Source organism: Mya arenaria, chromosome 6 (assembly GCF_026914265.1).
Source record: "Mya arenaria isolate MELC-2E11 chromosome 6, ASM2691426v1".
Lineage (NCBI taxonomy): Eukaryota > Metazoa > Mollusca > Bivalvia > Myida > Myidae > Mya > Mya arenaria.
This window is the reverse complement of record NC_069127.1, coordinates 63,952,974-64,025,062: the sequence shown is the minus strand read 5'-3', so window position 1 is coordinate 64,025,062 and position 72,089 is coordinate 63,952,974. Positions and strand designations below refer to the sequence as shown.

General features: G+C 35.3%; 2 protein-coding genes across 3 annotated transcripts; one reads left to right on the top strand and one right to left on the bottom strand.

Moving 5' to 3' along the window:
• Positions 1 to 9,360: 9,360 nt before the first annotated feature.
• On the bottom strand, positions 9,361 to 13,040 carry LOC128237963 (PR domain zinc finger protein 13-like). The gene is made up of 3 exons (XM_052953538.1): positions 12,906 to 13,040; positions 11,319 to 11,559; positions 9,361 to 10,100 (listed from the first exon to the last, which is right to left on the bottom strand). The coding sequence occupies exons 1-3, from the start codon at positions 13,038 to 13,040 to the stop codon at positions 9,361 to 9,363; spliced, it is 1,116 nt and encodes a 371-aa protein (XP_052809498.1).
• A 2,739-nt stretch (positions 13,041 to 15,779) lies between these two features.
• On the top strand, positions 15,780 to 39,524 carry LOC128238933 (protein draper-like). 2 transcript variants are annotated; one of them, XM_052955268.1, is made up of 18 exons: positions 15,780 to 15,916; positions 17,233 to 17,355; positions 23,173 to 23,304; positions 24,884 to 25,012; positions 26,408 to 26,542; positions 27,690 to 27,824; positions 28,349 to 28,477; positions 29,632 to 29,757; positions 30,024 to 30,152; positions 31,393 to 31,527; positions 31,770 to 31,904; positions 32,654 to 32,779; positions 36,228 to 36,353; positions 36,781 to 36,921; positions 37,155 to 37,169; positions 37,366 to 37,472; positions 37,789 to 38,055; positions 38,244 to 39,524. In XM_052955268.1, exons 1-18 carry the CDS (start codon positions 15,865 to 15,867, stop codon positions 38,865 to 38,867), a joined length of 2,766 nt encoding a protein of 921 aa, XP_052811228.1. In that variant the 5' UTR covers positions 15,780 to 15,864; the 3' UTR covers positions 38,868 to 39,524. The 2 variants fall into 2 exon arrangements, with proteins under 2 accessions (XP_052811228.1, XP_052811229.1); XM_052955269.1 differs by lacking the exons at positions 26,408 to 26,542; positions 27,690 to 27,824; positions 28,349 to 28,477.
• The last annotated feature ends 32,565 nt before the right edge of the window (positions 39,525 to 72,089 follow it).

Below are 72,089 nucleotides of genomic sequence, written 5' to 3'. Positions count from 1 at the left end.
TTCTCCCTTGCATGACTTCATTAACATGTGAAGAACGTAGACTTATTGAAAACAAAACATGCTTTATAACTTTTACTTTAATCAAAGATCATTGCTAAAATAATTGTAATTTAAATAAATTCCAAATTATAAACGCGCTTAAATGGTTTCCTTGTTTTTAATATAGTCCTTCATTAAAGCAATTTAGGTTTCAGATCAGAAAATGCCATCCTCAAATGCGTCCTAATTGAGATAATCTCAATCCCGTATACTAAATTCCACAGAATTTTGATTGTATGGTTAGTATCTTTTCAATTCTTTGGATGATGCATTGTAATATACCGCAATGATAGTGTGTGTTTTGGCAATGTTATTGTTTTATTGGGGAGAAAGGACTTGCTGATAATAGCATTGTGTCCATTTAATACTCTCTCTGCCTCAGTAATGTGGTCCAGAAATTCAATTATGTGTTTTCCAGCCGTCCGTATTTCCCCCGAATGATTCAGAAACGACTCTTTATAATCATAAAGGTATGCTTCATAAACACATGTTTGGCTGGTTTGTACATTTCAGCAAACCAAGACATTGAATAGTTGAGACAGAACAGCGGATTGCAACTGGGTTCCTTTTTTTGCTGAACATTTGTCCCTGGGGTAAATTTCCCCCAGATATACCCTCTTCCCTGAATACCATTCTTTTATCTATCATAAATAACAACAAAATCAATACCATTTCAATGTTATTATTAAGAAATATCGGAGAAGATCTTGGGAAATCGATGCATGCTTGATAGATAATTCACACTTATAGACGTGGCCAAGTGGCCGAGGGATTACTCAGATAAAACCCTAATTTGTAAGAAAACTCAGAAACCCCCACCCCTTGGTCATCCCGATTTACAGGATCTGTTTCACAACTACATGTCCGGCCTGATCACCCGTAAGCTCCTTTACAATGATGTATGTAAAACATGTCAATTTATATGATTCATGTATACATGCGATATCGAGTTGTACATATCGCTATGTTCTTCGTAGACAAGTGGTATTTGATAATTCCAATGAAGAACTTACATAATTTAGCAAAACTTTTATCATGAAAATTTTCTTGTAAAAATATCAATAAATTGAATTAATGTGAACGTATCGGTTCCCCAAAGCTGAATGCCTTTAGATTCTTATGTGCACTAATCATTAGTGCTTAAAAAAGCCACCTGGAGGTTAGTACATTACCAACAAGGGAAACTTTTTTTTCTTATTCGTTTTACTCAAACGTAGAAAATATAATTTTTATAAGACTAATGTGTATGGCGAATGAATATGTAAGTAGAGAAATACGCATCGCTTAAGTGGCAGACTTACAATTTGCATTATATAATACAATATTAAACAAAACTTTCAACGCTTTTTCCCCTTTCCTGTTATATCAGCGCCTGTCCTTTGAATACGCCTGTCTTATTTACCTTATTTGTATTGGTTTACATTTTGCCTGGACTTTTAAACATTTGAATAACTTCGTCTCAAATTATGATAAAACCTAATCTTAGAGCGTTTTAAATAGGCTTAAGACAGAATCCATTTAAATAACAAACGCACTCCAACGCAATGAGATTCGTAACTTAAATGAAAGCAAAGTTTATTTAGATAATGCTAGATGTTACTCTTGAAAGAACAAAATACGTTCTTTTTGAAACGAAAATCTCTCTCTCTCTCTCTCTCTCTCTCTCTCTCTCTCTCTCTCTCTCTCTCTCTCTCTCTCCCCCCCCTCTCTCTCTCTCTCTCTCTCTCTCTCTCTCTCTCTCTCTCTCTCTCTCTCTCTCTCTCTCTCTCTCTCTCTCTATATATATATATGTTGATGACGAACTATAAGTGATAAAGTATTAAAATACATTTTTTACAAATATATATCACTCCCTTTGGCACGATACTACGCGTGGTCTTGTGTTGTGGTGGAAAACGGGGATCCAGGAGAAAACTCCCTTGTCCAATTTGGTAACCACCAACCATTCTCACTTACGTCCAGACCTTGAATCGAACCCCGTACGCCTTGACAATAAAAACGAATGCGCTACCGCCATGACAAATATATTTGGACCTAAGGAATAACAACATGCAATTGTAGAGAGAAGAGAATACCTGCCCTGTCCTTTCCTGTCCTGTACCTTATTGTACTGACCTACACTGTACTGCACTTCACTGTACTGCACTGTAATGCACTGCACTAAACTCCACTGTACCACACTGCACTGTACTGCACTTGACTGTACTGCACTACACTCCACTGTACCACATTGCACTGTACTGCACTACACTTCATTGTATCACACTGCACTATACTGCACTGTACTGCACTTGACTGCACTGCACTACACTCCACTGTACCACACTGCACTATACTCCACTGTACCACACTGTACTCCACTGCACTGTACTGCACTTCACTGTACTGCACTACACTCCACTGTACTGCACTGCACTGTACTGCACTTCACTGTACTGCACTGTACTCCACTGTACCACACTGCACTGTAGTGCACTACACTCCACTGTACCACACTGCACTGTACTGAACTACACTCCACTGTGCCACACTGCACTGTACTGCACTTCACTGTATTGCACTATACTGCACTGTACTCCACTGTACCACACTGCACTGTTCTGCACTGTACCATACTGCACTGTACTGCACTTCACTGTAATGCACTGCACTACACTCCACTGTACCACACTTCACTGTACTGCACTGTAATGCACTGCACTACACTCCACTGTACCACACTCCACTGTACTGCACTTCACTGTAATGCACTGCACTGTACTCCACTGTACCACAATGCACTGTACCACACTTCACTGCAATGCACTGCACTACACTCCACTGTACCACACTTCACTGTACTGCACTGTACTGCACTGCACTGTACTCCACTGTACCACAATGCACTGTACCACACTTCACTGTAATGCACTGCACTGTACTCCACTGTACCGCACTGCACTGTACCACACTTCACTGCAATGCACTGCACTACACTCCACTGTACCACACTTCACTGTACTGCACTGTAATGCACTGCACTGTACTCCACTGTACCACAATGCACTGTACCACACTTCACTGTAATGCACTGCACTGTACTCCACTGTACCATACTGCACTGTACCACACTTCACTGCAATGCACTGCACTACACTCCACTGTACCACACTTCACTGTACTGCACTGTAATGCACTGCACTACACTCCACTGTACTGCACTGTACTGCACTGTACCACACTGCACTGTACTGCACTACATTCCACTGTACCACACTGCACTGTACTGCACTGTACCACACTGCACTGTACTGCACTGTACGACACTGCACTGTACTGCACTATACTCCACTGTACCACACTGTACTCCACTACACTGTACTGCACTTCACTGTACTGCACTACACTCCACTGTACTGCACTACATTCCACTGTACTCCACTGCACTGTACTGCACTCCACTGTACTGCACTACATTCCACTGTACCACACTGCACTGTACTGAACTACACTCCACTGTGCCACACTGCACTGTACTGCACTTCACTGTATTGCACTGTACTGCACTGTACTCCACTGTACCACACTGCACTGTAGTGCACTGTACTACACTTCACTGTACTGCACTGTACTCCACTGTACTGCACTGCACTGTACTGCACTTCACTGTACTGCACTGTACTCCACTGTACCACACTGCACTGTAGTGCACTAAACTTCACTGTACCACACTGCACTGTACTGCACTACACTCCACTGTACTACACTGCACTGTATTGCACTGTACTGCACTGTACTCCACTGTACCACACTGCACTGTAGTGCACTTCACTCCACTGTACCACACTGCACTGTACTTAACTACACTCCACTGTGCCACACTGCACTGTACTGCACTTCACTGTATTGCACTGTACTGCACTGTACTCCACTGTGTCACACTGCACTGTTCTGCACTGTACCATACTGCACTGTACTGCACTTCACTGTAATGCACTGCACTACACTCCACTGTACCACAATGCACTGTACCACACTTGACTGTACTGCACTGCACTACACTCCACTGTACCACACTTCACTGTACTGCACTGTAATGCACTTCACTGCAATGCTCTGCACTACACTCCACTGTACCACACTTCACTGTACTGCACTGTAATGCACTGCACTACACTCCACTGTACCACACTGCACTGTACTGCACTTGACTGTATCGCACTGTAATGTAGTGTAGTGTAGTGTAATGTAATGTTATGTAATGTAATGTAATGTAATGTAATGTAATGTAATGTAATGTAATTCATTTATGTAAATACGTGTGATGTTATGTGTGGAAATAAACTTGTGTTCTGTATTCTGTTATTATTGACATAAATCAACGGTCGTTGCTAAAGTAAGTGTTGTAAAGCAGAAATTGAGTATTAAATAAAATCCGAATTAATGGAGTACTTTCATAACGTGTAGAATGCATTTATTAAGCAAATAGGTTTCTGGCCCCCATTTCTCAAAACTACTTAAGTCCCTAATAACATGATTAAGCTAAACCCACTATTTTTATTTTTCAATATTTTGCGTTTTATATACTCCTTTAAAAGTTTCAATCCTTTAGATAGGAATTATCGTTACGTTTATCACAATAAACTATTTTTCATTTATCAAAATTCACTATAAGTATGTATTTTGGCTGTTTGAAATAAGCAACTTAAGCCTGTTAAGCTTAAGAAGTTTCGAGAAATTGGGGCCTGGTCTTTAAATGCCATCCTGTCATGAATCCTAATTGAGATCATCTTAATCCGTATTCTAAACACGGTTGGTGTATTTCAAATAAGTTTCCAAACTAATGGCGCACTTCGATAATGGTTTCCTTGCATTTGATTATAATTAATTCATAAAGCAATTTAGATTTCAGTTTTTAAAATGCTATTCTCACATGCATCCTTATTGAAATAATCTAAATCTTGTATAACAAGTACCAACGAATCTTTCTCGTATGGTAAGTAAATTTAAAATTCTTCAGATGATGTATAATTAATGGTCTTTTGGGGCAAATAAATGGTTTCGTTTCATTAGAGAAGAAGGAATTGACTTAATAATTTTGTCATTTTAATACTGTCTCTGTTTCTGTAATGTGGTCCAGAAAATCAATTATGTGTTTTCCAGTCGTCTTTATTTCCCCCGAAAGATTCAGAAGCGCCCCTATCTAATCATCAAGATATGCATCAAAAGCACATGTCTTGCTGGTTTGTACATTTTAGCATTCCAATACATCATACAGGTTTGACAGTACAGCGGTTCTAACTTAATCTGGGTTTTTACTATGCTGAGCATTTCCCCGTGGGGTAAGTTTGCTCCCGATTGCAGAAATACTCTTTTTCGGAGTCTTATGTGTATGGCGTGTGAATATGTAATTGAGAAAAAAAACGCATGGTTTAAATGAAAGGCGTACAATTTGTTTTATATGATCAAATATTAAACAAAATATTCAACGATTGTTTTCCTTTTAACAGCACTGCTATATCAGCGCCTGTCTTTTGAATACAAATGCTTTCATTGTTATTTCCATACATCCCAGTTATCATTGACTCCTTTTGAATATGACCCTGTCTTATTAATGCAAATGGTTTACATTTTGTCTGGACTATTTAACATTTGAATAATTTTGCCTTAGATTATGTATTGCTAAATCTGAGAAAGAGCGGTCTAAATTGGTTTCAGATAGAAACCATTTTGAAAACAGACGCACTGCAACGCAATGATATTCGTAAAAAACAAATCGTGTTAAATATAGCTAGTTTTTCCCTTTAAAAAAAGTACAAAATACGTCTTTTCGGAACTAAAGTCTCTATATATAATGACATCCGTTGAGAATTGTACGAAATGAATGTTGATGACGTATTTACTAGTATAAAATTCTTATTTTACAACGATTGCGAAACATGTTATCACACCATTATATTTATAATTCTCATAGGAACAATTTAACACAAGAGGCTGGTCTTGTTGATCGGGAATCCGGAATACCCGGAGTAATCCCACAGCCAAATCAGATTACCGTCAACCATTCTCACACGCGCCCATACTCAAACCACGCATGCCTTTGCTTACCACTTCGCAAACTGAACTACAATTAAATATCTTTTAGAAAATGGACGAACGATATGATTTGCCCAAAAACGAGAGGCCCAAACCTGTACTGTACTGTACTGTACCAAACTGTACTGTACTGCACCATACTGTCAACTGCGATATCAATATACAAAGTTCATGCGCATTCTTTAACAAACTCCTTATAAGCGATTACACCAGTATGAGCAGCTTGAACGAGAAGCGAGACATAGAATAAAGCTTCTTTCTCCATTTTGTCTTGATTATTTGACCTACTATTGCAACAGTTAATGCTTTAATTATGTAATTTTGTATATTTGGAAAATGCAAATGTTTATTGAAATCAATAATAAATTTACATACGGATGAAAGCTATAATATGCATTATCATGTTTTGGCTGACTATCTTCCTTTGAATTTATTTGTTTTATTCAAGGTCTTGCTCTTATTATATCATTCTTTTGTTTGCACGTATCTCCACGCTTGTCCTCATATGTTCGACGTTCGATCCGTAAATGATTCGTCGGTGGTCCAATCATGTTTGGCAACAACATCTCAGAGTCTTGTCAACAAATTATATTATTTTGTTTACCAGATGTCCTTATATTCCAGTATTTCTGGTTATGGTCGGTCTGACAAATGGATATTCTTTGCTGTCTGGATATATTTTATGGACATCTTTGGACATCAATAATTTATATATAACGGTAATATATTTAACAAAATGTTCAATAATATTGCTTGAATAAAGTCATTTGTTTAAACATCTCCTTTTATTATTTAAATAAATAGTTCAATTAAAAAATATTTTTAGTAATTACACAGATACTAACATGTAAGCAAGAACAAAGCTTTGGTATGCCTTGGCTTTGTAAACCTTCTGATACTTAATATATTTGTGAATAATGTCATATGTTAAAAAGTTTAGAATGACTCAAAATGATTTTGACAAAGTTTGTGTTTCTTTATTTATTGACTACCTAGAGGTTTATACTTATGCAGTATCAAACAACAATGACAAAATGTGATATTTCAGCAAATAAGTCTCGCCTGTGTTTTTTCTTGGACATTTTCAGAAGGCAAAGGGCGGGATTACGATGGCTCTCGTAGGATTCCGTCCTTGTGGTTTTTATGTCATTATCGATGAAATAGTTTGCAAAATAAGCTACTGTTAATGAAATGAAATTACTGATACAGGATGGATTAGAGCAGGATATCAGCAGAAGCCTTGTATACAGACCTAATCCGATTTATATTGGAATGAGGTCAAGACGTTAGGAAAGAATATCAATCGTCATAATGGTTCTGTTTTTTGTACATTCAGCTGACCAAATCTGCACTTAGTGCAACACAAGACTAACAATGATTGTCCGTAATGTGTGTGTGTGCGTGCGTGCGTGTGTGTGTGCGCGCGCGCGTGTGTGTGCGTGCGCGCGTGTGTGCGTGCGTTCGTGCGTGCGTTCGTGCGTGTGTGTTTGAGAGAGCTTATTTGGACAAGGCCCATTCGGCGAGTGCTCTGGTATGATTGCTAACCATTTAAGCTTGTTTAGCATAATGGATATACCTAATGAAACCACGGATAGAGCTTCCTAGATATGGCTCTTAAACGTGCAACAGTGTAAAGCACAGTCAGACGGGGCCCACATTTAACGTTTCCCTCGGAAGACGATTAGTCTTTTTGTGATGCGAAGTGGAATCGAACCTGCGATCCCAGGATTGATAGTCAAGTGTGTTACCACTTGACCACGGATCATGCACTTAACGTTTGATTATGACAGGCATTTTAGTGCATTCGGAGCTTCTCGGTCATTTTTATCGAAAACAATCCTCAGATGTATTTGGACAGTTTACATACTCGAAAAGTGGTTCGTTTAAGTCCGCTGCAAGTAGATCGCGTAGTAATTTAATTTAGCAGTTAAACTTTATGACTTAACTCTTGGGAATCTTTATTATGTTTGCAATAATACACTTCATTGACAATCAGTTTAAACTTAGATCAATAAATACAACTCTAAAACGCTACATTTAATTAATGATATAATTAAAAAATGACGAACTACTTCAACTGATGTACATGTATATACATCCGAGGTTGTTTTCTATAAAATGGCCGAAGAGTTCCGAATGATTTTAGTGTTGTAACCGGCAAATACTGTAAAGCAACTATCTAACGTGATTTTGAGCCTACTTGAAAACGGTGCCGACAAATGAAATGATTTTGACAAAATGCCTTATAGGTAAATACACCATTTATAGCTACAGTGTGTGTATACCACGTGATACATTGCGTCATAAATGCTACGTCGGAAGGCAATATTTTGATTTGGTAAAATACTTTAAACAAAGATAACTTCACTATTTCTTCACCATTTTAAATGAAACATAGCGCAGTCTATGCCGCTTTCGAAGCCCTACATTCAGTCTTTTACCAGAATTTGATTGCGAGTTTAGTTTCTTAAAACACTTCGAAAAACCTTTTCTCAATACGGCCGTCTGACGGAGCACTGTCAACTCATTATTGGAAACATTGGAAACATGTTTGTCGAAGTGTTTGAGGAAACCAATGACCTCATAAAATTTCGGATACAAAACAAATGCGGTGTTCTTTAAGCGGTATAGACTGCCCTTCGTTTCATTTGAAATGGTTTTGTAAATGAAAAGTTATGTTTGATTTAAGTCTTCATTTAAAGCAAAATTTTGCCTTCCGACGTAGCATATATGACGTAATTTATCACGTGGTATACACACACTGTAGCTAGTGTTTATTTATAACAATATGGCGACACGCCTGTTCAAATTTTCCTTTAACAATACGAGACTGTTAACCACACTTATGATTAAGTGGAATATCAAGCAGTTCGCAAACGTTTAATGCCACTCTAAAATACATTTTGTTGTAAAAACCATTCCCTGAAGGTAGCAGCGGCAATAAAGAGAAGGTGTAATTATTAAACAAAGACAACGCGCTGATGAAGGGATTAAATTTCTTTAACATTGTGTTCATACGCTCTATTGCTTCATTGAAATGCCTGCCAGAGTAGCCATCGCCTTCAATATCGCACGATAAAATCGTAGTTATAAATTAAATGAATTTCAATTGTTTATACAAAACATTGTATAAATATAAAAAAACACATTTTTTTACAATTTATTATTTAAAAAAGCTATCATTTGTGGCAATGTTTTTTCGCCTGTTACTCATGTGATGTTTTGTAACATGTTGATTTGGACTTTTCAAACTGCATCCTTTTCATTATACCCGGGATGTCTTGACCGGAAATGACGTGATAAGTCGCGCCTGCGCACATGCATTGCCCCGCAAATGTTGCATCGGTAAGAACCTGTTGTACGCATGTGCAAGCGGATGTGTTTGTTCAAGTTACTTGGATCACCAAAGGGTCGCAGACAGTGGCGACATTTTAGCGGCTTATATCCTGTGTGCGTGCGCAGGTGTATTTTGAGTCCATACTTCCTGGAGTAAACCTTTCCGCAGTATACACAAAGGTGGCCATCTTTAGTTGAAATATTCAAAAATGTTCTTTTCAAAATTTCTAAGGGCTCAATGTTCATATCTTCGGAATTGATTTCGCTTTTATGCCTCTTGTAAACTTCAAAGTCTCCTTCACAAATAGTATCTGCTGAATGCAAATTGGCAGCAGGTTTTGAATGATCAATATGAAAACATCTATCCTTTGTTGTAAATTTAGGTGCCGCCCATTCCTTGGACAAATTCCGTCTAACATCATGACAAGAACTCGAGCCTAGATTAACTTGTGTGCACAGTTCATTTTCGAGTGGTTTGGATGGCTGACCCGGCGTCTCAAAACCATTTCCGCTATAAGTGATGCCCTGAGGCGGTCCTGGAACAATGGAGCCGGAAGAGGATTTTTTACAACCGTCCATCAGATGAAGCTTAAGGAAATTTGGGAATCGGAAGGACTTCTCGCAAACTGTGCAACAGTACTCTTCACATCCTGAAAAGCATAAGCAGTCGTTAAAATACAATTATTTTATCATACACGACGAACCATTCGCATGATCATTTTTGACACAATATTTAAACATACTTCACTTGGACACACAGCTAGAGAGATAAACACACGAACATAAAGACATTAGGACAATTAATAATACAGACAGATTGTCAGACATTTATACAGACAGATCGACAGTAAGACAGATGAACAGATATTCATACAAACAGATAAACTGACATCCATACAGACGGCAAGATTATCTGGATAAACATTCACACAGACAGGTGAATAGATAGACAGTTAGAAAGATAGACAAACATTCATACATACAGCTAGACAGATGGTCAGACATTAATACAGCCCGATGGACGGAGAGAAAGGTAGACAGATGTATATTCTTGCATACATATTGACAGACAGACATCTAAACAAATGGATATTTATACATATAGACAGATGGGCAGACATTAATACAGCCCGATGGACGGAGAGAAAGGTAGACAGATGTATATTCATGCATACATATTGACAGACAGACATCTAAACAAATGGATATTTATACATCTAGACAGATGGGCAGACATTAATACAGCCCGATGGACGGAGAGAAAGGTAGACAGATGTATATTCATGCATACATATTGACAGACAGACATCTAAACAAATGGATATTTATACATCTAGACAGATGGGCAGACATTAATACAGGCAGATTTACAGACATTCATAAAGCCATATGGACAGACAGACAACTAGACTGGTGGACAGACAGACGGACAGACAGACAAACAGACGGACGGGCGGACGGACGGACGGACGGACAGACAGACAGTTAGACTGATGAACGGACGAATGGACAGGCGGGCAAGCGACCGCTCATGGATGAATAAACAGACAAAAAGTCCAAGCATGTGAAGCGAAAGACAAAGTCAGTTTTAAAGACCAGACAACTCATGAACAAAGAAACAGAGAGTCATCGCCAGATTGATATAGTACAAGAATTATTAATTCATTTTTTTTATATTTTTCAAACCAGGTAAATCCGGCTAATTTATCATTTAAAGTAAGATAGTCTATGAAAGATCATGAATTAAATTGATGATGATTGTTTTTATTGCGTAATTGGTGACATAATATTCGGCATCTTTGAAGGTAATATGGTGCTATTATCATGACCTGTTTACTATACGGGAATATTCTTATGACGGGATATACCTATAATATTGGCGGCGGTCAGATAGGGGACTTCCAGTTTGAGCGCCAGCCCTGCCTCATACCAGCAGACGATTTCCTCCCCTTGCTGAATATCCCTGCACGCACGCACGTGCAAGTTGTGGTCACGTGATAAGCACAACTGCACGTTGGTCTCGAACATGTCACGTGCTGGACGTAGCAACAACGGCCATTGGCTGTCCGACACGTCATTTGAGTGCATTTGGCCATTTACGTACACTATCTGGAAACAATATAAAATGTATGCTATATATCTGTTATGTCATACTTTGCTTTTTAATTTTTTGATACGGAGCCGCGTGTTTTCACACGCGTTTAGATATATCCAATTAGGTTTCAGTTTTAAAGCAGTATTTCATTAAATTGTGATAGTTTTACGACTATTTCGCTCATTTTTTTCCCTTTTATAAATGGAATTTTGCGTTCGAGTATTTGGCTGTTTGCGCCATCGTACCAACGAACGAATCGTACGATCGCTTTTACGAATAATCTTTCTAAGTAGATATACTATATTTTACTTGTCAAAGCTGGTATTCAATATCGGATCTAAGAACGATGTAGCTAATCGGATTACTTTGAATTTATTAATAATATTATTGATTTTAGAGTGAATGATGCCAATGATGTATTACCATAACGTTGACTTAAGTTGATTATTGAATACCACCCCGTGTTTTGGTGCGTTTATTTATTCGGACAAAATAATTAACTAGACATCTGGACCTTAGATATATTGTCGTACGCTCATTGCTTAGATGGCCCATAGATCGTGAAAACCTTCTGTTAAAGGTGGCGTAAAGATTTATTGAATTGATACAATCGGAATACCCCGGCCATTTTCCATCGAAAACAACCTCGGATGTATATGGACAGTTTACAATGTCAGAAATATTTAGATTAATCTACGCTGCAAGTAGATCGCGTAGTAATTTCAATTTAGCCATTAAACTTAAGGAATACAATAATACACATCACTCTGAGACAATTTAAACTTAGTTATACAAATTACACGTTAAAACACTACTCTTAATTAATGTTATTTCTATTGATGTAATGAACTACTTCTATTGATGTGCATATGCTTTTTTTTGCGTGGAACGGTCGAAGAGTTCCGATTGGCATTAATAGGGTTTATTGCAAAAGCAGACTCACTGTGTTCTACGTGACAAATTAAACATTTTTTTTCAAAATAAATGATTTTTCTATCATTGATTGGATTGGCCAGTTCGAAAAGGTGCTCGAACTACACGGTCGTTGATAAGATGCTCCTACTAGTATTATAATTATCTGGAAACCATTTAATATAGTTTATTCATTTATAAATTGTCTAATAGAAGTCTAAATAGTTTACCTTTTAAACATATCATTGGATCATGAAATTTATCATTTCAAACTTTTTCAGATGGCAATTTTAATTAATTGTTTATACAATTTTTATAGTCACACTTGTAACTGTTTTTGCGCTGCTTAAATTTCGGGAGTCGTAATTATTCTGTTATTTGCATATTTAACAATCAAAATAAGTGACATCCATCTTTAGGCAAAATGAATAAATATCTGATACTGTACCTCAATATATCGTTTTCTGTCCAGTGAAGCGAATTCATCCGTCCGTGCAAACCGGAAATGACTATTAAGGGGCGCGCAGGAGGCACCCGCGGGAATGGCAGATCCGGCGACTAGAATAATGTCCGCAACATCCATTTTTTTTTTATTTAAATACTTTATAAATACTATATATAAATAAAATAAAATTTAACTTATATAGATAAGTGGTAAAACAGTAAACCATTTCGTGGGATGTTTTCACTACAACTTTTCAACTATCTCATCGGTTAAATAAAACTAAGAACCATATATATATATAACTTTCAATAATATCCGTAGCGCGTTCAATTTATTCTCAGATTTAAAAATAAAGTAAAAACTAGTCATTTAGCTGGTTCCGAGCAAAACCTCATGGTGATTTACAGGGCAAACCAAGACCACTCGGGTTAAATAAGGATTCCGACGCCTATCTTGGGAAATTCAGGCCCGGTCCCCATCTGTATTTCGTTTGCACGTGTAGTTGTTTGTTTACAGAGCACACTCGCGCCACGCGCACTTGAAAAATGAAAGCGGGAAGGATACAGAACGCGTGCGCATGACGGGTCTAGTATTGAACAATTTTAATATGGCGTTAATTATTGCACGATTATATTTTCATGATTTCGCTATCTCCAATTACAATAAAAAGGATTTTATCAATCAAAGCTTTCAGTTTTCTACTGGTGTTGGAAAAAAGCTTTAAACATGTCAGTAGTTATGATACTTGTTTTACTGCAAAGCAGTTTAAATTCATAATTTGGTTAACCAAAATGCTTTAATATTCAGAAGAAGATTTACTAAAGGTACAAAACAAATAATAATAATAATAATAATAATAATAATAATAATAATAATAATAATAATAATAATAATAATAATAATAATGCTAATAATAATAATAATAATAATAATAATAATAATAATAATAATAATAATAATAATAATAATAATAATTATTATTATTATTATTATTATTATTATTATTATTATTATTATTATTATTATTATTATTAATATTTTTATTAATATTATCATTTTTATTATTATTATTATTATTATTATTATTATTATTATTATTATTATTATTATTATTATTATTATTATAATAATTATTAATGTTATTTTTATTATTATTATTATAATTATTATTATTATTATTATTATTATTATTATTATTATTATTATTATTAGTGGTAGAAGTAATAGTAGTAGTAATAGCAGTAGTAGTAGTAGTAGTAGTAGTAGTAGTAGTAGTAGTAGTAGTAGTAGTAGTAGTAGTGGTGGTAGTAGTAGTAGTAGTAGTAGTAGTAGTAGTAGTAGTAGTAGTAGTGGTGGTGGTGGTAGTAGTAGTAGTAGTAGTAGTAGTAGTAGTAGTGGTGGTGGTGGTGGTGGTGGTGGGAGTAGTAGTAGTAGTAGTAGTAGTAGTAGTAGTAGTAGTAGTAGTAGTAGTAGTAGTAGTAGTAGTAGTAGTAGTAGAAGTAGTAGGAGTAGGAGTAGGAGTAGGAGTAGTAGTAGTAGTAGTAGTAGTAGAAGTAGTAGTAGTAGTAGTAGTAGTAGTAGTAGTAGTAGTAGTAGTAGATTTGTAAAAGTGAACGTCCGTATAGTTGTATTATTACATAGATGTTATGCTATTCTTTAATGCGATCAAACGTTATTAAAGAAGTTTTAAAGCATTCCAACCCTATCCTTATATTGATTATTTTGTATACAATTGCATATGTTTGTTTCTTGAAGATCAAATATGTTTAAACCAAAAGCATTTTACAGCCGAAGCACCCGCTTTCACAATATCTTAATTATACTAACTTTTTCGCCAGCACGTGACAATAGTTTTTCAACACCCCTCGCGGCCGAATCAACGTCTAAGCGTACGTGGGAACGGACCAACTGGTTTGCGGGTCAGACTTCCGTTAAACATGAAAGCAAATTACTCCTTAATTAACGAGATGGACGGTCGATTTCTGTGCGGTTTGAATACGATAATATGTAATAACACAGTACATTAACCCGTCTTTTAAAAACATTGAAGATGTTTTAGACATGCACGTGTCCCTGAAGTCAAAGAGGTTATTATCCGAGCGTGGCAAATCAGATCTGATCGGTCTAAAGAGAAAACGCTGAGATGTTCCGAATGTAAGACGCGTGCCATTTGAATTTCTTTAGAAAAGTGGTGAGAAATTATAAGCTGTATATCATTTAAGGTATTTGAAAACATGTTTTTTCCTTCAAAATGATACAAATTATGATTCATTTTAGCATCTGGCAAAGTACTGAATTTATTTCATTAAAGTTGGTTTCAAATTTTGTTTAAAACAATCATTTTGCAATTATTTGAAACTGGTTACGGAAAAGCTAAACTGTTATTAAAGTCGCAGAACTGCACAAATTAAAATTGTTTTTCTTAATAAAAGATCAGCATTATTATTCTTAAACATTAAGATGTCATTGTCTAAGCAATCGAAAATGATTGCAGGCAGTAACTTACGCAATAAATGATCCAAAACAGTTCATTCTTCGGTCGCTTCATTTAGGAGTAATTAAAATCTCACAGGGTATTAAATGCCAACCATTGATGACAATAATAAGTTCGTTCCTTTACACGATTTAGTGAATAAAGAGCCAATCTAGCAGAATGATAATACTGAAGTTTGATATTCAGATATCAGATATCGGGTCGTTTGTAGCCTTTCGTAGGCAGATCGATTTCTTTAAGAGCTGTAATTATGTAGTTTTGAATTGAAAGCAAGCCCTTTGTTAAGTCTGAATGACCTCTTTGAGATCATTATTATTTAAAAATGCACCGTTGAAATCACAGATACCAAGACGGCTAGCAACTCGTTGTTAACGCATTGTGAAGAGTTTGGATTTACATGTTTACAATGCCGAATGTTTAATATATTTATAATTAATCTTATTTTATGCATAAATCTATTTATTTAGCATGGGACTTGTACTTTGCTTCATTTCGGCCACGCTTTTACACGTTATGCAAGGTAAGGGTTGTGATTTTAAAGTAAAACTATATAAAAACCAGTTTTAATAGTGTGGTACTAGGGCGATATTGTTTCAGTTTTGGTTTCAAGGGTTTCGACGGTTTCACCGTTTTTTCACACGGTTTTTCTGTCGCAAACATTAAGGTTATGCGGAATTGAGATTCAAACACAGCTTAATAAAAGTCACGACCACATTTAAATGCTTGGCAAAAACGCGTTCCTTTCTCCGCCGACGTCAGTCAGTTATATCACATTGTTAGCGCCGTTTTATTGTTATACGTTTTCTAATAACGCTGACGTTTTGATGGCGTTAATTGCACCTGAGCTCTAGAGTATTTCCATGGAGTTCAAAATTGTATAGGCAATGCTTATGCAAATTTTTTAACGCATTTTGATTGGATAATAGCTACATGATGCGCTTGATGATTTCTTATGCGACGTCTTTAACTTTTTAGTGTTTGCCCTACATTTTCAGCCAATCAGGAGCGCTAGATTTTTAAAATGTTCAGTTTTTTATTTGCGAAGAATCGTTACTTATTGCTGAAGAGAACTCTTCATGAATAAGTATATTGCTATAACTGCGCATGCGCATTTAGTCACGTCTGTTTGCATAATTATACAAATGCGCGAGTTCAGTATCAACGCTGAATTAAATGACGTCGCAATATCTTGTAATGATTGACAGGTCTTGTTGACAGGCGCACGGATGAATTTTAAAGCTGATGCAATTTGGGAGGGGCTATCACTAAGTCAGTTAGAATTTATTAAATAATTGCTTCGTGAATAAGAAAACCACGGTCGCTTCGCTGCGCTCCCCTTCCTTAATTCACTTATTCACGAAGAAATTACTTTAAAAAAAACTCTAACCTGTACTTTCTAGATTTAATCATTAAGAATTTCAACTTTCGCGCGTGTTCAAAAGTCCGCCTACTGCCACTGCCAATCATCCGATACACACTCCCTGCGTCAGATTTTGCGTTAAAAATGTATCAGCCAATGAGGTTGTATTTTAAGTCAGTTAGATGACATGAAGTGATTTTTATTAATTAAGAAGGATTCGTTCGCTACGATCACTCCGCCCATTCTTAATTATTAAAAATTAACTTCGTGTCATCTAACTATTACGTAGTGCACAACACTTTTCACAGCGCGTGTGATGGATATATACTACTATTTCTTCGCAAATGCTTGGTCTAGATAAACAATTAAACTACGATGTGACATCAGCTCATTTTTTTGATTGTCAGTTTAGTTTAGCGCTAGTTTCTTGTATAAAATGAATGCATAAATTTTAACACTTCCTGTTTAATTGACAGGCCAATCGTTAGGACCGTGTAGCACGAGTGTGCCGTGCAGTGATCCTGCTGCTTCCTGTAACTTGCTGGGACTATGTGAATGTTCAAAGGGGTACACTGCCTTCGAGGGCGCATGCCATGCCGGTGAGTTTGTGGAGCTTTTACATGTATTAATGGTTAGTCGAGATATAATTAAAATAATTGTCCAGCTTAAAGACCTGTTTGTATGGAAAACAAACACGCAAGTGAAGTAACATGAGCCATTTTCACTAGGCATCATCATCATCATCATCATCATCATCATCATCAGCATCATCATCATCATCATCATCATCATCAGCAGCAGCAGCAGCAGCAGCAGCAGCAGCAGCAGCAGCAGCAGCAGCAGCTGCAGCATTATCATCATCATCAGCAGCAGCAGCATAATCATCATCAGCATCATCATCATCATCATCAGCATCATCATCATCATCAGCAGCATCATCATAATCATCATCATCGTCATCATCATTCTTAGCTGCAGCAGCAGCACCACCACCACCACCACCACCGCCACCACCACCAACAACAACAATTCCATCATCATCATCATCTGAATCATTATGCTATGTCGGCGACAATCGATAGTGGTTGTCCACAAACGATGTCGCTATTTTTACTTCCGGTAACTACGTATATTTGTTTTGTGGTAAAACAAACGAGTAAATCTATTTTTATTTCAGGTAAATTTTCGTTGAGTTCATTTTAACGAGGGAGGCCACTCTCTTATGCACCAGTCAATTGTAACCACGCCCCATCCCCAGGTCCGTTGGTATACCGGGGATAGCCGGGGAAATGGGACGTGTTTTTACCTGCCAGGTGGCCCCGCAGTGCCGGGCGAATGCGGTGGTTTTGTCTTCGCAAAATTATAGCGGGGATTGGGCGTAACGTAGGGTCCCTGGGTTGCGGGGGGCCGTGGTTACAATTGACTGGTGCATTACACATATGTGTTGAACGTAAACACTTTTGCTTTAAAACTTACAAACACTCCTTAAATTACAAATTGTTTTAAATTTCTTAAACCTTGTTCAATAACCTGTCTCTATGGTGTAGTGGGTCCGTTCTTACCTGCAAATACCGGGAATCCTGGCTCGATGTATTCAGTTTTTAGAATATCTGCGCATGCGCGCAGGTAGTCTTAAGACCGCAAACTCCAAAGAACTACTTCTATTTATGTCGTTTTAACCCAATTTTTTTGTCTCAATGCGCTCTATGTTTAGTAGCAGAATGACGTCGAAACCATCAAAATAGGTTATCCGAGTATGAGTTCTTGCTTGTTCGGCTATTTCCGCGCTGTATTTCTGTATTCCGGCATTTTATTTTTAGCAGAATATAACTATTTATAGATCGTTATATTTATTAGATTAGTGTGGGTCACAATAATAGATGCTCTGGTAGGAAGGTAACATACTGATATTCACTCTGAGTTCAGCCCAAGATGTTTTAGAAATTATTACCGACCGCAAGTGTACCATCGCCTGCAGGGTTTGTTATAACCTGGTGTGACCATGAAGCACGCTTATTTGTAAGGGCGTATTTTTGATATAACGTTTATGAATTAAGAAATAAAAATGATTGTCTAAAATCAAAATAGTTGTATCCCAGGTTTCGCGTTGCTAATGCTTCAAATACTATGATTTGCCTGCTATACAATAACAAAATACTATTTATTCTATGATTTTTAGGCGTATACTTTTCTAATAAGATGTTTACATATTTTGCGTAAAAGCTTCGTTCCGGTGTATTCTTGGCATAGTTTTGGACATTAGCCTTTCAATTTATTCTAACCCACTTGCCCTGATGAAGCAAAGTAGTTCGGATTTAACCTGTAAAACACACAACTAAAGAGTGCGAAGCATTCATAACAGCTCTAGTATTATTTCTATACAGATACTTAAATAAAACATAAAAACAACAACATTTATTTATCAATAATACTTGAAAAGGCACAATCATATTCCCATTCTTAGAACAGACAATTTCCGATAATCTAGAAATAGTTTCAACTACATTAACTGACTGATTTTCTAAAAATACATTAACTGACCACATGTTTGCCCTCACCGAGAGAAAACGACCCTCTGATAAGCTCTGCATTTTGATAGGAATTATTGCTAAAGTTATTCGTAAAAATAAAATCATTTTCATTAAACAATTAAAACGTGTATGTTCATAAAACTTGCATAACGTATGATATATAATCAAAGCACTGAAAATCTTTAGAAGCGATTAAAAGGGGCATGCATTGTCCGGGGCGTAACCAGCGTTACGCACTTACGCATGTGCGTAACATTTATTTGAAAAAATGAAAGGTCAAGGGCTAAGCTAAAAATTGATATCAGAATAAAATGAAGAACAGCCAAAGTAAACGTTGCTTCCCTGTGATAGATAGCTTTCTGAGCAGAAATCAATCACTTGGTAACTACAAATTCGGCGGCCTCGAACCTATTATTCCTTCCAATTACACCTCAGAGCTCAACATGTTCGTTCCGTTTTCCATTGTTTTCCACTGGGTAGACCCCCCGAACCCCCAACCGGCTACAGGTATATTCCCCATCCCACACCCTCCCCCTTTAGTGCGTAACATTCGGTAAAGTCTGGCTACGCCTCTGGTTGTGACTTTAAATACATAGGGATACGTCGCCTTAAGTGATAAGCTGTGCATCTTGAATGGAATTATTGCTGAAGTTCTCACATATTTGCCCGCAGATAGTCTTTCAGCGCCCCGCGCTTTGATAGAAACCTGGTATTGTTTGTAATTACAAGGTTATGTCAGGTGCGTCCAGGTTTCCTGGTTCATTGTTTGCCCAGGGTGAAAAACGTCCTCGATTCGGTGAGTATAACCATTGTTTTCTTTATGTTAAAACGATAATTTTTAGAAACAACCTTGTGCACCAAATGAAGAGCAATTGCTAATTTACGATGAGGCTTGTTTTAGAGGAAAAGGATGGCCATATTAAAATATCTCGTCAATTATATAAATCGCACATTTTAATAACGATGAAAGGGCGTCGATTGTTTTTCCTTATCATGTATGTGTAATATAACACGAAGAAGAAGGGTCCTTTTTTAGCGATGAAACCGTGATTCACCTATAATTACGCGTAAGTCGCGATTCACCTACAATAACGCGGAAGCCGTGATACACCAACGATAACGCGGAAGCCGTGATACACCAACGATAACGCGGAAGCCGTGATACACCAACGATAACGCGGAAGCCGTGATACACCAATGTAACGCGGAAGCCGTGATACACCAACGATAACGCGGAAGCCGTGATTTACCAACGATAACGCGGAAGCCGTGATATATCAAAGATAACGTGGAAGCCGTGATACACTAACGATAACGCGGAAGCCGTGATACACCAACGATAACGCGGAAGTCGTGATACACCAACGATAAAGCGGAAGTAACGCGGAAGCCGTGATTTACCAACGATAACGCGGAAACGGTGATTTACCAACGATAGCGAGGAAGCCGTGATACACCAACGATAACGCGGAAGCCTTGATTCACCTACAAAAACGAGGAAGCCGTGATTAACCCACGATAGCGAGGAAGCCGTGATTCACCTACGATAGCGAGGAAGCCGTGATTCACCTACAATAGCGAGGAAGCCGTGATTCACATACAATAGCGAGGAAGCCGTGATTCACCTACGATAGCAAGGAGGCCGTGATTCACCTACAATAGCGAGAAGGCCGTGTTTCACCTTTTATAGCGAGGAAGCCGTGTTTCACCTTCTATAGCGAGGAAGCCGTGATTCACCATCTATAGCGAGGAAGCCGTGTTTCACCTTCTATAGAGAGGAAGCCTTGTTTCACCTTCTATAGCGAGGAAGCCGTGTTTTACCTTCTTTAGCGAGGAAGCCGTGTTTCACCTTCTATAGCGAGGAAGCCGTGTTTTACCTTCTTTAGCGAGGAAGCCGTGATTCACCATCTATAGCGAGGAAGCCGTGTTTCACCTACCTTAGCGAGGAAGCCGTGTTTCACCATCTATAGCGAGGAAGCCTTGTTTCACCTTCTATAGCGAGGAAGCCGTGTTTTACCTTCTTTAGCGAGGAAGCCGTGTTTCACCTTCTATAGCGAGGAAGCCGTGTTTTACCTTTTTTAGCGAGGAAGCCGTGTTTCACCATCTATAGCGAGGAAGCCGTGTTTTACCTTCTTTAGCGAGGAAGCCGTGTTTCACCTTCTTTAGCGAGGAAGCCGTGTTTTACCTTCTTTAGCGAGGAAGCCTTGTTTCACCTTCTATAGCGAGGAAGCCGTGTTTTACCTTCTTTAGCGAGGAAGCCGTGTTTTACCTTCTTTAGCGAGGAAGCCGTGTTTCACCATCTATAGCGAGGAAGCCGTGTTTTACCTTCTTTAGCGAGGAGGCCGTGTTTCACCTTCTTTAGCGAGGAAGCCGTGTTTTACCTTCTTTAGCGAGGAAGCCTTGTTTCACCTTCTATAGCGAGGAAGCCGTGTTTTACCTTCTTTAGCGAGGAAGCCGTGTTTCACCTTCTTTAGCGAGGAAGCCGTGTTTCACCTTCTTTAGCGAGGAAGCCGTGATTCACCATCTATAGCGAGGAAGCCGTGATTCACCTACGATAGCAAGGAGGCCGTGATTCACCTACAATAGCGAGGAAGCCTTGTTTCACCTTCTATAGCGAGGAAGCCGTGTTTCACCTTCTATAGCGAGGAAGCCGTGTTTTACCTTCTTTAGCGAGGAGGCCGTGTTTCACCTTCTATAGCGAGGAAGCCGTGTTTCACCTTCTATAGCGAGGAAGCCGTGTTTCACCTACAATAGCGAGGAGGCCGTGTTTCACCTACAATAGCGAGGAAGATTATATAGGTAGAGGCGCGTGGAAGAACATCTCATGTATATATAACATTTCATACATACTCTAATGACTAACTAATAACGCCAGACGAAGGGTAAAAGACACTTTGAATATGGACAAAATCAAGCATGTCAGATTAGAGTTTAGACGGTCAACAATTTAACGTCTTAAATTTAGTTCGTCACAAGATAAGTAAACATTAGTTCAATTAAAGATTAACAGTGTCTCCCTAATTATATAACCGCAAACATGTAATGACATTTCTTCTGTTAGCAGGGAGTTTTGAGGTTCTTATCAAAATTACTCCTTTTATACATGTTATAGTACACTTACAACGATTAGGATAAACAATCGACGCATTTTAATTGTAATTTTAGTGTGCCATAGATATATAATATTTGGGATGAACATGGGTTCTAGAAATGTACAGAATGAATCGGTAAGAAGCGACATCGTAAACAAGCAATTGCTCTTCATTCGTTGCACAAGGTCGTTTCAAATATCATCGTTCTAACATATTGAAAACAATGTTTATATTCAATGAATCCAGGATGTTTTATACCACAAACAATGAACCAGGGAGGCCTGGGCGCAAAGTTTTATGAATTTAAGATATTCTTATGGAATGTTAAATATAACAGATTTTTGAATGTTAAGATGGTTCACATATATTTAATATGCTTTCCATGGATAAAATGCGAAGATACTTTACTTGATGCGGTGTGCACCATTTTGCATTTGATGTGCAAGTGTTGTGTTTTTATGTTTTTTCGTTAAGTTATTAAAGACAGTAAAAGGTTATGGAAATTTACTTACTGTTGCAAAAAGCATGACTATATCATCACACGTACTGATTCCAGGTTTAACCATTCAAATATTCATGATGATACTATATATAAAGAATGTATTCCTTACTGAGATTATGAACTTTCGATTATTGTCCGATAGTAAATCGATATGCTTGGTCCGATTCGATTCGATTATCGATAGCAAATACAGCCAGGTTTTCAAACACTAATAATAACAACAAAAATGGATTGTCGTTTAAATGACAAGATAATGTCAAGTAATAAACCATTTTGAACAATTCTGTTCAGATGGAGATCTTCATGGCACGTGTTCAACCAAGATCAATTGTGTTGAGGCCAACACGGAGTGTGACACCAAGACCACCAAGAAATGTATATGTAGCTCCGGGTACACCGCATATCAGGGTTCATGTTACACAGGTAGGAAAAGAACTGTGGGCCGATTATAGAACAGAACAGAACAGAACAGAAAAGTTTATTCGACTTATTTAAGTTTATATCGTCATAATTAATACATATAGTTATATATGAACATGTCACGTATCTTAACTTAAATATATAATATAATAGAATATATTGAAGGGAAAAATAGTTCATTTGAATTTGGATTGATTGTTATGTTAACATTGGCAGTGAGGGAAATTAAAAAGAAGTTATTAAAACTATGTTGTATTATTTATAAGTGAGTAGCGTGTAACAAATGCTCCTTTCATATACTTGCAAACATTTTTAATCAGAACAGAAAAGACTTTATTAGATTTATAAACTAAATAATTATTTTATTAAAATGAAAGTCAAGGTCTAAAGCAATAATATTTTATTCCTACTTTATGTTAATAACATTTCATTTGTTTATTTTGCAGGAATAATTCCTACCGCATTCAAACACTCATTAATTAATAATGTAATAGTTAGATGACATGAAGTGATATCTTAATTATTAAGAATGGGCGGAGTGAGCGTAGCGAGTCCTTCTTTATCATTAAGAATTCACTCATGTCATCTAACTGACTTAGAATACAACCTTATTGGCTGATACATTGTCAACGCAAAATCTGACACAGGGAGTGTGTATCGAATGATTGGCAGTAGGCGGACTTTTTAACACGCGCGAAAGTTGAAAATCGTAAATAAATGATTAAGTCTACTATTTAATGACTGTCTATCTGTAATGTTATTGGCTGAAACTGTTGATTGTATTCTAAATCGTATTTTATAAGACTTAAATAAAAAATAACTTTTATTTTACAACACCATTTTAAATAAAACAATGGGCAGTCTATGCCGCTTAAAGAGCCCCGCCTTTGTTGTATTACCGAAGTTTGAAAAGGTGATTTATTTCACAAAAAAAACTTCGACAAACCTGTTTCCATAATAATGTTTTGACAGTGCTCCGTCAGACGGCCGTATTGTGAAAATATTTGTCGAAGTGTTTTAAGAAACTAAACTGTCAATAAAACTCTGGTCAAAGACCGAAGGCGGGGCCCCATAAGCGGCGTAGACTGCACTATGTTTCACTTAAATTGGTGAAGAATAAAGTATTCATTCGAAGCAAAATATTGCCTTCCGACGTATCATTTATGACGCAATTGATCATGTGGTATACACATACATACTGGAATGTGGTAGCTACGAGAGGGTTTGTTGAATTGTATAATTTACCCTTTTGCATGGTTATTGTGCAGTAATAAACGCATGGCTTGGTACACGTTCAGTCTATTGTTGTGTTACGAGTTACGTCAAACCAGTTTCGGATTTCGTAAAACAAACAATAAAACTGCTTTTAATTTTAATTAAAACTGTGACAACAAATACACGGTATGTGAAACCGATGTATACATGTGATACCAAAATTAGTTTATTACCAACAAAAAAGCCCTTACTCATGTTGGAGTTACCGCCTCAGAAAGGTCAGCGAAGAAGGAGTTCACCGTTTTTTTTTTAATTTCAACCTCACGCTTAAATCCACATATACCAGTTGCTCTTACGCATGTTCCAGACGGATCGCTGCATGGAGGCTGCTCCTCTTCAGTGTCATGTACAGACGCCAATACTGAGTGTGTAGCGGCTTCCGGAAGTTGCGAATGTACCACCGGATATAAGGAAGACACCGGCGCATGCGTGCAAGGTCATTATTGACTGAATAATCCGTTAAATTATCATTTTATACGTTATAAGTATAAATTGTAACACATGATATTCTATAAGCTATAAGTCAGACTATGATGACGCGTGCGTGCTTGAGACAAATTACAATTGAAAAACTGTTAGCATTTACTAAAATGATCATTTGACATAATTGGGATGCATCGTGCGATTTTGGGCTCTCGGATTTAATTGTTACGAATGGAGAAAATAATGAATATCAAAGGCCAAAAGTAATCAATTTTCAAAGTTTTTTTTTCCTTCCAAACTTCCTTCTATTAAAGGATTGTCATTGGCGTATCATTTTCTCAACGACTTATGACCATTACTCGCGTTTCCATAGCAGAAACAGATATTGTTCCGACTTGTTTTGACTGCATTCAAAGCGTCTGTTTAAACGGACCGATTGTTTTAAAATACGAAAAAATATTTTTCCAACATGTTTAGTTATGTTCCAATAAAATTCTGTGTAAAGTGAACAAGTATATTTAAAAGCTAGTTGAAATACGTGAAAAACGCGTGTCATTTCAATAATGTTCTTTGGTAATGACGTCATATTTGTGACGTCAAATGAAGTATTCAGAATGCACAATGCATAGTTTTTCTTGTAAACACGTATCTTACGCAATTTTAGAGATATCATCATGTCATTTTTAGTATTACCTGAAGTGTCAAGTAATTGAAATACCCTATATAACAATACAAGCATATGCATGTTCGAAGGCCCAAAATCGAGCGACACGACTCATATTATAATGACGTTTATTTCCCTGTATGGACAGTTGTCAAAATTAATTCAAACTGTTATATATCAGATTTTCTGATTAACAACTCGCTAGGAAAGGGATTAATGGCAAAAGTCTACATTTTTTGCTAAATTTAAAAAAATGGTTACATCCTTCTATATAATGTGGCCCTGTAGCAACAAACAGATGCAGAGGTGGGCTCCCCCTCCCCTTTAAAATCGTCCAAGGCGCATGCCAGAAGGTACGCCCCTCATTTACGCTCCCTCTAAACGTAGTACCCTGAAACGCCACTGGTAACACCTGTTTCATGTGATGAACTGTAATATGGTAGTATCTATGTTTTTCTATGAAAGCACTAATGTACATTAAATCCCTTAATCCAGGATCATTGTTCAACGGTCATTGGGCCCAATGTAATATGGCGGCGGAACTCTACTCGTAATGTATATTATGATATATAACTAATCGGGCCTCCACTTCAAATCAACTATACTAGGTATCGTGTGAGACAACTTCCCCGTGCAATGTTCCCGGGGCCCAATGTTACATGGCGGTGGAAATTGTGCATGTAGAAATGACCTTACATCGTTCATCTCATAATGTATATTATGATTAAGAACTAACCATTCCAGCACAACTATACATGGGATCGTGTAACACAACTTCCCAGTGCAGTGATCCCGGGGCCCAATGTGACATGGCTGCGGAGCAGTGTGTATGCAAGGATGGTTATACAGCCTTCTCCTCCTCTGATATTTGTTGGCAAGGTACTCTACAACCGGATCGTGCTAGGCTTGTTTTGAAAAATAAACACCGGAAGTGATATGTAAGACGACTTTAAAGTACACAACCAGACAGAGGTACAAAGCATAGCGTCTAAGGATCCATGCCATTTAAGTGAATTATTTGCTGACAATATATGTTCATCAGGAATAATTTTTAATTCTAATGGCTAGATATAGTTAATATAATGTTAAAAACTGTATACCTAGAATCGAAGTTTTTAATTCCGAAATATGTTGCCTTAAAACACGGAAATTCCCGAAAGGTTGATATTTTGTACCTTGGTATATTTCTTAAGATCTCTAAAATTTGCTTGTGCGAATCGATTTCCTGCTTAAGTATTGGTAATATTTAAGGTATTTCCTGTAAATGTCTCAATTAATGAAAGAAAAAGTCGTTTTGTCTGTCCAAGTTAATGGCGAAAAGTTCTCTTATGGTAACAATATTACTTGAATCGTCTGATATGTCGTATGAATTTACCTTAACTCCCTTGTATTGAGAAACTTAAATAGGATACATAGTAATATGCATTGATATAATTGTGTTACATGTCCTACGTATGTGTAGGGTAAATAATTCACATATCCATGATACTCCAGGATTTTGTCGCCCTCGAGAGAAGAGTCATAAAAACATTTATTTAGTTAAAACTTATTTATTTTACAACTATTAGGAAACAAGTAATTACAACATTATATTAATCGTTGGCTCTATGTTACGACAGAGTGTGGTCTTGTGTTGTGGGGAAAACCGGAGTACCCGGAAGAAACCCCCTTGTCCGACTTGTTGAATCAAACCCGAATTCACATGCGCCCAGGCCGGGAATCGAACCCGGGTCACATAGAAGCGAGTGCGCTAACCACTGCGCTAGCCGGACAACCATGTCTATGTATTTTAGTATAATGTCCTGTGACGATGTGTCTCCCATCAATAGTCTGTTGGCATAAATACATTTAAAATTTATCGCTTTAGTTTCCATTATTTAATTACAGCAAAATCATAATCAGGGCATGTTTTCATCCTTTTCATCCTCCTTACTCACATCATTATTCTTAAACCTGACAAATGTACATGAATTGTCTGAAACAAGCAATTGTTTTCATGGACTAATTTTATTTTCTAAAATGTAAGATGGAACACTGAATGGCACGTGCTCCGACGTCACAGGTCCCATGTGCAACGTGACACACACCACGTGTCATTCCACGCTCCAACGATGCACGTGTGACACGGACTATAATTCTTACGATGGAGAATGTTATGCTGGTAAGACAAATAGAGAAATAACAAACAATGCAATGGTTAATATTTTAATGATTAAGAATGGACGGAGTGAGTGTAGAGATCGAGCCCTTCTTAATCATTCAAATGTTACTCCAGCTCATCTTACTGTCTTAGAATACTATTTCATTGGTTGACACATTGTCAACTCAAAATCTGACGTAGGGAGTGTTTATCAAATGAGTGGCAGAAGGCGGACCGTTTAACAACAGCGATAGTTGAAATTCTTAATGATTAAACCTAGTACTAAATAATTGCCTATCTGCATTTTTATTGGCTGAGAATGAAGGTTGTATTCTAAGGCAACTTTGATGATAAACGAGCTATAGAAGCAAATAGCAGAAGACGTTCCAAAAAACGGTATTAAATATTATTTGTTGCCACAACTGTTTACGTAGTCAACACTTATCTTTTCAGACCTTTGAATTCTAAATTAAATATTGCTCAGCTTTTTATATTCACCTATAATCAATTAAAGCACATATCAACATTTCTTAATTTGTCTTCAGATGGAGAATTACATGGAAGATGTTCTACTACAGTTTCTTGTATCGACGCCAATACTACTTGTGACAATGTTTCCAGTCAATGCGAATGCGAGGCAGGGTTTGATGAACGTAATGGCTTTTGCTTGCAGGGTAATTACGTGCTAACAGTAATCTAGTCTTTTCAACATACAGTGTGTGTATTCCACGTGATAAATTACGTCATATATGCTACGTCGATAGGCAACATTTTGCTTAAAATGAACAGTTAAATCAAAGATGACTTTTCTTTTACAACACCATTTTAAATGAAACATACGGCAGTCTATGCCGCTTATAGATCCCCGCATTTGTTTTATTACCGACATTTGATAAAGTCATTAGTTTCATCAAACACTTCGACGAACCTGTTTCCATAATCGTGTTTTGACAGTGCTCTGTCAGACGGCCGTATTGTGAAAAGGTTTGTCGAAAGGTTTAAAGAAAAAACTCCGGTAAAAGGCCGAAGGCAGGGCTCCGGGGAGCGACGTAGACTGCGCTTTATTTCATTTAAAATGGTTATCTTTGTTTAAAGGATTTTTTTTCAAATCAAAATATTGCCTTCCGACGTAGCATTTATAACGCTATTTATGACGTGGTATACACACACTGACATAATTACATAAAAAGGGTATAAAAAATCAACGTCTTTCTCTATTATTAATTAGGAAAGAACATACGTGTCAAATGAAATGTAGCATCAAGGCTCACAGACCTTAAAGTCGTGTTAAAATTTGATAGAAGTAAATTAATCTGACGATCACGCATTAATATGTATATTCTGAACGATGAAGATGTTCAAAATTGCTTTTAATTGCAAAACAGTATACTAAAGTATAGTAAAGTATGCGTTGTGATAACATTGAAGTTCCTTTTAAAACTTACAATTGTCAGCAGCCACATTTTAATAACACGCATTATTACCGAGGTATAATTGACTGACACAAACTTCGTTACAATGATTTTTAGAAGAAATATTGACCAACAATATAGGAAAGGTCGTCAAACGATGACCTCCAATGCCTCGACAACCTAAGATAAATTGGTTAAAACTTGTTATCCGTGGGGTGAACTATATGGCTTTGATGATGAGTAGGTAATAAAATGAAAGTATTAAGCAAATTATCGGAATCAAATTTATTTCATGATAAAAAAGGCAATAATTAAAAATTTTATTGTGTGATTGTTTCGGGCGGCTTACGTATCCTGCCACGAGTGTTCGGTTAATCTAAAGTAAGTCACTCTTTTTACGAATACCATTTATTTAGTGGGCGTCCTTGGCGGAGCGTGCTCTCTGACGTCAGCATGTACAACAACCAACACTGAGTGTGGTTCATCTGGGCTATGTGTCTGCAGAAGTGGGTACTCCCAGAGCTCGGACAACTGTAAACAAGGTATTGTAAACAAAACGTTCAATATTTGTTTTACCCATGCATATAGATATGGCGTACATTTTTATTGTGTCTGTGTTTGTGATTATTATGATACGTTTATAACAATTGTTCCATATCGTTTATATAAATATCGATTTTTAATAAAAACTATTTTTAAGTTAAAAACACTTCTTTGCAATATGATTTGAGTATTCACTACATCCAGTTTTCTTGCACCAAAGTTTATCAAATACGCTTAATCAGTTCGAACACTTGAACATTTCTAGATGGCACACTCCATGGGGCCTGTTCTGGTTTCGTGGCATGTGCTGATTCCAACACCGAGTGTTCCTTAGTTTCTGGTACATGCCAGTGTGCCACTGGCTTCCTTGAGGAAAGTGGAAAATGTGTTGAAAGTAAGATTATCTGCTAAGCATTCTATAAGCTGGATGACACGTGACCTTCAATAGGGGTTGAGTAAGAACGGCTTTCATGGCCTATATAGTTTGTTTTGACTCTAACACCATCCACAACATTCCAGTTTGCCAGAGGCTGGATTGTTGAACTTGTATTATTCCTCATCTTATCAGAGTCTTCAGGTAGGTATTGGCTAGAAATGGCCAGTCACAATAAGACGATGCATATAAAACAGGACGCCCTAGTATACAGCCTCTTTCAAAAACTGCAATCGATTTCCAAAATTAAATTATACCTGAATGATCACAGAAACAGTGTATACGTAGCCAAATGTCCACCATCACTAAACAGTTAATATCTAGAGTAGATTGTAAAATGTTTGAAGTCGTATGAGAGAGACACCACTTCCTTGTCCTTACAGCGTTAACAAAGGAAGTATAGAGCTACTTCCGGAAGTTGTTAGTGACTTACATATGATCATAACTTCCCATTATCACCGCTTCGGTGTTAAGTGGTAATGAGTTAATAATGGTTACCCTGTGAGTGAGACTATGCTATTATATTGTATGCATATTTGTAGAGAGACCCTCTTGAAAGAGTTAATGTCTTCGGTGATTGGTATTGAAACAACTCTGTCATTAATGTCTTCATTGTAAACTGTCAAAGGGGACACTCGAATAGCGCACTAACCTGAGAAGTTGACATATTCACCATAGACTCCCTGTAGGAAATAAAATGCGATTCATATTGTAAAACACGGAAGAGTTTGTGACGTCAGTGTTTATTTAAATATCATGCTCTGATTGGATTACAGCGACCTCATTTAACCTATAGAATACGACGTAACAGTTGGCTTGTTTATGCAAACGTTTGTTGTCGACAACGTTTTTAAACCAAATAAATACACAGATTCGCACTTTTTTATTAATTTTAATTGCGATGAATAGTTATCTAAAATTTAAATATAAGGATGGATCGCATGCGCGACTGTGGTTTTCACAAGCATGCCAGAATGCCGATATACAGTATGAACAGTATGAACACACGGACAAATGCGATAATTCCTTAAAAACAGTCATAATTATCCCAATTCAACTGATACATGCCAAGTTTTTCCGCTTTTTAACTTGTTAGGAAAATATTGAATTGTACTTAATTTTGTAATTAATGAAGCTCTGTAATGCTCAATTTCTTCAGCCATGTTTGACATTTAATATCATTGAAAGCTTCCCATTCCAGCACAACTATACTTGGGATCCTGTAACACAACTTCTCCGTGCAGTGATCCTGGGGCCAAATGTGACATGGCGGCGGAGCAGTGTGTATGCAAGGACGGCCATACAGCCTTCTCCTCCTCTGATATTTGTTGGCAAGGTACTTTGTAATAAAATCACGGCCATTTTTAAAAGTAGTCACTGGAAGTAATATGTATGACGACATATTGAAATAGATGACCGGACACAGGTACATAGCATACCGTCTAATGATCAATGTATGTTTTATGCAGTTCGAAGTTGATTATTTGTTCAACCTACCAACTCACCTTTTCTGCTTTTAAAATAACACATTTACATATATAAGCAGTTGTTTACATGCAATTGTATTATTTTGTATAGATGGAACACTGAATGGCACGTGTTTTGACGCCACAGGCCCTACGTGCACCGTGACACACACCACATGTCATTCCACCCTTCAACGATGCACGTGTGACAATGATTATACACCCTATGATGGGAAATGCCGTGCTGGTAAGACAAAAGTATAAACCAATATAATGCTTATCTAAATAATTTATACGTTTAGAAATTGATTTATATAAATTTTCTTATTTAGGGCTACTCGAATAATACAAAAGAAGGCTAAATAGCAGAAGTTGTCCAAAAAGCACGATGAATTTATATTGAATTTAACAATTTCACTGACATTAGGCAAGTTTTCGCCTGCAACTGCTATGTTGCGCTCTTGTAAACGTAGAAAGACTTCCATGCAAGTAATCACCAATTCCTTTTTAAGTTGGTTGTTTGGGTCAAAGTTCTGTACCTCATGTCAATCGATAATGTACTCATTGTCCTTTAAATGACGTTGGTAACATTACCTTTTTATTTGTCCATTTTTCAAATTTTCTAGAATAAAATATTTACGACGTACTTTCTATTCAAGACCATACCTAATGAAGTTTCGAGAGAATTTAAATGTTAACAACCCAGATATTTTAGAAGAATCGCAAATATGGTAAAACTCCTGGTTAAACACTATAAACGAAATTGTCAAAGAAACTATTTACAAGTTTGTAATTGCATCTGTTGAGAAGAAAATTCTATGAAAGTATTAAGCAAATAATTGCAAATACAATGTGATTTTGTTTGACTAAACTTATGAGGCTATTCCGTTATTGTTTCGGGTGGGACACTCTTCATGAAATAATAATGTACAGCGTGTGGTTTAACCGCGGTAAACACACAATTAGTCACTCAGATCAATGGTATCACTCATTCAGTGGGCGTTCTTGACGGGGCGTGCTCACTGTCATCGGAATGTACAACAACCAACACTGAGTGTGGTTCATCTGGGCTATGTGTCTGCAGAAGTGGATACTCCCCGAACTCTGGCAACTGTATACAAGGTATTGCAAACGAAACGTTCAATGCGTGTTTAATGTTATGGCATGCTTAGAGATGAGTATAAATTATAATTATTAATAATATAACATACATTTTTATTGTCGGTTGTTGCATATTTACATTTATAGCTTTATAAACTGTATAGCATTTCTTACATATTTTTATACAAAGAATAACTCTCAAAGTTATAAACCCACTTATTGATGGGTATGTGTGATGTTCAATACAATGAAATGTACAAACAATATACTCTGAAGTTAAAATACTTCTCTAGATGGCCTGCTCTGTTTTGGTTATTTGTTCTGGCTCCCACACTTGTGTTCCTTAGCATCCGGTACATGCAAGTGTGCAAGTGGCTTCCTCGAGGAAAGTGTTAATTGTATTGAAGGTAATTGAAAGTGTTAACATCTAGTTGACACGCATTATTTCATGCTGTGATTGTCCACCCTTTGATGTATGCAACTGATTCCAGCACAGGTATTCATCAGCCGTCAGTACATGTCGGCGTGAAGGTTGCATCCTGGAGGAAACTTATGCGCAAGACAGGTCGAACTACTAAATATATATTCCAGTTGACACGCGGCATTTAATTGGCCTTGATGTCTATTCTGATCCTTCCATCGAGTGTTCTTTCATTTCCATTATATGGACAATTGAAAATGTATGCAAGAATGGGTCAGCCACTAAAAATCTTAAAGGACTGCTAGCACGAGTCAGAGGCTTTAATAACTGAGCATGTCCTGGTACTTAAGTTTGTACTACAAGCAACGTTGACTGCTTCTCACCTTCTAGTACAATGCACTTTTCAATGGGTCAGAAGCTCAAACAGAAATATGTGCGTATTGACGTATTTCCAAAGGATTCATAATCAACTTGACATGCTGTATTAAACTGTTCCTTTTTCGGCCCTTTTTGTCTGTTCTGACTTCAACAACGGTATATGAAAGTTTGATTGTTGCTTGCACGACTAAAAATGTGTGCCAACGTTGATTGAGACATTTAGTGTTTAATAAATTCAGTGACTTTTACATAAATTGTCAAACATCTTATTATCCATTAAATCTAAACACATAATTTAATGTATATAATTATTACAGAATTCTTTCTATAAATACAAACCTTTTATTGTTTGCTGTTTAACATGAAAGCTATTAATTTGTCTTGAATTGAACAATTCCTCGGTCAACAGCTCAGACATCATTGGAATTTCCAAATTTAATTTCAAGACAGCATGTCATCAACGACTTTTAACACTTCTTTCAAATATGATTTTGATCCGGTAATAAAACAGCTATTTCATTTTTTGTTTAGATAATATTTTGAGCAAGTTATATTTGTTTTCATAGTTATTTAAGGTACAGTCAAAACTGTTATGCCAATGTGCAGGGAATGACCAAGGGTATTACATGCATCCCCTCCACCTCTTGGACAACCATTGTGACTGTGACCTAAATAACCATGACTTACTGTATACTGTTTTTTCCTGAATATGAGCTTTTGATGTTGATATTTTTTTACCAAAATTCCAGCAAATCTAACCAGCACTCATTGGGAAACAAGTTTTGACAGTAAAACAACAACAACAACAACAACAACAAAAGTAATACATCTCAAATATGGTGTCAGCTTTCATTAATTACGATTCTCCCCAAAGGTTGATATCTTTCTACCAATTAGTAGTAGTAGGTTTATTCGGTAAAAAGACATGAACATTACATGGCACGTCATAATGCAGACAAATTATAGCATATCATTATCAATGCATAGACAATAGAAACCATGAAATGCACACACAATACCAAGGATGACACAAAAAAGAGAAAAATGATTTTCACTTATTTCCATTGTGGTCCTTGAAAAATTGGTGGCAGTAACCATGGAATAGTCATGTAGTTTAGCAAAATTGTTAAGTACAAGGATAATAAATCTAGACAAGTTATAATCTTATATCACAGATAATTAATTGCATAAATTATATCACAGAACTCATTAACATTATTACTCTGCATTCATAGCCTATTACACTGCATTCATGGCCTATGTATTGTAACAGAAGACTTGAGATCATAATGTATGGAATAAAAAAATGCCATTCAAAATGGCAATACTGTAAATCAATATTAATATCACAATGAGATATGATAAGATATAAGGAAATACGTGTGAATAAGAACCCTACATGCTAATAAAAATGAAATTATTATGATAGCTAAAAATAAAAATTTATTCTATTAATATCACAATGAGATATGATAAGATATAAAGAAATACGTATGAATAAGAGCCCTACATGCTAATAAAAATGAAATTATTATGATAGCTAAATATAAAAATTTAAAATGATCTTTAAGACTGCAATAGGTACTGTTTGATGGCAGACTTGAAATGGTTAGGTTTTGAAATATTCCTTATATTTTGAGGAAGATTATTCCACAAATTTATGCCATCATTTGTGAATGTCTTTGCCCCAAAACTGCCAACCTTAGGCTTGGAGAAACGACCAGTGTTAACAAAGGTAAAACTATCCGCAAAATGATCAGACACTGGCTGAGCTACCTTATTAGACCTTGTACAGCAACCGTGCACATCACTTAGCGGTTTAAAATGTTCACCAAGATACTCAGGGGCAAGGCCATTCTTTATCTTATGGACATGACAAAGCATAATTTGCTCTACCCTTTTTGACACGGGTAGCCAACCTAAACTTAGAAATTGCTCTTGACCAACATGAGACATGTTATCCATCTTTAAAACAAACCTGATCATCTTATTTTGGGTAGTCTGGAGTTTATTTTTAAGTGACTGGGTAAGACCTGGATACCAAAAGGAACAAGCATAGTCATAGTGGCACTGTATAAGGGACATAACCAAGAGTTTTCTAGTGTGCATATTTAAGAATTTACTTTTTCTGTATAAGAACTTCAACCTGGAGTTTGCCTTACTAATAACTGACTTGGCTATGGACTCACCAGCCAGACTCTGATCTATTTTAGCACCAAGGTACTTGACAAAACTTGATGGAGTAATTGAGATATAAGATAGATCCTTTTCGACATCACGGGCCATTTAGGATACATGTAACGTTTTAGACGATATAAACATTGTGTATAAGTTGACGTCATACATATTGACAATCTCTGAGTTTTATCATCTCTCTTGGGGCTTCATGGTGTTGTTGCCATTACTCTTGACCGATGCTGGTTTTGGGTCACTTTTGTGATCGTTATTTGTTTGATCGAATTTATGATCAACCTTGATTATGACTGAATCTTGGTCACTTTCTTGAAATCATATCAATGTAATGCCAGAATCTTGGTTAATTGCCGTATTTTTTAAGCATTAACAACAAAGACCACGGCATGTATTTGTTGCTAGGCCTTCACATGTACATTGTAGTTTATATTTATTTAGATCGACATAAACAAATCACAAAAAATATATTTGCTTCAGTTGGAGCAATAGGGTCTTCCTGCACAGTTGCATCAAACTGTTTGACCAACAACAGTGAGTGTGGAATTGCGGGTTTATGTGTCTGTTTGAGTGGCTACTCATTGGCCTTAGGAGAGTGTAAAAAAGGTATTATAATCTATTATCCCTAATGTTTTTATTGGTTGATATTAGTTATTGACAAATCAATAATCATTTTGGCTAACTTTGACCAAACCAAAGAGTTAAACCAATGTCATACAATTCGCTGCTAGCGTTTGTGCCCTTGTGAAATATTTTTTCCAGTAAAAATAAATGAGCTAACATCTTTTATTATAATAATTTGAATAAAAATGTAATATCATGTCTTATGTGTTTCTCAAAAATCATCGTTACAGTTTGTGTTGCTGGGATTGTCCCCGTAGTTTTCCCACTCCAACTAGTTTGCATTGAATTACTATTAAAACAGGATTGTCCAAATAAAAATTTGCTTCACTATGCTGATGATGTATTTACAGATTGAATAGCAAAGTGTAGGACATTTGTACTTCAAGGTGTATGTTTTCTATTTAAATAGATATACCACAGTCTGGGGGTTCCCTTGGAAATCCTTGTGTAAATAATAGTGCATGTATAGATGTCAATGCCGTCTGTGGTTCTGAAGAAATTTGCACCTGCGCAGACGGATACAAAGAAAGCGGAGGTGTCTGTGAAAAAGGTTTGGTTTTGGTTTTGCTTGATTGTTTTGAGTTTTGCTTAAATGTTTATTAAAACTAGATTTTATATCAACTTAATGAAATGGGACAGTTGTGAATGAATCAAGGAAATGTAATAAATGTTTAAAAACAATATGAATTATTTACGATTTAAATTGTTAGAAGAAAAACAGTAAGTATTATGTCAACATGATGTTTGCTTGAATGCTTTAAAAAATCTTTTTTACTTTTACAGATGGAATTCCAACATGTAAGTTTTGAAATTTGATAGTCTCATTTAATAGATCATCTAACATTGCAAAATATATGTTCAGAAATTTATTTTATTCCTCTGGTTTTTATCACCATGTTTAACAAAATCAGTCTAAATTAAGATTTTATTTGTAATAAACTCATGGCAGTATCTCCAAAGTGTGTTATTTGATGAGTTACGAACTTCCTTCCAGACGTGATCGTTGGAATTGTTCTCGGAGCAGTAGCTATTGCTGCCGTCATTGGCCTGGGTCTACTTATCTACTGCCTATATTCCAAGTCACAACAAGCTATATACAAAGTAATCTATATAACTATTGTATATTAAAAGTAAAACTTACAAATTCTTATACATTTTTCTTATAAATACGTATCTGTATTTACTGAGTCAATTTATTTTCTAAAGCTGAATTTGAAATTAATAAGGGCATTTTAAACTTCAAGTAAGATTATTTATTATCAAGCAAAGCTTTGTTGAAATGTAAATGGACTGGGATGTCTAAAATGAGAATGATAACATTTTTATCACGTGCAAAATCATAGACCAAATGTTTTTATCATATCCATGAAAAGTATTTATTTTTATTTTTGCAGTACATGTTATTTTGTATTTTTAGGAAGAAGCAAAAGCACCACTTCCTGAGGAATATATGCTAGACAAGACTGATGCTACTCCGTACAGAAAACCTAAACTGTCGGCCCTTAATGCCACACCAAGGGAGCCGTTGGATATAACAGCCATAAGGAGGGATGCCCCAGCCCCACTTCCCGCCATTCGGCCCCTAAACGGAGGTGCAACTGTTCCACATGTGAACCATGCTCCGATTGTTGCGCAGCGTCCCCGAGATGTGTACCGTGGAAGGAGATTGCTTGAAAATGAAGAGGTAAAACACCTGCTGAAGTATATAACATATCAGTATAATTATGTATATCAATGATACGCTGAATTCTCAGAAATGATATGTGTAAAATAGGATCTTGCATTAACGACTCTGTTATTTAAAGCCACCGAGTATTTAGTTTACTTTCATAAATATATAAAACGCACTTAACCTAACGGTTGATCTTTTAGATGGAAGCAGGTCTTTACAAACAAAAACAGAGAGGAGATTTTAACGAGTACCAGCCTTATAAACCCTGGGAAAAAACTCCGGAAAAGTATAACATTGCACCAAATTCAAGCAGGAAAGCAAAAGGGCATGGAAGAAAGAATGTACATAAAGCAGGAGGAGAAACTGTTGAAGAAATGGAAGAAAAATACCAAAGAAGGTTGCGAAAACTCCAGCGAGCAAAGATGCGACTACTCACAGCTCTAACTCTGAAATCTAAGCAAACAAACGAAAAGAAAAACAAAAAATACGAATCAGATGATTTCGAAGTATCTGATGCAGGAACGCCCGACGACTCGGATGAAATAACTGAGGAACAAGAGTTGGAGAGGTTTAAAGAAAAGCACTGGCAAAAGAGGAGGAGAATGCTTGGGAAGGCAAGAGTGGGGATAATGGACACTGACAGGGATGGAGCGCCTCCTTACTATGTAAGTGGTGGGGGTCTTAATCAATATTTCTATACCCCTGGGCGTCAGCAGTCAAGAGACATTACACCACACTATGTCCCAGATTATGAGCATCTCAGAGGATTGACACCAAATGTTTATGCTCCATACGGTCAAATGCACATGGGAAACCAAAACTAATCGATCAACACCAACACCAACACCACCCGAGACGTTATACACGTCGCTAGAATAGCATCCGACCGTACAATACAATTTATCATTTGCATTTCTGGCGTATGTTTTATGCAGAGTGTATATTAAAATCGATGAAACTGAATTTAGCTCATATCCAGGAAATAACATACATGTACATGTATGACGTCATACAGTAACTTGCAATGCTAATTTTAAGTAAGCGCTTTCGTTGAATATAGACACAATGAGGTAGCTGTATTTGTTCTCAACTGTTTATTTGAGAAATAATGTATGCATCTGAAGCTTTATAGTTGTTGTTTTTAACATTAAACCTATTGAAAATCTTTCAAAAGAAGCATGCGTGCTTTTTTTTCTTTGCAATTGCATATGGAAAAGGATATTGATGAGCATTTATTATATAGTAATAAGGATAAATTTTACATGTAATAGAAAACTGTATTCAATAAAGTACCTGGTTTTAACTACTCAATGTTATATGCACTTAATGTTTTCAATATAGAATTGATTTCACCATTTATATATGTTTTCTTTTCACATTTAATCCTTTTGCATTACTGTGATACTCATAAATTGCTAACCCCATTATCATATCTCGTTAAACTTTGTTTTACATTTTTACTAATAAAATGATAAACAGATTGTTCCGCATCCCTTGTAATACATCAACCTAGTTCATTTCTTTGGTACTGTTCATATTTCAATCATGTTTTGTGCCTTCAGTATTAACATATTACCAATACTTTAGTTCGTTTTGGTGTACGTGGTTGCATATTCGAGGAATATTTATATATCCACTTGAACAAATGGTTATGCTATTTGACATCTGGCATACCCTGAGTTGGTCAGATATGCTTTTAGGCAATCTCAAAGGGGGAACCGCTTCTCAAAATAACGTACATCCTACTTACGTGTGATGAATAAGGATACGCAGTAATTAATGGTTGTACAGTCGTGAACACAATATGCAGCAAATAAGGGCGAATGGTTTGCACACACAGGCTGATAAGGTCAGACTGATTGCTATTAACAGTATTGAACACAATGTGAATATGCAAATAACGTTGAACGTTATTTACAAACAAGCTGAAAAGATCAGACGGATTTTCTTTCACCCTTTCATAATGTGTTCCTTGTTTGCAAACAAAAGAGTATCATCAAACCCGGATATCTATTACCAAACAGTAAACGTGGATACGATGCCTGTCTTCGCTGTTTTCCCCTCCTTTATCCTAAAAAGAAAACATGGAATCTGATTTTTACAGTGCATTTTAGGGAAATATTTGAATTTAAAGCTGAAAAAGGTTTTAATAATTGAGACTGCGGTCACCGCAGTCTGAAAGTCAAGGATCGGCGACGACCTTTGACAGATACCGATTAGTTAAATAATGTAAACCTTTGATATTTTTTATCACAAATTGACATAGATATGCTTGTTATTTGTTGGAAAAGCTACAAATTTTCATTACTACATGCGTGAGTTATCAAAACATCTTATTTAACAGTGGCTAGTAATTAGAGTAAAATACTTATGTGACTATTTTAAGAAACTCTACCAAAACAAGTCAATTAAAATGTAAATTTACTGAAAGTAAGGTATTAATTTTTAGGCAGTAAATGTCAGTTGCATGTTTCAGCGCCGTAAAATGTGTCAGACATTCTCTTAATATTTGAATTACCCCCTCCACTAAGACTTGACATGTAGGTTGACTAATTTGTTGATGTTGTTTGTATGCATGTGTCACGCGCACTCCTTTTCGGATATGTTACAAAACATATTTTCATTCTTTAGGTTTCTTCGATCATAGCAGCGGCTAAACAGAAAGAGAACATGCGCCTTTAAAACTATAATGAAACGTGTGAATCAAAGAGGATAAGAAATTGATAAAAGCTGGGTGTACATGGCCGAGACTATATATTATGTAGTGTTTCTTCCGACATTGTTAGCCTAGTGTATATCCATCTGGTTTGTAAATGTTTGCTTTGTCCATTCTGTGCTGCGTCTTTGGCATTTACCCTGTGCCATTGAACTGGATTCATATACACATTTATTGTAAGCATACCACACTTGCGACCACACTTATGACCTATAAACTATTTTTAAAAACCCAAATGAACTAGTGGTTCGCTTATCGTTCAAAGGCGGTAGATCAAACATTTATCCGGACAGACATGTTGAGGTATGCTATTCTGTCTTTGTAATTGTGTAAGGTTTTGTAGGTCTTTTCTAGTGTGTTAGACTTGATCGTTCCTGCAAACAGAGTCTAATGAGTTTCTGGGATTGTCCTCTACACTCCATTGTACTTTTAATGTTAGTGTGATTCGAAATTCCGCTGATCCTAAGCCAATGCATTACCTTCATTCTTTTATTGTTATTTTAATCTATTAATCCGCGGAACATCTTATTAATTCAAGGGTGGTATTTTATGCATCTTAAGTCAATGTTTTTGCCACGCATCACTCAAATCATGTATAGGCTTAGTCCGTTTTCCGATTCTTAACATTTTTTTTAAGATTCAGTTAAGAATGATATTGAATACCACCCCAGATTAATAAACTGTAATTGTGTATTTCAGTTCTCTCACTCGCCGACAATGTTTTTTTCCTTCTCAATTGCTAACTTCCCTATTGAAAGTATCGAACCTTAAACTTAATATAACAACTTTTGATTTGGTTTATAGGCACCCCGTAACATTTCTAGACTTCGGACAATACAGAATGAATTAAGAAAGAGTTATATTGCCTTCTTCAAAGGCGTCCCGCACTGCAAGATTTGAATTCCTTTTTTTTCAACATGTTTTGCTACCACCATGTCTAATGTGTCATGAAGCCTATTTAGGCGTAATGCAATCTTACATTGCTCTAAACATGTCATGTATCATATCTAATTAGAAAAGAAGTGAACAGATTAAATGACACGTCTTACCAGCAGATAAAAATCTTCGAGGTTTAGTTGATACCAATATTATATTATTTTCATATGCATGTATCAAAAGTTAGTATTAAAGGTCAGACTTATATATTTGGTACGTTTTACGCCAACGATCAAATGTCTGAAGTCAAACATTACAACTAAACCATTGTTTAGCCACATACCTCTAGGGTCAAAAAGACACTCAACGCTTCACAAAACACACTGAAACAACACAAACAGGCATCACAATAACTTCATCAAATAATGTTGGCTTTACTGGCAATATAAACTTTTTGGTGCACGCACAACCTTACAACATTTATACCCAAACTAGCCTCTTATCGCGAGCAAAATGTAAGGGAAGTACTGGTACCAAATTTGTTGACATTTTTAATGTCATGTATTGGCTATCAGAAAACCGGCCTAACTTTATTTTGGCTGCAACATGTTAACAAACATGTCTCGTATTAAATTATTTATACGAAGGCCGAAACCTCTTACAAAATAAATTTAATCATTTTCTATGCATAAGGGTATATGTAAGGTTCATGGTCAAATATAACAATACAGGCAAATAAATAATTTTTACGACACTATTATGTAATGCAAAAATGCAAAAAGAAAATAATGCATTACATGCAGGCGAAATATAACATTCATATGACCTATTATCTTGGATTTACGAAAGTGAACTAGGATATTATCATTGATCCATATCCCGTTCATATTTCCTTTTCAGTACAACTTTGAATTGTTTTAACTATTTTACATGCAGGCGCAAGGACAAACACATCCTTTTTACTTAAAAAAGGTCTTCACATAAGACATTTCATATTGAAAGAGATCTTAATTTGAGTCTTCTTTCTATAAAATATGTATTTTCATTTTAACATAGAACATAATAAAGTTATGCGAAATAGTAAATATTCTAGCATACACAGGAGAGACAAACATCGGAGTAAAGACATACTCATTAATCAAATAAGACCCCTGCTTTGAAACGTCCGACATGTAAACCTATTTCACACTTTACTTGATAAATTTGTTGTGAAAAAGGTCGGATTGTATTTCTAATAAATGCTTTGTTTGCTTACAGTAAATATAATGTTGCCTCCATTTCATCATGATTTTCATTGAACCTTAAAATATCTCTGAAAAAACGTTCTAAGGTTTATATAAAAAAGAGTTCAAAATTGTTTACTAACAGATTTGACGTTGAAATATGGTCTGCTGAGCTCATCGAAACCTGTCTCGCCTGACCGAAGTTTGACGTTCAACTTGGATATCGGTCCTCGACGTCTCGAGCTCACTTAAATTTAAACCATGCTGTAATACGGAATTAATAGCATTTACACTGATTTATTTAGCAGCATGTATATAGTCAACTAAGCTTACCAGATGCTGTCTTTTCTGACCTTAGTCTGACGTAGGATATTGGTTTCCGACCTATCGACTTCATTTAAATGTAAATCCAATTACTATCACCATGCTATACCACTGAATTAATTGCATTTACAGTAATTTATTTAGCAACATGCCAAAACAATTACGATAACCCTCATTAAAGACACAACGTGCATGCCCTCACAGGCACATAACGAGAGACGTTAAACTGTTACAAAAAGTATTTTTTATCGACTGAAGGCAGTTTAAACGAGAAACTTTATTCAATAATACAACGCAGATAACAGAGACAGACCCAGTGGAAGAACATTCATGAAGAGCCCCTGTTTAGAAGCACATTAGAAATATTTTACATTAATCGTATTCTGATATCATTTCCCTCTTACCGAGTTTGTGTTTTCAGGCGATCTGCATTGGGCTCTTTCAAACAAATGCAAATCCTGCGCCCGTGTGAAAAATATCAACATTAAGTTTATACCAATTAATGTTCAATCTACAATACGTTCTGAAACGGGTATCAATTTTTATATTTTCAAACAAGTTGATTAGATCAGTATATGGTATATGTATGTGGCAGTCACTCACAGTCATATCAAATGTCAGTTGAAGAGCTCTTGTAAATCAGCCTGTCAGCATAAATGCCAAATCGCGTTCATAAAAATGCTTCTATCTTTTAAGATGTCCGTCTTTGACATGCTCGAAACAACAGGTCATTCAAAAATCTTATACCATTTATGCATATGACAAATGCAGTTCGCTTGTTTCAGTTTCCACAAGATATTCAATTTCCTTTTATGATAACAAAACAGCAGGAAATGACGTTCGAACCTTCAGCTATGTCAAAACAATATCTTCGTATTCGTATTTGCATTGACTGCAGTTTTTGATATCCCTGGAAAATATCAAAGCAATAAACACCGCCACGCATCGCGTTAGTTTGCGTACATAAATCCATGGATAATTAAAATAAACATTACGATAGACGTCACTACCTTCCTGGAGTGACAGACGACAGACCATGACGATGCGTTTTTTGACCTTAGTTTGACGTTGGATATTAGTCCCCAACGTCTTATCATCATTCCAATGTAAATCCAATTTCGGTCTGGATGTAAGGTTTCTAGTAAGATATTGCCTATTACCATGCTTAATTAGTGATTTAATTACATTTACAGTAACCTGTTTTGCAAGAGAAATTCAATTAAATCGAAGTTGGCATAACAAAAACGCACAGTAGACGATCTATGCTGAAATAAGCGCAACTGGTCCTCAACTGACTTAGTCTCATATTCTAAAATACGTTTAATCCTGGGAATTGATCAGTTGCGCATATGGCAAGTAATTTCACATGAATCAACATATGTATATACAAACAACGAAACGTACGTTAATATATATTGTAAACACTATGTAGGCTGTTCGACCACATGAGTCTTTGGTCTTCTGGTAAATAAATGTTCTGTTATATTCGCACTTCATATCAATATCAATCATTTATCAATACTGGCTTGCGGTACTGTTTTGGAATTGAGGTCTATATTTACATACATTTTACCAGTTTTTCTATATTATATGGATGAAACTTCATGCATCGACAGTACGAATGAGTTTAGTTGACTTTTCTATATGATTCAGGATAAATTCCTTTTGAAAACTTTGATGATTATTTTTTCTTAAATACTTTCTAAGCTCCAGCACAGGGGCCGTTTTCAACTCAATTTTAACTTAATTTTGAGAGTAGAATGTGAGTGATTGATTGGACTATCTAACTTATTGGCAAAATATCTACTTCAGAACTGTTGAAACTTGATCGTAAAACTTTCATGAGAGCCTATCCCTAAAAATGTTGACATTTTCTTTGCATGTACACGAAACTGAATACATATTTATTGAAACACATCACATTTTTTTTTATCCTTTTTTGAAAATTAATAAATGCCGTGGACAATATCAATGCAATGCACACTTTCCTCAAAGTTGTATTTGTTTGCATACGTCACTGTTTGTCGCCTGGCAGCGGCGAGCAACGAGCATTATTATAAACTACATTGATCCTGCTTGGTTCATTGTCGTTCCAATGGGCCCGTTTAGAGCCCGTTAAATGCTTACACTTGTCTTAAAGGTGTTTAAGGGCATTCTATTTTTCATCAAATCGGAAACCGTTCCTAAGATCTCGTCAACAATGTGACACTTTTTTGTGATATTTGCCAATGTCGTTTGAAAGTAAATCACCTACGGTGAGTGTTATATTATGCAGTATACACCGATAAAATGTCATATCGCACGTTAAGTGCAGTATATCCTTAATGTTTGACGTCATGATTTGTACAGCTGAAAAAATTGACCTCGAGCAACGCAAAGAGACATATTTGTTCCATAACTAACACTCATGGAAGGCATAGTTGTTTTCGTTGTTCCAAACATTCATGCCAGCTTTGTTATTGACGTTTACATATATCAAATAATACTACTATAATGGTTGACTGTTACTCACAGATCTCGCCCAACATGAAATTATATCAAACATCTTTCTCTGGAAGATTAAAGTTACCAGAAGTGTAGGTAAGTCTTTGCTAATATCATACAGCGGTTTTGGTTACATAATTATTATCAAATATTTGATCAAAATCTGGCTATGATATTTGAGGTCACTTAGACTGCATTGTAAGGCTAGTGGAAATTATGTAGACATATCATTTATTTTACAAATGTTTGTTACCAATTATTTGTAACTTGCTATTTGATAACACCATTGGAACGAACGGGACGAAAACGCACTTGGTGCTAATCGATAGATAGATAATGAAATAAGAAACCCTATTTTCAACACTTGACTAATTTTGGTATCGAAAAACAATAGGTCGAAAGAAACATTCACACACCGTTTGCCATGTCTGTGCACATACAAAATATAATATTCATTTGAACTATCACATTTAATTTGACATTTGTCATAGCATGCTTTTGTCACATTTTACAATCTTCCTAGGACGTGTTAATGCTATTAGCCTGTGTGGGAGATTCACCTCCTACACACACGCAAATCCATTGGCCATGCACAGAATACTAATGGTCAGCTCACGTTATTAAGCGAATACTCATGACCACGATACGAAGCAAATAAATGAAGACGTTATGTACGAATTTGTGATTAGTCCAGTGTTAAGCATTATTGGCAATAGCAGCGCGTTTTGTCAACAAGGGCGGTTTTAACAGTGGAAAGTGAATTACCGAGCGATACAGGCTGAATATGTTGGATCTAATGCAGTAAAAGACGCTCCAATTCATCTAATATATCATTTCCATGTTTCCAAATAAAGTCTTAGAAATGGTGTTGACTTGTCTTTGGCATTCTCAAAAACGATATGACCAGACCAAGATGGTTTTGATCATGTCAGGTATGCATATGTTTTCAGTATTTAAAGGATAATCAAAAGTTTTTAATAATAAAAAAAAAAAAAACAGTTACTCGTACGGACTGCTCAACTATCAGCGCTCATGTTTATTTTGATTTTACAAACTGTGTGTTCATCTATCGCATAAAATGCACGTGAGCAGGTATTTTTAGTGCTTGCTTTTAATTTTACCTTATCATAATTATGTACATCGTTTGTAGATGTGCGCGATTATGAAATTACATATTGCCTTATATAGACTATTGATGTAAATATTTAAACACGCAATTTCGACGAGGTTTGATACTTGGAAATTATATGCACAACGTTGCTCTTCTTTAGTGAGTTAAAATTTACTTTATATCAAATAAATGATATAAAAACTAAACAAACGAACAAAAACTTTTCGTTTATTTAAGCTTATTCGCTTAGATACATATGTCAATCGTACGAAAATCTGTTTTGCTTCTTAAAACCACAAACTTGAAATAATTGTGATGTGTTATGATATGGTGTAGCTACAATCTGCTGACATTCCGAGCCTTCGAGAAACTATTCGGCAGCAGAATTAACTAATATCCCTGGCTTAATATCGCCTGTTACATTGACATCCAACACCGCAATGGTGGGAATCATTTGTTCACAACATGAATTATAAGCGTTGTGTTATGTTCTCATAATGCCTATTTAAACGTTAAGAAATCTTGTACTGATTTCAGCTTTTATTGGCAGGAAATATCAATATTTGGTCTACTAGTCAACGTTAGCAAACGTGTGTTCATTTGCATGGAACGTAAATTTCTCATTTAAACTGTAGCGTTAAATAGAAGGCTTATACCAAAACAGATATATTATTTATTTCGTTTTTTTTGTAAGATAAGATGCATGCAACATAAAGTGTCAATCAACACTTGTTACAATAATGGAAATAGATGAAAAGGAAATTAACGCATGTACATAATACTTTACATCTATACTAGATATTGTTCAAGATTCAAAAAATGTGAGCTTGCCTATTGTTATTTTTATCGATTGAAGTCATAAAGCTTATATGCATTTACCTGTCTTCGGCAGCTATTTGAAAATTACTATACATAGTTCACCCCACCAACTCAGTCAAATTCTCGCAGCAGTTATTTTAACAGGTCACATCACAGGTGCAAAACGACTGTATTATATCTAAATTGAAAATTGATGTAAAATATTCGACCAATATAGCTCATATATGAACCCAATTTCCCGAAGCATACTTTTTCATTTAGCAAAAGTAAATAGTTCATATACTTAGCGTTAAAGGGACTCAATGATGCAATCGCAGGAAAAAAAGAAAATTGTCAATTACTTTAATATATTGATACCTTTGTGTACAATTCGCTATTTTTGATAATTGCAATTTTAGATTTAAGCGATGCGTTTAAGTAATATAACCTTATAGATCCGTTTCTCAAACTAAGCTCAGCGACAATGTAGGTAGCCAAATCACACGCTCTGGTATCATTCACCGAACGAAGATTACGATTATTATTATAATGGCTACAGAAAAGGGACTACCAAAATAATCGCGTTCACGTCCTTGCACAGACAAATGGTAAAAATTCCTGCTTAGATGTTCTATTACTAGAACAATCAGAATGCCAATCATTCGTTACTTGCGAGATTATCTTATATCGGATTGTCCATCAATTTCACGCCATGATCTGCAATGGAATTATTATTGAACTAAAAAAATATTTATGGTGAAAATGGTATGCCTTAAAATATTTTACTAATAAGTCTTAACGGTGAAAAATGGTTTGTCTTAAAATTGCTTTACTATCTCACCTAGAACCCTCCGTGATTGCATTATAATAAGGCAAACATGTTTGCAAATACTGCCTTACAATGTAATTAAATTATTTAATTATTTTCAAACTTATATTACTCGTAAATTGGTATTTAAGAAAATGTACCTCATCCGCTATACCACATGTGTATCGTTTTACTTCCACGAGCCATCGAAAAGGTTTATAGCACAAGACTCTTAAAGTCAAACTTTCACGGGCTACTTTTCTTTTCCTTTCGAGGTTGCCGAGAGAAATCAAATTTTCAATAACCGACTGACTTAAGATAGCAATTTATATATATTTTTCCACTGCATAACTGTTAATAAATTAACTGTTAAAATGTGGTTTTCTCAAAATGTTCTATTATATGCACATTGAAATTGTAACGACATTACTGAATTGGCAAAACAGGCCAAAGACCGTTACGAAATGATAATTAAAGAAATGCGACAAAAACAAGGCTTAAATTCAAAGTTCAAATATTCGGGTTATATCATTTTTAAACTCTTGGCTACTGAGCTTATTTTTGTACGTTTTCACATAAGTATTATGTTTTGGCCATAGGTGACCCCTTTTCAGGTTTTCAATGATTGGTTAAAGAAAAAGCTAGTGCCAGCTGACATATTTGTTTTTTGTTGCTCTGCGGCCTCGCTGCTCTCGCTATATTTTCAGTTGAATGCCGAAGTATCTCAAAAATATTCATATATTTCATAGAGGATACAGCTTTTACATCTAATATATATGAGTTATCATGAATTATGCCATATTTAACTTATACTCATTAGCAAGTATTCCAATCAAATCTATTTAACGTATCCAACTCATGCATTTTATATACCGTTGCTTCCTTCCTCGAACGACAATTGAATACATAAAGAGCTTCACGCCGTATGATATAAAGATAATATGTCTACATGAAGGATGTATAATAATACAATTATCTTTGGACAGCTGATTCTGGCATAATAAACATGAATGATAATTACAAGATAGCGAACAATAGGAACATTTCTCACATCAGTGAACATGATATATCGTTGTTTTTCATTATGACATACTTATATATGATATTCAAGCAATTCAGGCATTTTTTGTTTACAATCTAGATCACGTTATGAAACAAGTAACTATTTATATATTTCGAAAAAGTTGATAAGATCAGTATTTGGTATACGTATGCGGCATAATGTAACTCGTTCGTAATAGGACTGTATTTGTAAATCGTAAGTGTAACAACCAGCTCTAAAGGTGGTATTTGAGAGGTCAAAGCAGTAACAGTCACTCACTGGTATCAAATGTCAGGTGAAGATCTCTTGTAATATAGCCTGTCAGGTGAAGATCTCTTGTAATATAGCCTGTCAGGTGAAGATCTCTTGTAATATAGCCTGTCAGCATAAATGCCAAATCGTTTTCATAATAATGTTTCTATCTTTTTGGATGTCGGTCTTTGACATGCACGAAACAATAGTCCATTCAATGACCTTATACCATTTGTGCATATGACAAATGCAGTTCGCTTGTTACAGTTTTCACGAGATATTCAATTTCCTTTGATGATAAAAAATACAGAAGGAAATGACGTTCGAACCGTTATATCTTCAGCTTTGTCAAAACAATATCTTCGTATTTAATCATCGTTTTTGCTAGGTTCTTTGCATATACTTGCGGTTCTTCTCTCATTACCTTAATTGACCAGTTTTCAAGAATTCTGCTCCAATATTGGATACGTTATGGACAATAAGGCACAACATGATCATACATGTTCCATCACATTTATTAGTAATTTGCGATCACTCTTTATAAAACGTGTTTAAATATGTTTGACTTTTTTATTCGATCTAATTGAATTACATTTTTGAATCGTATATTGCATAACATAATGTACCTGTTTTGAAAAATGGATAATTCCTGGAATATATCAATGCAATAAACACCTCCATGCATCGCAGTAGTTTGCGTAAATCAATCCATGGGATAATTAAAATAAACATAACAGTAGACGTCACTTCTTTCCTGCAGTGACATACAACAGACCGTGACGATGTGTTTTCTGACCTTAGTTTGACGTTGGATATTAGTCCCCGACGTCTTGTTATCATTCTATTGTAAATCCAATTACGGTCTGGATGTAAGGTTTCTACTAGTATATTGCCTATTTCCATGCTGAATTAGTGACTTAATTACATTTACAGCAACCTGTTTATTTAGATAAATTCAATTAAATCGATGTTGGCAAAACAAAACACGCAAAGTATACGATCTATGTTGCAATAAGCGCATCTGATCCTCAACTGACTTAGTATCATATTCTTAAATACGTTTAATCCTGGGAATTGATCAGTTGCGCATATGGCAAGTAATGTCACATGAATCGACTGATGTATGTACAAACAACGAAACGTACGTTCCAATGTATTGTAAACACTATGCATGATATTCCGCCACATGGGTCTATGATCCTCTTGTAAATAAATGTTCTGTTCACACTTTGTATCAATATCAATCATTTATCAATAATCGCTTGTGCTACCGTTTGAGAACGGTGGAATTAAATTTAGGTCTAAATTTACATACCTTTTCCAGTTCTTCCATATATGCATGTAACTTCATGCAACGACAATCCAAAAGAGATAAGTTGACTTTTCTTTATGCTGCAGAATTAAGTCCTTTTGAAGAATTTCATTATTTTTTTTCTTAAATACTTACTAAGCTCTAGCACAGGAGCCGTATGAAATAACCAACTCAATTTTAACTTAATTTTAAGAGTAGAATCTGAGTGTTTTCATTGGAGTGTATAATTACTTGGCCAAAATACTCTCTGTAGAACTGTTAAAATGTTATCGTAAAACTTTCATGACAGCCTATCCCTAAAATATGGAACTCGTGCAACATGCAAAACATATTGTTTTAAAACTAATTTCAAGAAAGGCTAACTTGTTTTTGTTTTTCAAAACATTACTGCCAGCATTGTTATTAACGTTTACACGTTTATCGTTGTCACAAGCATTTTCTTTGCATGTACACGAAATAAAACTGAAAATATATATTTATTGAAACATATCACAAAACTTTTTATCATTTTTTGAAAATTAATAGACGCCGTGGACAATATCAATGCAATGCACACTTTCCTCAAAGTTGTATTTGTTTGCATACGTCACTGTATGGGAAAATAGAAAGTTACATTTCAGTTGTCGTCTGGCAGCGGAGCGCAACGGGCACTATCATAAACTACCTTGATCCGGCTTGCTACATTGGCGTCCCAATGAGTCCGTTTAGAGTCCGTTATAGGTTTACACTTTTCTTCATGGTGATTTTAGGGCATTCTATTTTTCATCGAATCGGAAAACGATCTCAAACTTGTGCAGATGTCCTGACAGTTGCTTAAAATGCATAAAACACAACCAAACAGGATAGAGGACACGAATGGATTTTGATAAATACTTTAATTATCTTCATTGCACGACCAGTGAAACAGTAGGAATTGAAAATCGGAGATCTCAAATATAGAAAGATGTATGAATAATAGCAAAATTGAATGTGTAGGCATTATCGGGACAAACAATTAACGTAAAACAACTATATTAGTATAATTACCTTCAAAATGTTCAACATTGTGTCGTAAAGAAGAACATGGATCAACAGATGCATAGACAAACGACGATACGTACGTTACAATATACTGTTCACACTTTATTAAACCAATAATGGTTGTGTTACCGTTTTGGAATGATGTTTTTGAACACCGATTGATTTGAATCAAATAAAGTACAAATATATTTGTTGTTGTCAACAATGTGACACTTTTTTGTCTTCTTTCCCAGTGTCGTTTGAATCTCAATCACCTACGGGGAGTGTTGTATTATGCAGTATACACCAGTAAAATGTCATATCGCACGTTAAATGCAGTCAAGCCTTGTCTGACCTCATGATTTGGACAGCTGAAAAAAATGACCTCGAGTAACGCAAACATACATATTGGTTCTATAACTAACACTCATGAAAGGCTTAGTTGTTTTCATTGTTCCAAACATTCATGCTATCATTGTTATTGACGTTTACATATAGCAAATAGTTATAATACGATCATGGTTGACTGTCACTCACAGATCTCGCCCAACATGAAATTAAATCAAACATCTTTCTCTGGGAGATATATCTACAAGAACGGTTAGGTAAGTGTTTGCTAGCATCACACAGCAGTGTTGGTTACATTATTATTAATAAATATTTGATCGAAACTTAGCTATGATATCTAAGGTCAGTAAGATTGCATTATAAAGCTAATGCTAATTATGTAGATATATCGTTTATTTGATATTAATTAATAACCGAAGCGACCTTATATTACAACATTAGAACGGAGGGAACAAAAACACACTTGGTGCTAATCGACAGAAAATTAATGAAATGAGATACCGTATTTTCAATACTTACTTAGTTTTTGGTATCGAATAGGAATAGGTCGATAAAAAAATTCATACACTATATCTTCCATGTTAGTGTACACTAAAATATACATTTGAACTATAACATTTATTTTAACATTTGCATTTTAACAAGCATGCTTTTGTCACATCTTACAATCTTCCAAGAACGTGTTAATGCTATTAACCTATCTGGGAGATTCACCTCTCAAGCACACGCAAATCCTTTGTCCGTGTACATAATACTAATGGTCAGCTCACATTATTGGGCGAATAATCATGACCACGATATGAAGACGTTATGTACAAAATTGTGATAAGGTCAGTTGACCTGTCTTTGACATTTTCGAAAACGATATGACCAGACCAAGATGGTTTTGATCATGTCAGGTATGCATATGCTACGTTCAATGGTCTATTTTCAGTTTTGAGTATTAAAATGATAATCAAAAGTCTTTAATCATAAAAAAACAACAACAGGAACTCGTACGGACTGTTCAAATATCAGCGTTCTTGTTTACTTTGATTTTACAGATTGTGTGATAATTTCGTCGCATCAAATGAACTTGTGCACGTATTTGCAGTGCTAGCCTTTTATCCTACTTACTCATATGTATTAACTTCGTTCGTAGCAGAGCGCGATTATAAATTAACATATTGCCTTATATAAACTATTGATGTAAAAAAAATACCACGCAATTTCGACGAGGATTTGATACGAGACAATTATCTACACAACACGGCTCTACTTCCGTGGGTTAAAATTTAGTTTATATTAAATAAATAATATAAAAAAACTGAACAAACGAACAAAACCTAATTAGTTAGTCGCTTGTCTATCTTACGATATTAATGTTCTCATTTTCTTTAGAAAACCCCGACCTTTCAATAATTCCGATATGTTATGACCTGGTGTAGCTACAATCTGCTGACCTTCCGGGCAGCAAAATTAACCGATGTCCCTGGCTTAATATCGCCTGTTACACTGGCATCCAACACTGTAATGGTGGGATTCATTTGTTCACAACATGGATTGTGAGCGGTTTTTTTATGTTCTCATAATGCCTATTTAAACGTTAAGAAATCTTGCACTGATTTCAGCTTTTATTGGCAGGAAATATCAATATTTGGTCTGCTAGTAAACTTTAGCAAACGTGTGTTCATTTGCATGGAACGTAAATTTCTCATTTAAACTGTAGCGTTAAATAGAAAGTTCATATTAACAAGATAGATATATTTATTTCGTTTATTTTTGTAAGATTAGATGCATGCAACAAAAAGTGTCAATCAACACTTATAATAATATAAATAGATGAAAAGGAAATTAACGCATGTACATAATATATTACATCTATACTAGATATTATTTAAGATTTAAAAAAGTGAACTTGCCTATTCGTATTGTACATAGTTCCCCCACCAACTCAGTCCAATAGTCACAGCAGGTATTTTTACATCACAGGTGCTAAACGACTGTATAATATTTTAACTGTACGTTGATGTTAAATGTTCCTCCAATATTGCTCATCTGAACCCAATTTCCCGAAGCATTGTATTTCATTTAGCAAAAGTAAATGCTTCATATACTTAACTTAAAAGGGACTAAATGATACAATCGCAGGAAAATTGTCCAACACTTTAATATATTGATACTGTTGTGTACAATTCGCTACATATTTTCCAAAATCTTCTTACACAGACTTGAGTTCAAACACACAACACGTAGTTAAGTGTTATTTTGAATCGAATATATCGTGTCTACTTCGCAACATATGTTTCCAAACAATGATATAAACTTGTAACAACTTTTTGTGTACAATAAGATTTGAACCAAATCAGATGATTGAAACATTTTCTTAAATATATTTCAATCTGTAAAGATGAGAGATTGTGTGCTCTTTATTTATACAGTTAATTGCTGAACTTATATTGGCTGTATTAATAAGATTTGTTCTAAGAACTAATCTAAAGGTGATATTTTTTGCTGAAAATCGTAGCCCGAAATATGCATTTAAATATATTATAAAACCCCTATCCGGTCTGAAACGGCACGAGAATCAACTTGTTTATAGAGGTTTTCTTGACAAAAAAAATCAGACCAGATTTTGCAAAATATTTGCATACATTGAACGGGCAACCTAATGGTTTATACAAATATATTATAATCATTATTACTCGTATAACAAATTTAAGCAATTATCAAACGACAGCTTAACCCTATCTGCCTTGATTTTTGTTAATTGCGGTTTTAGATGTACGCGATGCGTTTTAGTAATATAAACTTATAGATGCGTTTCCCAAACTTAGCTTAGCGACACTGCGGGAAGCAAAAATCACACACTCTGGTATCATTCACCGAACGAAGCTTATGGTTATTATTATAATGGCTACAAAAACGGGACTTCCAAAATAATCGCGTTCACTTCCTTGCACAGACAAATGGTAAAAATCCCTGCTTAGATTTTCCATTACTAAAACCATCAGAATGCCAATCATTCGTTATTTGCGAGATTATCTTATATAAGATTGTCCATCAATTTCACGCCGTGAACTGCAATGACATTATTATTGAACGAAAAAAGAATTTATTGTGAAAAATGGTATGCCTTAAAACTATTTCACTATAAGTCTTAACGGTGAAAAATGGTTTGCCTAAAAATTGCTTTACTATCTCATCTAGAATTCTCCGTGAATGCATTATAATAAGGCAAAGGCATGTTTGTAAACACCGCCTCACAATGTATTTTAATTATTTCCAAACTTGTATTACTCGTAAATTTGTATTTAAGAACATGTACCCAAGCCGTCATACCACAAGTATATCGTTGTTCTTCCACGAGCCATCGAAAAAGGTTTATTGCACGAGACTCTTAAAGTCAAACTTTCACGGGCTACATATTTTCAGTTGCTATTCTTCCCATCAAAACTCACTTTGCGAAGTTGCCATGAGAAATCAATTTTTCAATAATCAGCTGACTGTAGATAGCAATTCATATGTGTTTAAAGGCCAATTAAACTGTCTCTGTTTCAGACTCGTCCCTATAGTTTCCATTGCATTACGGTAAATATGTCATTGCTTCTATATAACTGTTCAAATGTGGTTTTCTCAAAATGTACCATTATATGCACATTGAATTTGTAACGATATCATTGGAATGGCAAACACGTCAAGGACGATAACAAAATGATAATTAAAGAAATGCGACCAAAACAAGGTTTATACATGGTGGCACACTAATACAACACCTTGTTTATTAACAAATATTCGGGTTTTGTTTTGGCCATGGGTAACCCCTTTTCAGGTTTTCAATGATTGAATAAAGAACAAGCTAGTGCCAGTTGACGTTCTTGCTTTACATGGTGCGAGTTTTCTTGCACTGCGGCCTCGCTGCGCTCGCTCCATTTTCAGTTGATTACCAAATTATCTCAAAGATATTCATACATTACATAGAGAACACAGCTTTTGCATCGAATATATATGAGTTATCGTGAATTTTGCCATATTTAACTTAAACTTATAAGCAAGTATCCAAATTTAATCTTTTTAACTTATCCAACTCTGGTTTATCATATACCGTTGCTTCCTTCCTCGAACGACAATAGAATGCATATAAAGCTTCACGCCGTATGATATAAAGATAACATGTCTAAATGAAGGATGTATAATAATACAATTATCTTTGGACAACATTGTCAAAAACTGATTCCGGTATAATACACGCGAATGATAATTACAAGATAGCGAAAAATAGAAACATTTATCGCATCAGTTTACATGATAGATCGTTGTTTTTCATTATTACAGGCTTGTATATGATATTCAAGTTATTCAGGGATTTTTTGTTTACTTACTCAGGTGTTTTCGATGTGAATACAGGACACCCTACAGCCGTGATGGATAAAAGCCGAGAACCAACATTCAAACATATATTTTGACAATACAAACTTTACCCCTAAAAAAATTCTATAATAATATAATAATATATTGTTTATAGCTTTAAACAGGCCAATCAGAGAGCCTGTCGTTTTCCAAACCAAGTAGCATTATTTGAGTGCTACCGTTTGCAGACAGATGTTTATTCATTTTTTTTTACAAAAGATATTTACTATTTAGTAACATATATTTTCGGGAACGTTATATATTTCCCAAAGAAATGATTTCGAATGCATTCATTTGCTGATGTATCTGTTTATTCAAGAACATGCACTAAATTGTTAATACGATAGATTTATGACGTCATTTCCGACATGGAAATTATTGGAAATGTCGTGTACAATCTACTTGCAGTTTCGTTGGTTAACACATAAAGCGGTACGTTTAAACATGGAAATAAACATAGGAGAAATATAATAATAGGTTGTTTTTTTTAAAGAGCTGCATCACGTCTTTGTTTTGTGTATAAACATAATGTGCGTGGCATCATTCAAATTGAGAATACAGGTTTGATCTTTTTTATTACGATTTAAAGTGACACTCTTATTCAAAATCAATACATACACATGTATAACAAACATAAATTTTGAGCACTAAACCTTTAACTATTTATTAAATAATGCCTTTATGGAAAATATTAATTACTGATAACATGATTGTACCCGTGTGTTTAATAGCTGAACACGCAACAATATTAAATGATTGGTGAATGCTAAAAGATTTACTGTGATCTTCTATTTTCTCTTAAAGTAGAAATGCACCTTTTTTCAAACTAAACTCGGTATCCTTGATAAGAACAATTTTTTTCGACATTTGTTTATCATTTTTGGTAAACTAAAACAATTGTATTAATTGTGTTAAATCATATTTGGGAGTAAGAGAGCATCTTTAAAACATCTTTCAACAATGCGAAGACAACAGTTTTTTGCAAAACGATTTGGCTTATAATATTTAAGAAACATTAAAAAAGTCTAGATATCGAAAAAAAACACATAATTTTGATTAGTCATCTATTTTATTTTCAATTAATTCTGTGGCAAAGATTCTGACGTACTCCATTTTATCTTAATACATCATGAACATAGTTTATATTTTAAGCCTGTGTTTGTTCGCTGAAGGTGCAACACCTAATGTCCGCGAATCTCTGTGCTCTTAATTATATGTATTCAAACGCTCTTAATTACATGTATTCAGTACTAAATGTATTTCCATGGTAACTTGTCTGATTTATTTAGTAATCAGAGGCCACCGGCCCAAAATAAGTGACAAACATAAAAAAAACAAATAACATACGAGGAATTCAAGCATATACATCTAAACACGATTGCTTCCCTTTAATAGTTAATTTCTGACATTGAATCAACGATTCATTCATAAACTTTTCTTTGGTACCAAAAATGTAAAACTTGAGTTAGCTCAAGGTTCGACAACTTAGATATCGGATATACATGTGTCATTTTCTATGTATTAACTTCTACGGCTGAAGAATTGCAAATGAAAGTGTTCATTTTCAGTTCGTATTGCACGTACCTAAACATGAGTTTAGAAATAAGTATGAACATCTGGCCCCAATTACTCGAAACTTCTTAAGCTTAACAGGCTTAAGTCGCTTATTTCAATTAGCCAAAATACATAATAATAATGGATTTTGATAAATAAAAAATGGTTTCTTCTAATAAGCATACAGATTTTTCTTATATAATTTATAAAAACTCTTAAAGAAGTAAATATAACGCATATTATAGAACAACAAAAATAGTGAGTTTAGCTTAATCCTGTTATAAGGGACTTAAAAAGTTTCGAGAAATCGGGGCCAGAAGGTTAAACAATTCCATAGCTATCTAAATGAGATGCAATAACTTTGGTTTATAATAAGAACATTCCGCGTTTCATTCATGTGCTAGCATGACATAAAACACAGCCCTCGTATGTTATGTTTTAAAACTTTTATTACATATACCACTCTCAAATGATGTAATATTGTAATGGAACACACAGGGATCTTGCGCTTATCTGATAATCATCCCAATGTTATTATGGAAACGAGTTTATTCCTTGGGAGCGTTATGCTAAAAGACACGAATTATAAAAAAAACGATTGGTGATAAATGTGAAAACAAAATAACTGCTTTTACGCTTATGCTTAAATCTTTACTTTCAAATACTATTAAGTAAGCATCAATATACGTTTTAATTGTGCTTTAAGTATAAAACCTAATGAGACCACTTTGCTACACCTGTAAGAAGTGTTTACTAAGTACTTCATGAATGTATAAAAGAAGTTTTTCTAAGAAAATGGGTAATAAAACAGCTTTAATTAGCTTAGTGCTGTCAAGATGCATAGCAAAAATGTTCTAATTAGTTCTATAACAATTAGCAAACGATTACGCAAACTAACTGTGAAGTTTTCAGTAAATTGACAAGATGAAGTTCGCATGGGAGCAATTATTGCTCAGATGTTCTAACGATATTTTTTTCAAACTAAGCAACAGGCACAAGCCCTGAAACAAAATCAACTCAACTTTTTTAAGATCAAACTTATTGTTTAAGCTGCAATCTCACAGATTTAACGTTTTGACAACTTTTTTTTATGTCTTGTCTTGGAACGAGCCAATGTTCGCAAAAATGCTGGAAACCAGTGAAACCATGACTGCTGACACAAAATCAGATCGCAGGTTTTCAAACTTATGATAAAAATGTTATGCATTGTTCTATAAGCGTTAGTTACGCTTTTAGCCATAAATCATTAATTTTCGAACGTAAATATGAAAACTGCGATCTGATCTTTTATCAAATATGTACGCAAAATGGGCTCATTCCAAAAAAAAGTTGTCCAAACGGTAAATCTGTGAGAGTGCAGTTTAATATGACTAGAAAAGAGGGACTGAAACAATACTCGTCCAAGAGAGCAAATAGTTTCCCTGTCTTACATAGTTAAATGGTATACTCCTGCTGCTTAGCTTTTCTATTACTACCACCGTTCAGAATGCCAATCATTTGTTATTCGCTAGATTATCATGCATCACAGCGTCCATCAATTTCACGCGTGACCTGAAAGCGAATGGTACGAGAAACGAACGGTTTCCATTAAAATTGTTTTCCTGTTTGACACAGAACCAAGCATGAGTGCGATCATATTAAAGCAAACATTGCATAGATTGGTATTCTATTTTATTCACTATTTAAGTTTAGTGTGATAAAATTATACCACATTTGCATCGTTAAGCTTCTACGAGTGATCGAAAATAAGTTCACTCAGCAGAATCGAAATTTCAATATCTACGGCCTTCATTGTATTAGTTGCTGGACACCAAGTCAAAACAAGCTTTGCCGATAGACCTCTTTTCATTATTAACCGACAAACAATCATTGCTGTCGAAGTGTCTTTATTTGAAACGATTATTACAGGAATACAGTTTAAAATTGAAACTGTCTAATTCATATGAATTTAAAAGCCAATTAATCTGTTATCCGCTGGAGAGAGGTCCGCCCGACACTGGCCCGGGTTTTCAAAAATTCGTTTAATACTAAACGATGGCAATTATTTAAAGAAGCCCCAGAGGTGCATACATATTTAACAAAATATGGTTAGGGCTGAGTCAATTTGATTGATGTAAGTAATAAATCGGTTATAGTGTTTTAGAATGTTTAAACATGAGACTTCGAATAGATTATTGAGTAATATCAAAAATGGCAGAGAGGAAGCAACTACATAATGAGCCCTGGATTAGATACTCATTCTCTGGCAGTAATAATTTCTGTACGGAAATATGAATCTGCGAAATACGACTATAGGCAATACTACAATGAAAACTACTAAAATGATGAAGAGTTACGACCAAGTTTGAATGAAAAAGTACAACCAAATCCAAAAGTAGAAAAAAATGCGCAATCTGGGTTTTTATATAAAGAACATGCAAACCAAATGGTAAAAAATGAACTCTTTGAAATAATAATGTTTTTTAAGACTTTTAATAGTTTCATTCAACTAAAACAGAGTATTCGTTCAGTTTTGCGAGCACATGAATGCGTGCGTTCGTGCATGTGTGGAGTTATGTGTGGATGACCCACGGGCATGCATAATGCATATGGTTATTAACTTCTCTAAAAAAGAAATGAGTAAGCATCCGTAGACATAATAATTTCCTCCTCAACAATTAAACTAATCACACCACTTTTTAACATCTGCACGTATTTTATGTCAGTCTGTCTGGATAGAATGAAGTAAACACTTCAGGAAAAACGTGTTATTAGCAATATCAATGGCTTTAGCTGTCGCTGAGCATTAAATATATGTTATAATTAGTACCACTCGTATCACAAATTTTACGACTGCTTAACCCTAGTAAGTGAAGCATTCAGAAATTTGTCAAGAAGTGGGTTTGAGAACAATGGATGATTTTAATCGTTTCCTTAGATCATATTCTAAGAATATATAGGGATATTATGATAGGACGCTTTTCTGGAGACCTGTATCACGTCGAGTTTTGTGTGTAAACACGTATCCGTCGAGACCGCAGGTCGAGACGGATACATGTTTACACAACGAACGAGTCGTGATGCAGGTCACCAGAAAAGCGTTTTATCGTAATATTTCATTTATTATATATCTGTTTATCTAAGTATTCCTTTTTACTTTTTGGTTTCAATTTGATTTAAGTTTACCACCATCTGTCAAATGTCAAAATATGGAATGGCTTGCGCTTATGAATGTGTTACGTACTTTTGTGTATTAAAGTCATGGGAGGATACTATAGCAAAACGAAGTCAGGAGTTACAGAATTCATTTTATTGAGCAAAATAAGAAGAACATATTTTATATATCCTAGCAAAATTATCAAATTGCTAATACGAAAACAATTATTAAATGTCACAGCACAAAACAACAACAAAAAACGGTACTTATTTTACGAGTATACACTAATCGTCATTTCCTGTAAACGTAACGCGGCCATTTTTAACTAAGTGAGTATTCGTGGGATTTTTTGACGGTCATTATATGCAGAATTTAGGGAAGTTCGTGAGTCAATCGCAATTTCTATCGATGACGCGAATTCGCCTCTTCTTTGTATTGGCGAGCTGCTCATGTTTATAATACATTGTAATTCTAATTTATGAACTTCGAAATGGCAAACATCTAGTTGTCCAGATAGATTGGAAGTGTTCTCTGCTTCGTACTTATCCTCCTATTTCTTTGAAGAACCATGTTCCTAAATATTTACATGCTTCTGGAGGGTGATGAATTTTATATTAAAGTTGACAGGTTTTACCAGTTTTTTTTGTCACGCTATAGTTAGCAACGCGAAAGTAGTTCTGAGACTACACAAGGTACTCGCATCATACGGAATCAGAAAACGACAGTATGGTGATACGGATTTTTCAATACGGCGTGCTGTATTATCACTATTGAATATGGAAAAGGAAATTGATAGGCATATAATAAGCAGCGATGTATAGTAGAATATCTTCATTGATCGTCAATATAATATAATACGAATATTATATTGATGGAGTACTTGAGGCTGGGCACAGTGGTGATTGTGTGTCTTTTAATTGAAATTGAGAGTTTATTCCATGAGGAAATGTCATTTGTTGGTTAAAACAGACTAAAGTGCATATAAAACCACATGTGGTAAAGCATTAGCATTTCTTAATTAACACATGACAAAGCGATATGGTTGGAGGGAAATATTTGCCATTTGTGATTAATGCTTTACGCGATGCCTTTTCATAACATAAACTCATATATACCTTTCTGAAACTAAGCAACAACACCTGGCCCGGAAGAAAAAGCACACACACTATTAATTATACTCACAAAACGGAGGTAATAAGTAATAGTTAGATGACATGAGGTAAAGTTTTAATGATTAAGAAATGACGGAACGGATCATCTTACTGACATAGAATACAATCTCATTGACTCACAATTTGTCAACGCAAAATCTGACACAGGAAGTGTGTATCGGATGAGTGGCAGTAGGTGGACCTTTAAACACCCGCAAAAGTTGAAATTCTTAATGATTAAAGCTAGTACTAAATGATTGCCTATCTGCGATTTGAATGTCTAAAATGTAAATTATATTCTAAGCAATATTATTCTGGCTTAACATAAGGGACTGCACTATTCTCTCAGTTAAGGAAAGCGTTTGCTTTTCGTGCATAATAAAATGGTGTAAAACCATGCTTATATTTTCTTCTACTAGCCACGCCAGGATTGCCAATCATTTGTTATCGCAAGTTGATTTTGTCTCAGGGTTTCCATCGATTTCATACGTTATATGCATTTAACAAGAAAATAACTTATGGCGAAGAATGGTTTGCCCTAACATTGTTTTACTATCAAACCTAAATCCCTGTGTAACCGCGAGCATAATAAGGCAAACGTTTCTTTTTATCAAATACTGCATAACATTGTGTATTTATGTTTAAATTCATACTTCTCATAAGTTTGTATTTTATATCAAGTACTGATAACATCTCACAACATTCGCATCGTTATATTTAAACGAGTTATCAAAATAAGTTCATTGCATGAGACTCGCATTGTCAGACTTTCATGGGCTACGTTTATCCAGTTGCTATACTTCAAAACGCACTTTTGTAATGTTTACGAGAAAAATCCCATTCCCCCAAATCGGAAAGCTATTATTGCCTCCGACGTATCTTTATTTAAAACAAATGATTCTGAATGAGTGTTTTACATTGCAACTGTCTGTGGATAGCAATTTTTATGTGTTATATGGCTATTTAAACTGCTATCTGCCGGAGCGAAATTCAGGCAATAAGTGGTTTAAGTCTGACACTGTCTGATAAATTCACAGAAGCCGGTGCTAAGCAGTGCAGTCATAGCTTGATCGTCTGTGAATTTAGATGGCTCGTCTCCAATGACTGTGAAAGCTTCTGTAATTTAATACTTAATATACATTTTAACAGCTTTGTAATGCTTATAATAATGTTGGGGTGTGTTGGCCTGTGGTAATGTGTGTCTCGTTCAGTGTCTGCTGGATTTTGTTCCATGTGTCATTAGGCTCAAGGTTGCGAGACTTATATCCGAACTCGACATAGCCTTTGAAAATGTTTGACTTCTTCGAAAACAAGTTCTCTGTTGACCTATGAATAGCGGTTAGTTGAAAATGGCCTGAAAGTTTCAGAAATATTCCAAAACATTGCGTTCATTTAAATTCCACTATTCAGTTAATGTATTAAAAATTGTATCCGGATTAGCCGCCCAAACGCAATATATCACGCTTAGAAGCGCTAGATAAAATAATGTTGAGTTTCATTATACATCTTTATTGGGTTATTAAAATTGTTTATAAACCTTCTCTACTGAAAAATAACGCAGTATTTTCAAACAAGTCATTTGCAGTGATTCCGAATGCAGCAATGCAAACATTCCTTAGAAACGGTTTAGGCAGCATTTTTATGAACAATTAGATTATATGCAATAGTCCCCAGGGTAACACCGCCAATATTCATTGCAAACGGCTTGGCAATAAGCGGTATTTTCGCGAACAATTAAACTCGTACGCAATGACCCCGAGGGCCAACATCACCTTGGCACGGATTAAGCAATATGTGCATTGCTGCTAACAACCAATTTCAGCGGTGAAGATTGTATTTGCTACAAGTCATACGCAATTTAAGTTCTGGCTTCCTTAACATTGATGTAGATATTTATCGTTTGATGTTTACTACACAATAAAGTTATGGCGTAACCCCAATACCAAAGTCAACCAGAATCAACTGACTACGATCATCCAATTAAAAGACTCGGCAATCGCATAACCGTGATGACGACGATTGATTCTAATTTAAGCATCGACTTCACATGGTTTATTTTGTTAAAACCAATTACAATTAGGTTCAAAATAAATTTTGATAAATAAAAATAATTCATATATACCAAATTCGTTTTCTATTAGATTTCTAATAATTCAAAATAGAAAAATGACAGCAAAATAAACTTAACATTTGTGAGGTCAAATGAAGGTCACGTGGGTATTTTCTGAAAATCGTGTTATCATGTGATTAAATTTGAACACAGCTATGACCCAATTAAAGAACGTTTATAATCGGATTTATTATAAAGGTAAAGCACCTATCTATTAAGCTTTTTTGGTTTTTATTATGAAACTCTATGATCACACAGTTTTAAACCTTTTATTTTATAAGGCAGAATATGTGTGATGTTATTAGTTTCAAACAATAACTGCATCGTATCTTTGAAAAGTTTTTGCATTAGGTGCTCTGAATTGTATTCCTCCGTCTGCAGATAGAGTTGGGATCTCTTATCATAGAAGTACTTGGGGTTTACCTATACGCTTATTATTATTTGTTTTATTGATAAGTTTCCTCAAGTTAATGCATACTTTGATAAGATTTAACTTTTGCGTTTTATCTTTATTTAGGATTGTTGGGATAAGAGTGAGGTATGTGCACATAAACTGGTTTAAACCCCCAGTAAATTTACATTTTACTGACCGTTCCAAGGCGGTACCTAATACTTCTTGATAAACATACCTAGTTTTTTTATATATATTGTATGTATGCACTGTGCTGTTTGTGGAGTTTGGTGCTGTTCTTCTATGTTTCTTGTTTGTGATTTTATGTTCTATGTCTTTGGCGTTTACCCAGTGCCATTAAACCGGGTTTATGTTTAAACGTTTAGCTACTGAGCTTGTTTCTGCAGCTTTTTGCATAAGTTTTGAAAATATGTTTGTGAACAACATTTCACTTTTAGTGAAATAACAGCGTGACCTAAAAATATTTTGTTTCAGTATAAAAGTTCAGATTGCTGGAAATGTTACTTATATACCCCGGGTGCATTCTCAAGAAACTATTTCCTATTACCTTCGAATCATTAACAACAAAGTAGAATTTCTCTTATTCATGCACTTAATTTCAGCGCATTGTTTTGCAATCAATTAAAATAACTTCGATAAGTTGTCCACTAGGTATTTAAGGCTGGAATCTATATTAAAATGATGTAATTGGATAATAGTATTTATTGGATTTCTGACTCATAAATGAACATTTTGTGTTACTTTGACTAATTTTGAAAAACAAAAATCAGTTTATAATCATTCGCTGTTCACGAGTGAGTGTAACCCGATGGCCAGGGTCATACATATTAACAACCCTCCGTCCGTCGCTGCTAAACATAAGCTTAACTTGTTTATTTGAAAAATCCGAATGACTAAGAGCTTATTTTTGTGTTGGTCCAACAATCCCATCCTGGCTGCAGTAGGCAAGATGTGGCTAGTGTAGGTAGGCTGTGTAATTGATAACGTCCATACACTGCGCCCATTTGACAAATAGTAAAACACCACAACAGTGTGCAATTTAGACTGATACAACAACATGCGCAACACACAGACACACACAGACACACACAGACTCACACACGCAAACACGCACGCACGCACGCACGCACCCACGCACACACACACACACATAAACAAACACACACACACACACACACACACACACACACACACACACACACACACACACACACACACACACACACACACACACACACACACACACACACACACACACACACACACACACACACACACACACACACACACACACACACACACACACACACACACACACACACACACACACACACACACACACACACACATTTCTATAGACTCTGATTATACTGAGGAGCTATCATATTAAAGATTGACATAAAATGACCCAAGGCCCGTTCTTAACAAAACCTAAAATAGCTATTAAGCTATTCACACACCAACACAACAAACATTTATAGCAAGATTTCCTTTTCTCCCACCTTAGATAGGTAGATCAAATAATTTAACCATGCTAGAAATTCTTATCTTGCCCACGGGCGAAGATAAAATGCCCGTATGGAACTCCTTTTTAATGGGCGTCACATTGTAATTACCTCCCTTGTTGAAGACTGTCGACTGTAGCATCATGGAAACCTTGTCTTGTGGCAATTTTTTAGAACGCTGATTAATTATTTCTCGCTTCAAACGTCACCATAAAACAGTTTGCACGCACATTTCAAGAAATAATGCTTCACTCTCTTTAGAACTATTTAAAGACCGATTTGACTATTAATATAATGAATCACTGCGCGCATATCCATGACAACCACGAATTATCGCATATCCATACGCAATTTTTTTCACTAAGCACAAAAGAGTTCCAGTAAAAAAATACATTTTTACTTAATTTTGTTTAACTGAGGTGGGAGAAAAAGCATCTACCATAGCCGCTCGTGTAAGATAGGTTCATCCCGACTCTTGCGCAGGGTGTTTTGAGGAAACTCGGTAAACCTCGTTTCCGCAAAACACCCTACGCTCGGGTCGGAATGAACATATCTTACACTCTCGGCCATGGAAGATACTTATAATCTATAAAGGTTATTATTATGTTTTTTACACTTGATAGAAACAATTTAAAGGAAATGTTTAAGGATCAAGGAGTTTCTGTAACTTTTCATTCAGTCATGTTACCAGGTAGGTAACATAATAAGTATTGCCTGACAAAGCTACTTACAATATAATTTAGTATTGTCTTCGTAAAACAATTATATCCAATTGGCCAATCGTGTTTACATGTTGTCCTGATTGTGTCATATCGCACTCCCTTCAAATACTGTACTATAAATCTATCTATGTGATGAGTAAAATCGTGATCATGGAATGAAGCAAACACTTGGAATATACATGTTATTTTTACTAAGCGGCATAAGCTAGCGTCATTCATCAACAGATGTGTATTATACCACAGGAAGTAACTTACGTGTGATACTTTTCCCAATGTCAGTTCAATGTTTCCTAATGAAGTGTTGGCTAATTAGCTCACTCCTTTAAGCTACTGGCGTTGACATTCTCGAAAGTGTAACTGAACATCCATTTGTTTAAGGTAGTTCGTTGAAGCCATTCGTGCACATGACATGGGCAATTATTTACTTTCAATTGCGTTTCCAAAACGAGATTTTAGTTGTCTCAGATCATTAAAAAAACAACAACAACAGACACAGGACAAATGCACTGTTCAAATCCTCACCTCTCCCCTCCTATCCAAAAAGAACTAATATATTTTCGAACAGACATATGACACTACCGGAAAACAATGACCGAATCTGTTTCCTGGTGTAATTGTAGTTATCTTATGTGATATATGTGTGGTATATTAATAGGTTATCGGTGCGGTACTTGCTGCGGGTGTGAACATTTTGAAAGTAGCATCTGTCAAGAACATCTTCAGCGTATCTATAAGTCAGTAGTTACTAGTTTTTTAATATATGGATATACTGTCTAGAATTTCTTTTTTTTTAAATTGCATTCTTCTAAGTATTTCTCTTTCTTTTCTATATAGACATGTAGTTAAAATTGAATGCTTTAGCTTTATATGAGGTGATTATTGCATGTTCTATAATTTAATTGTTTGTTTTTTGCATTATGGTGTATACTAGAAAATATATTTCACGCGCCATACTATAAGGACAAAGGTTTTTTTTATTGACAAAGCTTGTTTGGTTGCTGATTGGCTGCTCGAGCAAATAGAAACATCTGGCTATTGCTATAGTCTGACTGTTGCACCCTAAGTTTAATCCCTAAGGGAACAAGCGGCGGTGAAGCAAGTCGTGTTGCGTGTGTTCAGATAGCTAATGTATCTGTCAGCGAGTTAGAGCCACTCCAAAAACTTACGGAGGGATCCTCTACTTGAGGCATCGAGACGCTTTGGGCATTGGTATCGACAGAACGGTCAAGAGTTGCAATTGGAACGCAAGCTCGAGATGGTAGCTATGGTTTGATCAGGAGTTGCTTAGACGGGAACATCACGGTACACCAAACACCAGACGTGGTATGTTAATAGCAATCTAATATAAAATAAATATAAATATTGCTTCAATCTCATTGAACAGTGTGAACTACGGGACTAAGTCTCGGACACCTAAAGTCCGACCTCTTTAACACAATGAATTAAGGGTTCAGCAGCTCACGGCATGGTCCCACTAACATAGTCCTGTCAGTATCGTTTGTTGTTAAAGGTACGATATTTGCAAGGAAAACTATTTCTTTTATATTAAAAATCATATTCTTGTAGCATATCTCCGTTTGAATGCTAGCTTTTTCTCATATCAATTCAGTAAAAATCATCTCAGCTGTCAAAAACACATACATCATACAAAACGATTCGTAAATTAGACTCGCTAAAAATGAAATCTACAAAGACACAATCGTTTTTCTTTGACTGATCGAATTCATGTTTGCATTTTGGTGATCTCTTAATTTGTTTCTTTGCAAACGCACATAAATTGACAGGTCACAAATAAGGTCAATTATCAACAAGAAGTTCCTTTTATAATATTTATATTAAGAATAGTTTTCTTCAAAGTTGTTATTTCTTATTTTATAAGAAAGACACTATCAATGTTCAAATCGTCGAAAACTACAAGGTTAATGATTGCTTTGAATTAAAAATGATAAATGTCGATACGGAGCTGCATTATGCATAAATAGTTATTTCTATTTTTTATGCAATGTTTATATGCTTACATAAAAAGTTATAAAAAACAGTTCTCAAATATAAATGGTTTATGTAAATCTAGTTTTGCGCGGTAGTATCATGAACAATACACTGCCACTGATAAAGCATTTAGACATTTTCTGGTATAACAATACAGAAATAAATTTACTCTACACTTTTAACATTGGACAAGTTAATTAAGTTTATGTTAAGGTTCCTTTTTACAATGATAGGATCCTTGTTCGAAATTCCACGGGATCGAATCACCCACGTACTTTTTTTATTTCCGATATGTATTGTTGTATCTGAATATTGCCCTCGACCTATTTCACTTGTAGACAGAATAAGTTATATCAGTTGTTTATAAATATGCATATGGAACTTACTCAAGACTCTGGGCTGAAAGTACTGAGAAATCTCGCCACACTATCCGTTCCATTCGACATTACATGATTACACTCACAAAACTCAGCAGGTCGACAGCATTTCAACGCCTTTAAGGCTTTGATTTCTCATAAGACGTTAAGATTATCCCCAACTTAAAAACATAGTATGTGTTCAGTTATGTTGTATTGGCAGCCCCATGACATGCCTAGACTTTAAAGAAAATATCAGAAAATATAATAATCCAATTTCCCTGCCTTAACTTTGCCCGCTACATTGGCATCCGACCCAGCAAGAGTGGAAATCCTTTGTTCACCACATTGATTGAGACCACCATATCTAAGATATCATAATACATATTTTAGCTTTAAGAACATTAACATGGCGTGGCAGGATAATTAATTTTGGTCTACTTCTCAACTTGAATGAAGGTTTAGTCATTTGCAAAGAAAGTAATTTTTCAGACAGAAAATAAAAACGATAATCAGAAAGGAATGTCTATGTGAATAAATTAACTGCGATACAATAGTATTTCGAAATATGGATACAATGGTATTCGATACAATGATAAAAATAAATAAAATGCAGTACAATTCTTAATTTAGGGAAACATAACTTAATACGAGGTTTTTGCAATGCATTATAATGTTCCATTATTGGCAATTGGCAGTGTTGTTTCTGTAAATAAAGGATTAATATCTACTGCCTTAACGAAAATGAACTGCTCTGAGCATGTCATTTGCCAGTAAAAGAATATGACGAGATAAAATATTGCTTAACAGTAATTGCACAATTGAACAATGACTTTTCAGCACACTTCATAACACAAATAAAATTGTGTTTCAAAGTATAATTAATGGTTCCTTGATGATTTAATTAAAACGCATCATTAATGATGCTAATATTTCACAAGAATTAAATTCCGAAATTACAAAGCATCATTGACTTTAATTGCACATAATGGAGAAACCAATAAAATAAGGTTTTAAGTGATACAGTAATGTGGTTACTTTTGGTATATGAATTACCAAGTCACGTGGTACATTGAACTGGCTGTTGTGCCATTTCGTTTATGTCGGGCTTAAGTTAAGGACTAACACAAATGGGGGCTTCTTTGTTAGTTTGGCTTATGCCGTTTCTATTTATAGGTAAGCATTTAATAGAATTGTTGCTGTTGAATTTACGTATACAGATTGTAATTGAATAGAAATTTATAAAATTATTACACGATTTATTAAATCAATGTATTTATCTACTTTCGGAACAACGTGCGAAAAATGTGTATTCAGAGACTGAAAACGGTGGTCTCTAGTTTACATAGTCTTAGCCATGTTGAAGACCTTTTTTATACAAAGTTTTTAGTACATTTTTCTAGTCACTCAATGTTGATTTCATTCACAGAATCTATATGACTGAATAAGTAATCACTTATAAGTTTTTAGACCGCATTTAATTTTCCAGGATCCTACTCTCAAGTTTGTTACGTTGATTTTAGGTGGTCCCTGATATAGCTTTTTGGCAATGTTCTAGAACGTTTTTATAAACGAGGTGGCTAATCGTATGTTTAAACCTTTGGCTACTGAGCTTGTTTCTTTAGATTTTCACAAGTATTCGAATATCTTAAAAGTCGCTGCAGAAAAAGGTTTAAGCTTTGATGTCTTGTTTACATTTACACTTGTAATAATGGTACTGACTATTTGTTTGGTTATTTTATATCAATCGTACTCCATATACGTGACATACATATCAAACATACTTATTATAAAGCAGAAATTAACTTTCACACATACAATTTATGGTATACCCTTGTACAGATTCTCAAAATAACAGTAAAGGTACTGTTTGGTTGATTATATTTCAAGCGAACGTTTCCAATAACTGTCTTGGCCCTGAATAGTCAGTGCTTTATAAGGTTAAGGTTGCTTGTTGTTCAGAAATATATCTATGGAAGAGAGGCTAAACGTTTGACGTTCACAGTACGCAAGTCTGGAGAAATTATTATAATTTGCCAAATTACTCGTATAAATTGCCTTTACTTATAAGAATATTATACTCATTGAGTATTTATTTATGTAGTAGTTAAAATTAACTGTCAACAATCGGTATAGCAATTTATGACAATAAAAAGCCTACTTTTGCAGAAATTTGTATATACTTCACAAAGTTTGGCAATAAAAGAATTTAATTAATTATTCTTCGTTTGGTATGCAGATTATTGGTCAGATTTTAATATATTGATGTCTTTTGCAAATATGCCATTACACATCTTGAAATATGGTAATAAACGGTAATCAATAATATTTCTTAACAACTTTATTATCTTTTATATTAATTCGAAGAAATAATATTTATAAGTATAGTTTTAAATGTTCTCTCCGGTCGTGAACCATTTTTTTTACAA

Bases quoted from the DNA above. Each gene is read 5' to 3' on its own strand.
- LOC128238933 (XM_052955268.1), top strand. From the start codon at position 15,865: ATGGGACTTGTACTTTGCTTCATTTCGGCCACGCTTTTACACGTTATG. The intron at 31,905-32,653 runs GTAAGACAAAAG...TCACTCATTCAG, and splicing joins TGATGGGAAATGCCGTGCTG to TGGGCGTTCTTGACGGGGCG. The intron at 36,354-36,780 runs GTATTATAATCT...CTATTTAAATAG, and splicing joins CTTAGGAGAGTGTAAAAAAG to ATATACCACAGTCTGGGGGT.
- LOC128237963 (XM_052953538.1), bottom strand. From the start codon at position 13,040: ATGGATGTTGCGGACATTATTCTAGTCGCCGGATCTGCCATTCCCGCG. The intron at 11,560-12,905 runs GTACAGTATCAG...TATTGTTTCCAG, and splicing joins ACAGAAAACGATATATTGAG to ATAGTGTACGTAAATGGCCA. The intron at 10,101-11,318 runs GTATATCCCGTC...TATGCTTTTCAG, and splicing joins GACCGCCGCCAATATTATAG to GATGTGAAGAGTACTGTTGC.